At 31.8% G+C, this 72,089-nt stretch overlaps 3 protein-coding genes, 2 long non-coding RNA genes and 2 pseudogenes across 13 annotated transcripts in view; all 7 read left to right on the plus strand.

The window, feature by feature from the left end:
• The first annotated feature begins 9,374 nt into the window (after positions 1 to 9,374).
• Positions 9,375 to 11,162, plus strand: LOC114173513 (ethylene-responsive transcription factor ERF021 pseudogene; annotated as a pseudogene).
• LOC114173512 (uncharacterized) lies at positions 11,001 to 12,962 on the plus strand. Of its 2 annotated transcripts, none has more exons than XM_028057969.2 (4): positions 11,001 to 11,538; positions 11,629 to 11,743; positions 11,822 to 11,903; positions 12,041 to 12,226. In XM_028057969.2, the coding sequence occupies exons 1-4, from the start codon at positions 11,128 to 11,130 to the stop codon at positions 12,135 to 12,137; spliced, it is 705 nt and encodes a 234-aa protein (XP_027913770.2). In that variant the 5' UTR covers positions 11,001 to 11,127; the 3' UTR covers positions 12,138 to 12,226. The 2 variants fall into 2 exon arrangements, with proteins under 2 accessions (XP_027913770.2, XP_085526002.1); XM_085669876.1 differs by lacking the exon at positions 12,041 to 12,226 and adding an exon at positions 12,827 to 12,962 and having other exon boundaries at positions 11,002 to 11,538.
• LOC114174551 (abhydrolase domain-containing protein C22H12.03-like) lies at positions 12,293 to 20,319 on the plus strand (annotated as a pseudogene). The gene is made up of 13 exons (XR_014993001.1): positions 12,293 to 12,518; positions 12,827 to 12,962; positions 13,252 to 13,278; positions 14,176 to 14,266; positions 15,447 to 15,490; positions 15,857 to 15,955; positions 16,480 to 16,537; positions 16,613 to 16,665; positions 17,832 to 17,933; positions 18,491 to 18,556; positions 19,328 to 19,449; positions 19,692 to 19,863; positions 20,040 to 20,319. The product of XR_014993001.1 is annotated as an abhydrolase domain-containing protein C22H12.03-like (transcript).
• Positions 20,320 to 22,311: 1,992 nt separating this feature from the next.
• Positions 22,312 to 35,116, plus strand: LOC114173702 (esterase/lipase/thioesterase family protein). 7 transcript variants are annotated; one of them, XR_003602546.2, is made up of 16 exons: positions 22,313 to 22,471; positions 23,378 to 23,481; positions 24,842 to 25,030; positions 25,159 to 25,243; positions 25,341 to 25,411; positions 27,531 to 27,645; positions 27,722 to 27,801; positions 28,810 to 28,894; positions 28,984 to 29,064; positions 30,209 to 30,303; positions 30,461 to 30,511; positions 30,916 to 30,996; positions 32,038 to 32,110; positions 32,205 to 32,282; positions 33,565 to 33,957; positions 34,575 to 34,981. XR_003602546.2 is itself a non-coding variant. In XM_085669877.1 (15 exons), exons 3-15 carry the CDS (start codon positions 24,906 to 24,908, stop codon positions 35,069 to 35,071), a joined length of 1,347 nt encoding a protein of 448 aa, XP_085526003.1. In that variant the 5' UTR covers positions 22,312 to 22,471; positions 23,378 to 23,481; positions 24,842 to 24,905; the 3' UTR covers positions 35,072 to 35,116. The 7 variants fall into 7 exon arrangements, 5 of the variants coding, with proteins under 5 accessions (XP_085526003.1, XP_027914045.2, XP_085526004.1 ...); XR_014993002.1 differs by having other exon boundaries at positions 34,757 to 34,981; XM_085669877.1 differs by lacking the exon at positions 33,565 to 33,957 and having other exon boundaries at positions 22,312 to 22,471; positions 32,205 to 32,294; positions 34,757 to 35,116.
• A 5,238-nt stretch (positions 35,117 to 40,354) lies between these two features.
• Positions 40,355 to 41,414, plus strand: LOC146888452 (uncharacterized). The gene is made up of 2 exons (XR_014991292.1): positions 40,355 to 40,939; positions 41,151 to 41,414. It is a non-coding gene; the product is annotated as an uncharacterized LOC146888452 (long non-coding RNA).
• Positions 41,415 to 59,303: 17,889 nt separating this feature from the next.
• LOC114174342 (putative SNAP25 homologous protein SNAP30) lies at positions 59,304 to 62,403 on the plus strand. Its single transcript, XM_028059177.2, has 6 exons — positions 59,304 to 59,437; positions 60,692 to 61,132; positions 61,269 to 61,362; positions 61,450 to 61,580; positions 61,686 to 61,783; positions 62,102 to 62,403. The coding sequence occupies exons 2-6, from the start codon at positions 60,701 to 60,703 to the stop codon at positions 62,196 to 62,198; spliced, it is 852 nt and encodes a 283-aa protein (XP_027914978.1). The 5' UTR covers positions 59,304 to 59,437; positions 60,692 to 60,700; the 3' UTR covers positions 62,199 to 62,403.
• An 8,779-nt stretch (positions 62,404 to 71,182) lies between these two features.
• Positions 71,183 to 72,089, plus strand: part of LOC146888453 (uncharacterized) — a 1,348-nt gene continuing 441 nt past the window's right edge. The window contains exon 1 of the long non-coding RNA XR_014992915.1: positions 71,183 to 72,040. This is a non-coding gene — a long non-coding RNA (uncharacterized LOC146888453). The remainder of the gene's footprint in view (positions 72,041 to 72,089) is intronic.

The raw sequence follows: 72,089 nt of genomic DNA on the forward strand, positions 1-72,089 counted from the left end.
GGCACTGGAATTTTCCCTTAGGTTTATAAAATATTTTGAAAAATATTAAGGAATGTTTAAGAATCTTTGGTTAAAGTTAATTCATCATTTACTATTGTTAATCGTAAAGCAAACACTGTCGGTGGAACCTAAGATTCTTCCTTTATCCACTTCAAATTTTAAAACAATATTATGATGTACTAATTAACTATATTGTTAGGAATATAAATAATGGTTAAAATGTTATTTATTTACTTTTTATACTTATAACTTTTTAAAAGTCTTTCATATACATTGACTGATAATTTATATTAGTGGTGAATTTCTCCGACAAACTTCTTTTAGAATGATCCCGTATAAATTATAAGTGTGAGAGAATGAGTTATAAATTTATGATAAATTAAAGATAAAACCAAATTAAGTATATAAATGAATACATATATCACGTTAAATTAGATTTAAAAGAATAAAAAGTTTTACATAAAAAACAAAAAGTGAATCCAACACATAAGATTGGCGAATCCCTTAAAAAAAAAAAACAAGTCCTTTCCGGTTAAAACATATGGATCCAAAGTGTATTAATTATTGAGTTGACTAAATAGAGAATTAGGAATGAAAAAAAAAAAAGGGTAAGAAATTTAACGCGGAGATCGTATATGATGTTAGTGTATATGTAGAAGAATAGTATACGATTTTTATGTGTGTGGATAGTGCTGAAAATGAAGTGTGTATTAATTTATTGAAGAAGATGGTGAATCTTAGCATGATCCAGCTGTTCCCAAACTCTTGTTGCAGCCACCATCTTCTTCTTGCTATTCATTTGGTTGTTTATGCATAAACATACCACTAATCATAAAATTTAGATTCTCTGTTATATTTATACGTACTAATTTTTTTGTCGTACATTTTAAATACATCGATGAACATTTTTTTTTATGTTTTATCTATTAAAAAGTTCTTTAAAGTAAAAACACCGATATCGATATATTTCGAAGGTACAACAGAACAGATGATAACACTAACAAATCAATATAGAATCTGGACTTCTAATCATATGTATAAACTACTACTTTTGTCTAATTATACATTTATTAAAGATATAAATATCCACTTAATTTTTGTTGGCTTAAATACTTTTTTCGTCCTCATTTTCGTAGTGTTTGTTGCGGATGGTCCTCATTTTGACAGAATGTTTAAAATGATTCTCATTTTTATCGAATGTTTAAAATGATCCTCATTTTCGGAATTCGTGTTTTATTTGGTCATCTTCTGTGACGCTGTTTAAATAGTAACGGAATACTGTACAGTACACGTAACACACCCCAATACAACATAATACCAAAAAGTGTCACCTATACAGTGTTCTGTTACTGATTTAAACGGCGTCACAAAAGATGACCAAATAAAACACGAATTGCGAAAATGAGAACCATTTTAAACATTCAGTGAAAATGAGGACCATTTTAAACATTATGTCAAAATGAGAACCATCCGCAACAAACACTACAAAAATGAGGACGAAAAAAATATTTAAGTCGCTAAATATTAACTGCTTCTGAACATTTTTATGAAATGTCAATTAAGACTGATTAATTTATGTTAGTTTGACTTACTTTGATTATGAATTGTAATGTATAATATTTCTATTTATTAATTCTCGCTGTTTTTATTGAATTTGGACAAAGTATTTTCGAGGGGCAGTATAAAGTTTTTAAGAATCAAAACGATATCTCTCATGGAAAAAATGAATTTTAAAGAGAAACAAAAAGGAGATTCACTCGTAAAAAAAAATTCTTAACATTCAAGCCGTATAGAATATTGTATAGTATAATAATAGTGTATGGATTTGTTTATAGCTTTTTGGATCAGTAGATGTAAATATTTTAAACATAGGACTTTAAGTCTAACTCAATCCTATAAAATCAACTTGTAAAGTGACATTTGCACCTCATTTATATCCTATGAAATTATCTTATCTCTAGTCAATGTGGGTCTTCCAACACACCCTCTCATGCCAGTGTCTATATATCTTGTGCGTGGGACTATAAATTAATGGGCAGAGCGGCCCGATAGCGGGTAGAACAGAATGTCCAAGAAAACTCACTAGGATATACTTTTTAACCAGGCTCTGATACCATGTTAGAAGTGAAGTTTAAACCTAATTTAATCTCACAAAATCGACTTATAAGGTGAGATTTGCACTTTATTTATATAATATGAAATTGTCCTATAGAACTTTGATCAAGTAATATCATTTGAAATATAGTTAATTCTGAATATTTTCACAATTTACATCCAGTACATTTGGATTTATTTGGACTAAGTATGTGCATTTTGGATTGAGTATATATAATCATTGCTCATGGTATATAATAATTTACCAACACATTTTACATATTTATATAAAATCATTTAAAGAAGTGGACAAAAATGAAAATTAATTTTGATAACCAATTATTTACAATCATTATTTAAACACTCATTAGTACTAATTTGTTTTTATGTTAAAAGAAGAGCATTCCAATATTAACAAAAAAACACGAAAATAGACACACACAAAAATTATTTGCAATGGGCTAAGAAGCGTCACCACTAGTGATAGTTTATTTGTTCTCACAAAGTGGACGAGCAATAATGGTTTCGTATTTCAAATTTTTCGAAATGTAAGTGAGGTGTATGCTGTTTGTATCCTTACAAATTAATTTAAGTTCGTATACTTTTTTTTTTTGTATTTGATACTTACTACAAACAAACTTTTGAATTTATTTTACAATAACTTATATGGTGAGATGATTTTTGGAAGATTCATTTACATAAAAATAAAATTTTGGTATAATTAATGATTTACTTATCAAATTTGTTGGTTTTCTTCCTTTTTTGTCTCTTTACTATTATTATTTTTTGCAGTTTAGCCTTTCAAAGTAAACCATTTATGTCCACCGTTAATATTTATTTTCTCTGTCTTTTTTATCTGCTACGTTTTCTAAAAAAAAAAAATCAAAATATTTATTAGTCATAAGAAATTCTTTTGGTTTCCATAAAGAACCTTATGAAGCGTTTAAAAAACGTGCCGAGCGAGTAATTCAATTGTTAGCATCTCTATTATCGTAACAACTAACAAAAATTACAGTTAATTGTGAAATATATAATTAATAGTTACAGTAATTTATACACTTATTACTTCCATGCCAAATATTTTTTGTCACTAACTACAAGAAGTCTTTAATCAATATAAAAACAAAAAAAAATGTAGAGCCGTTAAAATAGATTGGAATCCGTAAGTCAATCTGGCCGACCATGGGTTATGATTGGATTGGGTTAAAATTTTCTTACAAATTTTAATATAGGTTAATTTTTGACTTGATCCACTTAGAACCTGACTCGTCCGAGTTGAATCCATGGTGACCCAGATTGACTCACAAACCAGAAATAAAAGGTCACATAAGTATTTGGGTCGGATTATGTTCTGTTTTTAGCCAACACATTGGTATACTTGTGATTTTAGTTTGTAGTTGGAATTTAACATCTTTTTGGATTACATTTGGATTTGATTGAAGTTTATTTAGATTTTAATCAGAATTATAATCTAGTTTTTTTAGATTGAAGAAAAAATTGTATTTTTTTTTAATTAAGTGAGTCAGTGAGCCAACCCGTTTAACCCACCAAATCGTGGTGGGTCGGGTCGGGTTTGAATTGTTTTGACTCGCTAATAAGTAAGTCGAGTTAGATTGACTCACTAAGTGACCAATCCGTGGTGGGTCAAGTCGGGTTAGATCAGATTATCCGTAAAATCTATAAGCATTATGTGATAAGACGTAATTAGGAAAAGGAGTCTCTATTATTATTTATTAAATTCTGACATGAATATTATTCATGATAAATTAAGCAAACATTTTTTTTTATCAATAACATAATTGTATATGAAATATACATTTGGACTGAAATTTTGATATTTATAAATTATACGATGAGTTAAGCGCATGCACTGGCATAACGGAACATGGTAATTTGTTGTAGTCCACTAAATTGAGTGGATTTATTCACTTTGGTTTCACTTCTATCATAGTATCCACAATCTTAAAAGTTGACACTATTAGAAACCAACAACATAGGCTATTTTAGTTGTGTTCATCATTTGAAGCACACATTATTAATTATTGAAAGTACTTTCTTAGGTTATTTTGAGGTTAGGTGTTGTGTTTTTTTTCTTTTTCAAATAAAATTGATACATATGTAAATGCGTGGAAGAGAGTGTGTGCATGCTCCCTCCACTTTGTATGGACAAGGAGCCACAAAATCTAACGCGCTTCTTTCTCACAACAATGCTTCACATTAACGTATGTGAATTTTAGTTACGTGTGTTCAGACAATCCTTAATGGATAACACCAATGCTATACCATAATCAATTTCATGTAAGATATTTTCACATTTTCTTGTTTAGTTTATGGACAAGTTTGGATATAAAAAGATGTTGATGAGTTTGCTGGAAAAGGAAAAGCTGGTTGCAATAATTAATTGAAACTTATTACAAATATTTTAAAAAATTGATAAAATCACATTAAAACAGTTGCTTATTGAAGTAGGTGACAATAGTGAATTGATAAAATTGAAAATTTATGAAAGGATTGTTTCTGTTATATTTTGAAATAATTTCAATTTCACTACATGAATGAAAGTATTGTCGTATTATTTGATCACCATCATGTGTAATATTCGATCAATCTCACCTTGAACCATCGACTTTGATACTACTGATAAGTTTATATATATTTTCTCAATGTTATAGTTATAGTGTTATTTAATATATATATATATATATATATATATATATATATATTGGTTTTACACATAATAGAATTTTTATACCATATAAAAAGATGAAATTTGAATTAAATTTAACACTATAAAATTGATTTATGAGATAAAATTTTTATTTATTTATATACTCTAAATTATTTTTATTTGCAAGTCGTATGATATCTTCAATAATTTTTTATTTTATTATATATATATATATATTAATTATTAAATTGAAACAAGAGACGTACAAGAATACTTCTTTCTTGTCCATCTTAATTACACCTACATCTTTAGTACTTTGAAACGCTACACTCATAAAATGTCTTGGGATTAATAATATTAACAAAATATACATACATGCAAAGTATACTCTATACTTAAGTTTGCATTTTAATTTCTAAGATATTCAAGACATTTATAAATTTTTAAAATTAACCATCATTGCATGAATAAAACATGTAAGCAGTGTTTAGCTATTGTTTATATTTGAAAAAAGAAGAACGAAGAATTGAAAAATGTAAAATATGATTATGTGTAATAGAATATAATTTCACCAATATTCAACCCAATGTATTTTAATATATGAGTGAGATAATTGTTTTATAAATATATCAAGACTTAAATACCTTTTTCGTCTTTATTTTCGTAGTGTTTGTTGCATATGGTCCTCATTTTGACAGAATGTTAAAATGGTTCTCATTTTCGTAATTCGTGTTTTATTTTGTGATGTCGTTTAAATCAGTAACGGAGCACTGTACAGGTGACACTGTTTGTATTACGTTGCATTGGGGTGTGTTACGTGTACTGTACAAGTGTGGTAATTTAGAAACCATGCAGAATATCACAACAATCAAAGCACAAACAAACCTCAAAATAGAATTACGAAAACCTTAATCCACGAGCAAATACAACCCAAAAAACCCTAAATCCACTTACCTCGTTGATGATGATTAATTGGAAATTTGAAATGAAGAGCGCGACTCCAATCCAACAACGAAATGACAAGTATTAGCTGCTTTCTTTACAAATACGAGATCAAAAAAGACGAAGATGAAGAAATCGCCTCCAACGATGAAGAGTGCGACTGCAATCCAACTCAAGCCCGAATTGCAAAATTTTTCCCAGATTGAAAAGTTAACGTTAATTAGCCATTTGTAAGTACACATAGTACACCCCAATGCAACTTAATACAAACAGTGCCACCTGTACAGTGTTCCATTACTGATTTAAACGGCGTCACAGAAAATGACCAAATAAAACACGAATTGCGAAAATGATGACCATTTTAAACATTCGGTAAAAATGAGGATCATTTTAAAGGACCATTCGCAACAAACACTAGAAAAATGGATGAAAAAGGTATTTAAGCCATATATCAATTACATTTTTTATTATATCATACATAATCAAATCACTCTTAACTTTTTCTTCATTTTTTTTTCTTTTTATCTTTTTTATTTCTTTCCTTAATTCAAAGACTCTTCTACCTTCAACTTCTTTCTCTTTCCTTTATTTTTTTTTTTCACTTACCCATTTCCATTTAAGAAAATATTTTTTTGACTATTAAATTTTGACAACTTTCTCTTACAATTTTATGTGACATCTTTTAAGTAGTTTTTTATTTTATTTTCTCATTTTCAATATTTTAAAATCACTCAAAAAATAACACATCATATTATAAGAGAAAGTTGTCAAAATTTAGTAGTCAAAATATCATTGTTATTCCATTTATTATCCAAACTCAACCGAATCCAAAAGTGAAGAAGTCCCTATCCAGTAGAAGGGAAAGTGTTTGGTTGTTATAATGGTCATTTGGACTTTGAATGAGTTATGTATTAAAAAATAATTATCATTATTATAAAATTAATAGTTATTTTATTTTTTTTAAAGTCCTTGTCCCTACGTGCATCCTATTCTATGGCCATGAGTGTTTTCTTTTAGTTTTCCTGGTTTCACGTGGGATACATATTGGGTAGAACCCATCCTTTTTATGATGATGATGACCAACATTTATTCATATTTTACTTTATTATTATTATTATTTTAAAAACAAAAATAATTTAACCACGAATAACATCAAAATTTAACCCTTTTTTTAAGACTCCATTCATCTTGACCTAATCTTTAGCAAACCCTGATTAGGTGAAGTTTAGGGATAAAAAGTTAGTTTAATAATAAAAAAAAACATGAAATGAGGTTGTCTAAAATAGTAGATTATACTAGGTCAATTTAGACATTAAGAGTGGTGTTTAATATGAGAATGCGTGTTATTGTCTAGCTGCCAAGCAATAAAAGCACGCCATATAAATAAAAAAAAAAAAAAAGGTACAAAATAGTAACTTCCACCTTTTCATCCACGATCATTCTCATTTATACAATTTTGATTCTATGGTCATTTATTTGTAACATTATTTATGAACTAAAACTTGCATTTGATTTTTTGTTTTTATAATATATGAAGTGTCGATTTAATGAAAATTAGTATCTCTTTAAAACTTTTGACTAATTTAGTTTTTCATATTTAAAAATGTGTGAATTTAGTTATTTTATCTAAATTTTGTTAAGTTTATCTGATGTTTCAAACGCATTTCATGATAGTTTTTGAATTGTTTATATCGTTTGACACATTTTAGCTTTAATGTTAACTCAAATCTTATCATAAAATATGTTTAAAATGTCAAATAAACTTAAGAAATTCTGGTAAGAGGGATTAAATCCACGCATTTCTAAAGATGAATGACTAAATTGACATAAAATTTCGAAGAGGTACTAATTCTAAAATTCACTAAACTTAAGTATCAAAAACATATTTAACCTTAAGCTCAAAATTTGTATTTGGAAAAAGAAAAAGTGAGGGAAATAGATTTTTTTTTTCTTAAATACCAACCAAAATTTCTCATATAAATTCATTGTTTAATTATTCTTATTGTGAAATCTGAATTCAGTACTATCTGTTTTTTTTTTCTTTAAAACAATCAAGTTGTATGAGTGGTATATTCTTTTTCTCTTTTAAAAAATATATATATTTTCTGTTTGGTTCTTTTAGGAATCACTTATCTCAAGGGAAATACAGACTGTGTTGAGAACTTTTATATTGTTATAAACAAATGGCAATTTATTTATTTTATTATGTTTGTTTGTTGCATGTTTTATCACTTAAATGACTTTTAGGATATCTTCAATGGATCTGGAAGAGTACTTTATATTTTGTAAAATATTTAGCATATTAATTTAATTCATCTTATTATTTTTGAAATATTTTGTACATATAAAACAATTTAGATTTGTTGCATTTTTATTTCTAATTTAAATAAACAATGTTAATTGTTGTAAAATAAAAGCAATAATTAAAAATTCAAGAATATTGATATTGGGGATTCTTTTAGTTGATTTTGATTGATGTTAATCTTTAATAAAAGTTCATTCAGATTTTTTTAAATAAATTGATTTTTTTTATTTATATTAGGGAAGATTATTTTTAATTGACGTATATCTCATTATTTAAGCCGACATCAATTAAGACTATATTCACAAAATTAATATGTTAAACTATATTTTTTTTTTGTCAACTCTTTATTAGTGTTGACCGGAAAAAATTACAATGTGACATTGACAAAAAAAAATGTTCTTAGTTAATGTTTGTCATAAAATCTCTCCATCAATATTAGAAAGACAAACAATTATGACATATTATTGACAAAGAAAAACATTGATGTCAACGAAATGAAATATAATTTAAATATGTGAGAAAAATAGCCAAACAAAACCTTAACTAATAAGGACAGTAAAACAATAACAATTTATGAGTTTAATAAATTTAATTAATAGGATGATATTCACTTTTATTTAGATGTATCAATTTGACAATCATTTTTAAAAATGTGTCAATCGAGTGACAAGATGTCTCAATTAGGTCATTTTCAATAAAAAATATTAACACCGTTAACGGTATTGATATTTAAAATGACTTATAAAATTAAGTATTAATATTTGTATTAAATTTAGTGGTAAAAATCATGAATTAAGTTAATAACTTTAATAATTTTTGTCTGAAAGAAACTTGATTAAGATATTATTTCAAAAATTAAGACTATATTGATACATTTTTAAAATCGGATATCAATCTGACACATCTAAACAAAAGTAGTTATCATCCAACTAATTAAACTCGATGTATGTGAATTATAAAGTTTTTATCCGCTACAGACACTCCTGAATAACCTAAAACCTCATTATCAAAAAAAAATACAAAACAAAACATTTAAATAAACATGTACATGCCCATGCTGATCTAACATATCCAAAACCTTATATTAGATTCTACGAATTTGGAATTCTGATTGGAAAAACCATTGCCACCTAAGTTTTCAAAACGCGTCCTAAACAGTCACTCTTTTTCACTTAATCTAATCCCCAAATTTTCAACCTCAAAAAGTTTGCACAAACACATGGCACCACCTCCATAACTCTTCACTTCCCAATCTTAACAAAAACAAATACTCACAAAAAATCTTCAATATTTAATAACTACAACATCACCAACACTTACAAAAAAACATTATTGTTCATAAAGCAAAAATATCACCCAATCAAAACCAAAATAAAAATAACAACAACAATAAAAAAAAAAAAACATAGACATAGATTTTGTTGGAAAACTTGTTGGAAAACAAAGGGCAAAGGAAGCACCTACGAGGAAGGTCACCAAAATCAAGATGTTGCTGATGCTCCCACGTTTCGCATCCACATCTATAAATACCAACGACAATGTTCCGCACATCACTACCGCTACAACATCAACAGCAACAACAACAACGTTAGCTATTACAATTCACAACACTGCAAAAGACATTTTATAATTCAAGTGTATAACGTTACTCAAATTTCAAAGCTTGGACGCTGATTTTGCATGGACATGCCGTCTTCGAGTTCAACCCATGTTGGCGCTGCGTCTTCTGCGTACAGAGGAGTGCGCAAGAGAAAATGGGGCAAGTGGGTCTCCGAAATCCGCGAGCCCGGAACCAAGACCCGGATTTGGCTCGGCAGTTTCGAGACGCTGGAGATGGCCGCCGCCGCCTACGACGTGGCGGCGTTGCATTTCCGTGGCCGCGACGCCAGACTGAACTTCCCCGAGCTCGCAAGCACGCTGCCGCGCCCCGTCAGCAACAATGCCGACCACATACGCATGGCGGCGCACGAGGCGGCCCTGCGGCTCCGGACCAACCCCGCCCCGCCGGAGACCGGAGGAGGCATTTCCCCCACGGCGGCGCCGCTGACGGTGAGACTCTCCCCCACTCAGATTCAGGCCATCAATGACTCCCCCATGGACTCGCCTCAGACGTGGATGCAAATGCCGGACACTTTCATGATGCACGATCAATCCATGATGTTCGCAAATGGTTATGCCTTTGAAGACAACGAGTGGGAGCATATGCAGAATGATTCTCTCTGGGATCCTTAGATACACATATACATACATACATATACATTATACATACGTACATTCACACGGTATACCAACAGTGAAGAAGAATACGAATACACCACATATACCATATACCAGTATTGCTATTAGTTTATTGTGGTTACGTTACGTTTCGTTACATTATGACTAATGAATTAATTAAGGTGAGGTGACAAGAACGGTGACACTGACGCCATGTCTCTCTGCATTTGACCAGTCCTAGGTTTTGAAAATAAGAGGCGTGGAGGAACATGCGAACATGCCATTGCTTCCTTTTTCTTTTTGTTCTTTCCTCCATGGATCATTTGGAAGTACCTAGACTATAGCTTATGGAGATGAATTAGCAAGAAAAGATCACACTTTGGAGGGTCCCAGTAGAGATTAGTGTAACTATTTGTTGTGGGAGAGATTTGTTTAATCAAAGATTTTTGATTTAGTATAGTGGGTGGGATTTGTTCTGTGTACCAGATAAGCCACGAACTCTGTTTATTGGCTGTGTTTTATAGGCTGTGGAAGAGTGTGGTGTGCTTTTATTCTATTATAGTAAATGTATTGGAACTCCATTAATATACTAATTTCTTCTGAGATTTATCCATTTCTTCCTCTTCTTTGCTTTGTTTTTCATCCAAAAAAAGACACCACCTTTTATTTTCACAGGCTTTTTTACTTTTGGGCCAATGGGTTGGGCTTTTTTTTTATGTACATGGATTGACCCAAACCGAAGCAAAAAAAGACATGAAAGGTTTGCTGTATCAGATGACCTCTCTGCATAATCAGTGGTAGTTGGTGTTCGTGTTATGTCAGTTAATAGAAAAAAAATGGAGAAAGTGTGAAGAAGAGCGATTGATTGTGCTTGTATTGTAGAGTGAAGTGTCTCTGGAAAATGTTTATCATCACTTCAAATTCCACTCCCACTTGGTTGTTTTCTAACTCAGTTTCACCTTTGTCTCTATCTTCTCCATATTCCTCCATCAAAATCGTTAAAAGCTTGAAGCTTTTGAACATAGTTGACGCCCCGTTTGCTGTTCCAGAAAAAAATGGAAGCAAAAGAAGAAGAAGAAGAAGAAAATGGGGAGCAATTGATGGAAGTGGCGAGAAGCAATCCGTTACTGTAGCAATTGATGGAAGTGATGATGATGATGATGATGATAACGGTGTTGATTCAGCTTCAGCTGTGGTGAGGAATTTCTATGGAGGAATCAACGCGCATGACGTGGATTCTGTTGAGTACCTTATCGCAGAGAATTGTGTGTACGAGGATCTTGTCTTTCCCCAACCCTTTGTGGGTCGTAAGGTAACTTACATATTTACATCAGAAATCAATTGTAGTAGTTAAGACAAGATAAGTCATTAGTTTTATTTTAGGGTTCACTATATTATGCAGGAAATTCTTGAGTTCTTCAAAAAATTCACCAATTCTACCAGCAAAGATCTGCAGTTTGTTATTGATGATTTGTCTACCAAGGACCCCTCATCCGTTGGGGTGATATGGCATTTAGGTGCATTACACAGATTCTGTTGTTCTTTATTTTTCGATGTCTTTTGAGATTAAATTAAACATTTGAAAATGTTTTCAGAATGGAAGGGAAAACCTTTTCCCTTTAGCAAAGGTTGCAGTTTTTATCGTCTGGAGGTGATCAATGGCAGAAGACAAATAACGTGAGTGATGATAGTGTCTTTCGTAATAGCTTGCAACATTTTCATCTTTGATTGGCTAATGCTTATTACAAAGTTGTTTAATTTTCTTTTCTACAGTACCAAAATTCACAGATAAATCTTACATTTTGTGAAAACAGATATGGGCGAGACTGTGTTGAACCTGCAATCAAACCTGTCGTTTGTTATTTTCCATTAATCATAAATAAACAAGTAAGATGTAAGAATAATAATTAAAGATAGGAAATATGAAATCTTGAATATTTTTTTAATAATTCTTTAAATAAAGTAATCGCGCATTTATTTTTTCCTTTTTTTGGTAACCGACCGTGAGAGAGAAAGAGAGATATTGGCGCCCCTCTCTCTTTCTTTCTTTCTCCGCCAAGGCGCCACAACATTGTGCGCTGTCTACCTCCGCTCCTTTCTTTCTTCTTCCACTCTTTCTCCGATCTGCATTTCTGTATTTGCCATTCTCTTTAGATGCCTCTTTTCTCTCAGTCATCGCCCTGCTGTACCGCCGCGGCGGTGGCGGCAGTTAAGTCGTCGGACCGGAAGACGAAATTCGTCTCACCTGCATTGAGGAATTGCCTCACATCTCCAGTTCTTCGTCTCTCTGAGGTGCATTTCTTGGCTTCATAGTTTCTTCGATAATTTCAATGCGTTGCAAATTTAGCATACGTCATATGTCATAATCGCACTTAGGCTTCGAATCTTTCAATGCTTGAGCGGCGCAGTCGCTCTTTTACTGCTGAATTTGATTGGAACTTGTATGAACTTAGAAGCAAATACGTTGATGCTAATGTTGCCGTTTGAGCTTTGTATTTAGTTGTGCAATTGTTAACTGTCTGTACCGTGGTACGTTCATTGCGTTGAGTCGTTGAGACGGCGTACTCTCACGTTCTGTATGGGTTATTTTTTTTGTGTAGAATGACAAATTCAACGTTTCTCGGTTAGCTCTTTGCCACTCTAGGCGGGCAGTTAAAGGCCAGACCATAGCAATGGCATTAGTGGGGCAACACTGTTGGAGAAAAGGGGGAGGTGGCCACCTCCTCTAGCATCTTGGTAATCTGAATGCTCATTTCATGTGTTTTTTTGGTTAATTAATTTTTTTCCATCGTGTGTTTACACTTGGCACTCTAAAAAGAGTAGAGACGTTTGTTGTATTTTCTTAGTTGCAAAGTCAGTCAACTATGAAGTTTGTTTAGTGCGTTTAGTGAACAGATAATAAAAAATAGAGACAAGTTCTAAATTCTAATTGCAAAATGCATCTAATGCTTTCCTCTATAAAGAAGTGTTACCTAATTTATCCCTGTTTATTATAACTGAGATTTTTGTGCGTCCTTGTCTGCAGGCATATGATTTGATTCAGGGGGAACTTGTAAGTATTATTTATTGCCTCGCCATTTCATCTAACGGGATTTAGTTTTCAGATTCAAACTTGTAAGAATTAACCTTTTTACTTTCTAGATTCAGAGTCTTCCATTCAATCCATTAGAATATTTATGTGCGTGAAAGAGTGATTGTGTTCATTTTTAAATTCAAATCTTGTTTAGTTGTTCTTTACTGACAATGCAAGATACTCTCACATTGGCCTTTAAGTTACTTCGTGTTTTTAGTTGGGCTGATTTATGGCAGAGTGTCAGACATGTATTATATAAGCTTACTTGTTATGCAAAAGATTATTTTTTTCAATAGGAAACATAATTTTGCCGAAACTAAACTGTCTATTTTCAAAAAGCCAAAGTTATGAACTCAAGTCATCCAGTTCTTGAAAGCGGTTCTTACTTTTTGTTGGATTTTACCTCATTTAGAAGTGAATCATATTAAATCTAATAACAACAATCACTACTAAGCCTTTTCCCACAAGGTGGGGTTGGCTTAAGGGATGTCTGGAAGAGTTTATGGCTTTTGGGCATCTAGTTTGACTCCCATAAACTTCTTTATGTTTCTATCATAATAAGCTCATTTTAACTTATTCCAATAAATTCCATGGCTAAATTTATGGCTTAAGCCCTAATATTATGATAAGACAAACACACCCTTAATGTATTAAGCACCGATATGGAACAAAAAGTTGTTGACCATACAAATCCATTGATTGCTTCCTCACAAAATTGATTTGAAACTATATGAGGATATTTAGACAAAAGTTTGTAATATAACATTGGATTGATTGCTGCAACCCTCGTGTATTTTCATAAGTTAATGAATCTCATTGATATGAAGTTGTGTAAAGCTATAAGAGACTAATATGCCGGCATAATTTCCTATACAGGTGAGATGGAGTTCAGTTATGGACAGATCTTTACCTGATCCGCCTACAGCCGTTTTTCTGCATGGGATCCTAGGATGCAGGAAAAACTGGGGTGGGTGATTCTGTGTACATTTTTTTTTTGCAAGCCTTTGGTAATATAAATTTTATGCATGGCCTGAATTGTTTTATGTATTGTGCATGGTTATGATTTGGCAACAATGTGGTCTTCCTTGATCAAATCATTTTTCAGTTTTACATGCTCCCAGAACTGAAAAGTAAATTTAGAGTAGCTAGGCTGGAGATCTGGATATTTATGGCTATTAGTTACTACGTGACTGATAATTTCAAAGCCCTTTTTTGTTCAGGTGAAATGACATTATGAATTAGTATGTGCAAGTGTATAAGTTTGACTTGGATAATTTCAATGAAAAGGGATATAATCCCTATCATTTTGTTTCATGTAACTTTTTGAGAAATGGGCTTAGATACACTTTTAAGTTCATCTATTTGTACTTTCTACATAAACCCATTTTGTTTCTTATATTTCCAATTCAATACGTATGATTCCATATTCTTGGTTTCAGTACTGTTTCTCTTGCTGATGAATATAACTGATAGGCGAACATATGTCTATTTTCGTTACTAGTGCAGCCATTCATCAGAAATATATTGTAGTATTGCATGAAAATCTAATGTTGAGTTGAATGAAATTATAGAGACTAAAATGAGAAAAATTAAGTTCCCTAAAACATAAGAAGTTTAAGCTTTTTCTGGAATTTCTTGTGGGTTATGTCTATAAGGGCAATTTGTAGGATTTCTTTGTTGGTGGACATTCAGCCTATTAGAGAGTTGGTCCTTGGTTGATTATTTTCTCTCTGAGACTTTTCAAGTTTTCTTGATATATAAATAAACTAAATTTAACTTATTCAACCTTTAATTTCACAAGAAGCCTTGTTGGGTGGAAGAGTGGAAGTCTAAGCCAATTGAGATGTATTTATACATTGGGTAGTTAAATGCTGGTATCCTTATGTGGTAAGGAGAAATATCTGTAGTGTGTTAATCGAACAATAAACGAGTCACTTACTCTTTGCTTTCTTATTATATGAAGCTAAATCTTTATTTTTCTTTTCTTGCATTTTTTCTTTTTGTTGTAGTTTTCATGTGGTTTCTGATATTTAAGTTAGATATGTTATATTTGCGAAGAAGTATTTTTGGTTCGCAGTCAAATATATCGAGAAAGAATACATTCTTAGCTACTTTCATAATTTGCTGCTGAAAGAGTGATATTGCAGGAAGTTTTGCTAGGAGATTGGCTCTAGAGTTTCCTACATGGCAGGTATTTTACTTTAAATTTTTATGCTGAGTTGTGTATGGTACTATTTGACATGTTAATATTTATCGTTATTAGCAGGTATTATTCATATGGAATTAGTTTTAGTCCTCTGATAGCATGGAAATACCTGCACTGTCAACAAACCAGTTATAGTCACTAATTTAAAACTTTGTTAAAAAGATTTTGTTTAAAATGGAGGATGCAACACTTTCTGGTTTATTGTTGTGTGATAAGTTTGGATCAAATTATTTGACTCTGATTAGGTAATATTTTATTTTTTGGATATCCTAAGTTTTGACAGTAGGGGTCCAATAATTTGGATTTACAAAAATCTGAATCCTGTTTTTTTCTTTTTGTTTGCATTGACAGTTCCTTTTAGTAGACCTTCGCTGTCATGGTGATTCAGCATCAATGAAGAAGACAGGTCCCCATACTGTAGCATCTGCTGCTAGTGACGTTCTAAAACTGGTGCGCTTTCTTTATTATGTTTCTTTAATCATTGTCATATATATGTGGTAGGTTTGCTAAAGAATATGGGAGAGGGTCTATGAATTTCACTCCACCTATTCCTAATGAGATTTAAACTTTGGTTCTACTGCATGGAAAACCCAGTTTTCAACCATTTGGATTTCCTTGGGGACTTGCACCTCACCCTGACCCTTCCTTTGTCTTTCATGATTTACAGTCTCTCTCTTCTCTCTAGTTTGGATGAATTCCTCAAATGTTTATTGGCTTTGCCGCTCTAGTTCCCTTAATTTTAATTGCAATATGTCGTCCTTTTTAAATGTTAAAATGCTAAATGATATCAATTTGTGGGAATTAAAATCAAAACATTTTTTCTGAGTTCGGGGAATATTTTACTATAGATAGAAAACCTTGGAATGTTTAAAATGTAGGTCAAACTTGCTTGTTGATTAGATTCCTGCTGTTCTGTATACATATAATTTATTTTCCCTTTCTTGTAATTACTTCCTCTTTGTTCTTGTGGATAGGTTCGAGATCTAAGAATAACACCTCGTGTGCTAGTTGGTCATAGTTTTGGGGGAAAAGGTCAGTCGCTGATTGTTTGATAAGTTAATTTTTTTTAAGTGCCTTTTTTTCAGTACACATTCGTCCATTTTTCAGTTGTTTTGAGCATGGTAGACCAAGCTGCAAAGCCTCTTGCTCGGCCAGTTAGAGTAAGTCCGAATTCCATTTGTGTTTGCTTTTGCTGGATGAAGTATCAGCTTTCAACTATTTTTATGTGTTAAAAATATGCAGCATGTTGGTTTTTAAATCCCATTCCCACTGTAATATTTAACAATGCTTTAAGGATGAAAATATGGATAATGGAGGATGTATAGCAGTTTCCCTTAATCGTGTTGACACTAGAATATATGCATGAGGCTCAGATGGAGAACTCCTATGATGATAAGAATTTTATTGTGCATAAAATATTTTTTTGCTATGACAATAAGTGTGGTTGAATCTGTACCCAAAAGTTGTCTTGTCTCTATGTATTATACTATTCATGAAGATGCTAAGATAGAAAAGTTTTTATAATAAATTGTCTGGTAGGATAAAATGCATGATAAAATGCTTACTATGAGTATTGGATTTAGATGATCATTTGATGTTTAAGTGTGGACAGCCCACACTGGTTGGTAATTATACTCTAAAGAGGTTCAATTACCAGAGAAACTAAACATCAATTGAATACACAGCAACCAACCTCCTGGAGTGTGGACTGAAAAATTCTGTCTAAATAAAGAGAACACCACGGATGGAGTAAGTGGCAACTTGTTACTGTAGTATGTGAGAATGGAAATCTGATTAAGGATCAGTGGAAAAGATGCTAGAAGATTATGGTGGTTGGAAAAAGCATCACGCTTACATTACATGTCCTTCTGTGTGGCAAAATGAGCAGAGGAGAGATGCATGCAAATGACAGAGATGATGAGTCTTAGTGTTGGGGGAGGGGGATTCTTCTGATCAGAGGTACTCAGCAGGGACTGCAGATGCCAGAAAACGGGCTAGGTGTAGATAAAGGAACCAGAAGTTACTCATCATTACTTAACTGTGTCTCTCAAATATAGTCATTAAGGAGGTTCTCAAAATAATATTGGTTCATATGTGAGATCTATTTTCAGATTGGACTGCTCTGAAACTCCTGAAAATTGAATACATATTAATTAGGTGGGACTTTAAAAAGCTGAACAACCTAACAATAAGACTACGTAAAGAGATCAGCAAGGTGAAAAAGTCAGACTTGACAAGGATTTAACTGTAGTTTCTGTTTTGTTTGTCTGTATATATGTATGAGTGCTTCTGAACTGTTTCATACTTGTTACTATGCTATTTGAAGGCTTGGGTTCTGGATGCAACTCTTGGAAAAGTTCGAGCTGGTGGAGATGGAGAAGATCATCCTGCAGAACTTATATCCTTTCTAAGAACACTGCCAAAGGAGGTAGATCCTTATTCTTTTTTCTGAGAGAAACAAATATAGAAGAAGTTAATTTGATTAAATGTGTCAATTTTGTTCTAATTCCTAAACTTTAAGATTTGGTTGTTGAGTTTAATCAAAATTCATGTTTTTATAATGATGTATGAAAATCACAAGTACAAAATTGTTGTCAAGTGCATGATTGTCAAAGCAACCAACCGTGTGTTCAAAATTGCTTTGGCACGTCACTATCAAAATCATTACGATTCAAAATTTAACTCTCCCATATGAGATACGGTTCGCGATTCAACTGCAATGTATAGAGTATAAAGAGGGGGGAAAAGAAAAAAATAGAGGGAATTATGGAAACAAAGCTTGCCACTATTGTAATTACTATATAAATTTACTTTTATTATTTACATTTTATGTCCTCTTGATTGGCATCTCAGTAGCATAATAACTATCTCCCTTTACACTTTAGCTTCTTTTATATGTATAAATAAATTTACAGAATGCTTTCAATTTTGGTGCTATATTGTGATCTAACCTTTTATTTTTCTATGATCATTTCCTCAAGGAAGATATCTACAAAGCAGGAAGTTGTACGAGCTCTTATCCAACAAGGATTTTCCAATGATGTGGCACAGGTACAACTATGGTATACTTTGATATTGGTTGCTGCTCAATTTGTGTGTATTCTTGCTTTAAAGTGTCAGAAATTTTTGGCGTATCAATTGTATAGTGTTAGAAATATCATGTTTATTGAGAGTATGTGTCGGAAATTTCGTGTTTACTTGGATACTGTATGCTTTTTCTGAATTCACTGATGATATATAAATAAGGCCATTATTGGTGAAGCTCATGCCCAGTAAAGTATTTGGTCACTACCCTGTTTGCTCCTTGACCCTTCAGGCTTCAACTCATTTTATGCTAGAATGGTGTCATAATAGTTATAGAATGCATGATTCATGGTAAATTTTGGTGCCTTGAAGGCACTATAAATTCTAAAGTAAAAAGTTTATAATGTTGCCATCAAGTGATGAGACATGTTTATCATACTGCAACAAAATTTAAGTCTGCACATAGCCCGTACCTGTAAATTGAGTTAGAAAATCAGTCCAAATGTAAAACTAATCAGTAAATCATGAACATATCTGTATCAACTTTTCATAGATGAACACTTGGGTTTTACTTTTGGAAAGTTCAGTTTTCTTGCCTATCTGATTTGTCACACATTTATAATTGGTTCACCAGACGATTGATTAAACAAAATTTTAAGAGGATTGTTATCTTGATGAATAAGTTGGATGCTACAAAATTAACACAATTCACTTTAAAATAAATAAAGATAAAAACAATAGATTTTTTTGGCAATTTTTGTCTCTATTAATTTTTTTTTCTTTTGTTATCATGTCTAGTGGGTTGTGACTAACCTGCGACCTTCCAGCTCTGGTGATTCACAATCATCTAGCTTCTCATGGGTGTTTGACCTAAGGGGGATTGCAGAAATGTATCAATCCTATGAAGAAACAAATTTGTGGTACATACTGTTATCTATGGTGACAAATGTTAGATGTGATATATTGATTTATCTGTCCTACTTCTTTGGTTGAGATGGGTCCTTCCTCCTTTCATTATGAATTAGAATGGCAGTGTCAGGTCCTATATAAGTATGATTGTTAATTTTATAATATGCTGTTTGCTGAAGAAGGCAATCACATTTAATTATGAACTTAATCTTTCTTGTGTGGAACCAATAATGCTTTGTGCTTCTGTTCGTAGGCAACTTGTTGAAGATGTACCTCGTGGAGTGCATATGAACTTTTTGAAAGCAGAAAGAAGTTTGCATAGATGGGCTCTTGAAGATTTTCGGCGGATCCATGCAGCTGAAGAGGTTGCAGCTGAGGAAGGAGGTGGAGTTGAAATGCACGTCCTTGAAGACGCTGGCCACTGGGTATGTTATGTCATTCAATTTTTTTTTTTTATATAATGATCTCCTCCCGTATGTGTCTTTCACCTTCCGAGATCTATGCTATCGTCCAAAAAATACTTTCAACGTTAATACCTATGGCATTTGGATTGTTTGGGACACCATTTAAAAGAGGATTGATTTACTTTGTCTATGAACAGGTGCATGCAGATAACCCGGACGGACTCTTCAGGATACTGTCATCATCTTTCCAGGGAGGCAAGACCTGAGTTTGCAAATGTCTACTAGATGAGATTTTGCCTTCGATGTTTGACGCCATTCCTTCTTCCCATTTTCTGCAGTTATTCCTTTTGTATATGCTATTTATTTTTTTCACGATAATAATTTTTATGGTTACCCTATTCATTAAATTTCCTCCCCATGTTTTATGTCATCTGCGAGAGCAGCGTTGATGTTTAATTGTACACGGTCGTTGCTTTAGTTGCTTTGTCCGCAGGTAATTCTTCACTACTTAAATATGTTTTATGGCTTTAAATTCCAGATAAGTATTTTTCTTTAAAACAATGTTGTAGTCCTTTCATGCAATTTTTTTTTTTATTCAAAATGTTGTAGTCCTTTGATGCAGGAAAAGGTTTGAAATGAAAATGTGGTAGGATTTTCAAAAGTAACAATGTAAAATTCAAAGAGATCGTTACGCTAATGATGACTGTTGGTTCGCTAGTAACGTAAATGAAATCTTTAACCATATTTATTTGAAATTAAAACTAAACTACAGAAAAATTGTTTAAATCAGTGAGATATTGAATATCTGTATCATAACAATTTTTTTAGTCCCAGTCTCTTTTAATTCTTTTCTTATCATGACAACCCATTTAATTATTAGCATTGTGGCCCTCTAATTATTAGCAGGATGAGCACTGCAATTGGGGTTGCAGTCAGTGGTGCTTTCCCATGCCACGCCACCTATCACCACAGTGAGTGTGCTCCAAATCGTTGATAAACAAGTCCTCTCATAATTTGAATTAAACAACGCTTTGCTATCTCCTATCATAATTGCCCTAAACTTCCCAACCAAAATCTCAGAGTTATAGTTTCTTGACTTTCTTCATTTTTATGTCACCCTCCACGCCATGCCTCGTTTCGCCTGGAGGAAAAATGTGTTTCTTTACCCTTAGACTTAGACATCACTTGACTTTTTATTCTTAGACTTAATCAACAAAAATATTCAATGCCCATCACTCATGGGAGTGTCTAATTTTATACCAAAGAACAGTAAGAAAAGACTCGGTCAAAAATTTAAATTTGTAAATCACTAGCTTTTTCAAAGTCTGTAATTTTATTGGATCTTCTGAAACATCTTTATTGAAGAGATACAACACCAATAAAATTTAAGTTCAACTCATATAAAAAAATTAATACTATTTTCAATTTAAAATCTTAAAATAATAAATTTGAGTCGTCTGCCTATGTTGGTTAACTTTCATATTTCTATCCAAGGACACTTGAATTATCAAAGCAGGATTCATTTATAAAATCCAGTGCCATGATTGTCGGTTTCGTCTTGTATGCTACTTTCACTGATCATGCTATTCATGGAGGTCAACACTAGGCCACATTCTATGTACTATCAATAATAGCACCATTTCTACTGTGGTGCAAATCATTTTCCAATATGAAAACTATAATTTTCATGCCTTCAGCCAATTAATGATGTTAGCACTTTTAATTATTATTTTTATATATAATGACAATGCCAATAACATGATATTATCTAATACACTTGTTTGTAATGTATTCTTTATTATTGGTTGAAATTTGTTAAAAATACATTTTTTTTAAAAAGCTAACTACAGGATTTTTATCATCGAAACTAATGATTTTATATTTTTTTTAACGATAGATTTACTAAAAAAATAATTGTATACCGTCAGACAAAAATAATCTCAATCCTTTGATTTAATTTTAACAAATTGTGTAATGATATTTTGTATTCTTTTAACATGACAATTACTAAATACAATAATAGTCTAAAATGGAAAAGGTTCTATATAATATGTATGAATATTCATAAAATAGATGCATGCATGTTAAAAGGATCCTTGCTAAATACCTTGAAATACTCCTTATTACACTACATTTTTTTTTCATAAAAATCCTTTTTGAATATTAGTTATGGCTGATGCATAATTGCATTTGACTTCTTACTATGATTTTGTGATAAACAGAAATAAAAATAAAAATGTCGATCCAGATTTAATAAATTTTTTTATTGTTATCATTATATGATATTCCCTTTCTATCAAATAAAATTACTATTATTATTATTATTCACATGATATCATTTTGTGGTGCACCTTATCCTAAAAAACAGAGAAAGAAAAGGAAAAAAAAAAGGGAAAGGAATGAAAGGATAGTTGTGGTGCTTAATCCATTTTTGCAAGTTGCGAATGTAAATAAATAGAGATGAACGCATGCATGTGACGTGGCATCTCCAAACTCACTTTTTATTTACCCAAACCCAACCCCAACCCCTCAAAAACAACACAAAGCAAATTTCTGACTCTCATTCTCTCTCTCGATTCTACTCTGCTCTCCTTTCTTCCGTCAACGGCGCTTCTCACTTTGGCCACCGGTAAGCTCTTTCTTCTCAGCGCGCAATCTCTAATTCTCTCTTTTTCCGATTATTGCTTTAGGTTCAATTTTCCGAACGCTGATTTAACTCGCTTTATCCGTTCAACTTCTATGTTGAATGTGTGAAAATGTAATTGTATCACGATAATACCGACTTTTGAACTAAGACGAGTTGACTGTTGAATCTGAATTCTTAACTACAGCTAGGTTTCATTTCGTTAAGATCTACCTGAGGTTGAAACTAAATAGTGTGTGCTGATGTTACGATTTAGGTGATGATAGCGTCAATTTATTTTTAGCGAAAGAATTGTAGTTGTGATTGCAACGCACTCTAGGATTCGGTTTGAGGTTCCTCAACCCTAAACTATAGCCTGTATAATTTATAGCACTCCTAGCACATGTTTCGCACACTGTATATGACTTAGATTGGCCTTTTCTATTCCTGCTTTTCTCAGTTCCAATTTTAGACGAGCTTCTCAACAAACACGTTTATAAATCATAGCCTTGTCATAATTTGAAATGAGCTCATTTTTCAAAAGTTGAAGTGCATGACTTGATTACAACTAATTGTAGAAGTTTGACTGATTTTATCTTCCTATTTCTTCTTTTGTACGTGTTTTCCAAGAAGTTTGCAAGTGTTTGTATATTATTTTTCAATCTTATTTCGGTCCTCATTTTTTAATTCCTGAATATTTTTTACTCTCCCCTCATTATATACTTGCGTACTCGTCATTTTTGTCATTTCTTAATCAAGCATTTGCAGATATATAAGTTAATTAATTTTGATTTGAATATGACGGCCATAACCATTTATTCTTAATAAAACTTTTATGAAAATAGTATTAAAAGTATTAATTTTGTAGAGATAACTTTTCTGACAATGAAGAATTCGTTTCTTCGTTTCCAGGGTGAACCTTTTCGGTTTGTGGACACGCTTTAATGTACAGAAGCAGCAATATTGTGGCTAGGGTTTTTAATCGTCAAATTTGCACTCCTCCTCCTGGCACTAGTGTAATTTCTTCTCACTACCAATAGTGTTTATTGTTGTCTTTTCTGATAATTATTACATGTGTTGTCTTCTTTTAGCCACTTTTTTGTTTATCATGCTGAGCGACATTAGTTTTTTAAGTACTTCAGAAACAGGGATATTTCCTTGTAGTTCCTTTTTTTGGGGTAGGGAGTGTTAAGAAGAAATTGTACAATGATTGGGTTGTAAGTTGTAATTGTAGGAAATGTGGACATCCCCGGTGAACTATCAAAAACATGAGTGAGGGAACACAAACAAGGTTTTGCTTTGTTACATTTTGGATTTTGGATTTCAATTTTGGATCTAGGTCGTTCTTCCGTGTTTTCAATTTTGGATTTTTATAATTCAAATTTAATATCTTAGTTATAATAAAAATGTTTAAATATCTTTTTCGTTCTCATTTTGGAAGTGTTTGTTGCGGATGATCCTCATTTTGACAACAGAATGTTTAAAATGGTCATCATTTTTTGAAAATGATCATCATTGTCGCAATTCTTGTTTTATTTGGTCATTTTCTGTGACGCCGTTTAAATCAGTAACGGAGCATTGTACAAGTGACAAATGTTTGTATTACGTTGCATTGAGGTGTGTTACAATATACATGTGTGATAATTTAGAAACCATGCAGAACATCACAATAATCCAAACACAAACAAACCCATAATAGAATTACGATAACCCTAACCCACAAGCAAACATAACCCAGAAAATTCTAAACCCACTTATTGAAATAAAGAGCTTAAGAAAGACGAAGACGAAGAAATCGCCTCCAACAATAAAAAGCACAACTGTAATCCAACTCAAACCCTAATTGCAAAATTTTCCCCAAATTGAAAAGTTAATGTTAACACACTCCAATGCAACATAATACTAGTGCCACCTGTATAAGGCTCTGTTTACTAATTTAAATGGCGTCATAAAAAAGACTAAACAAAACATGAATTGCGAAAATGAAAATAATTTTAAACATTCGGTGAAATATGATGACCATTCCACAACAAACACTATGAAAATAAAGATGAAAAAGGTCTTTAAGCCTACTAAAAATTAACAAGTTCAAAAGAGTGTTTGGAGTTGTGTTAGAACTCATTATATTGTATTCATTTTCTTTAATTTCTTTAATACGATCGGAGAGTTTTTATCACAACCCGTAATCATCCAAGAACTAAAGCATCATATTGCATACAAAAAGTGCACTGCGATTCGACGAAACAGTGTCGCTTTCTTGTTCATCGAGTGTATTCACTGACCAATTCTTGTTAATGTATTTTGCTTTCTTGTTCTTTAGATTTTTTTATGAAAACATTTATTCAATTCAGATTTAAGTTTTTATTTACAATTCAGTTCTGGTCTGATTCTGCGAAAGTGTGATTGAACATTGGAGATCGACATAGGAAGACGAAGAGCTATGGATTCTTCTTCTTCTTCTTCTCATATGGCTTCGCTTCCAGAAAATGCGACGGAGGAGCATTCACAACAGCAAACTCAACCCGATTCTGCTTTCGCTTCCGTTCCTCAATGCCCACCGGCTAAGTAAGCTTCTGGCGATCTTCTTATTTTCACTTCTTCACTTCTCAACGGAATCGTTATTGGCATCTGCATGTGAATGACGGTGTTCACCATCGCTTTCCGTTTTAACTTTTAACTGTTGTTTACTGTAGGAGCTCTTCAGAAAAATACGCACCTCTAGATTGGTCCCAATATTTTGACAAAGAAGACGATGTTGCGATTCCCGCATCTAATGATGTTAGTCTGCGAATCTAAATCATGCTCTATTCTGTGACCGCTTTCTGTAATCCGATAAGATGAATTTTCCTCTGTTGTTTTTTTCCCATTTGTTCAGGTGTTTCATATTTACACGGCAGGAACTGAAGGTCCCGTTGTATTCTGTTTACACGGGGGTGGTTATTCCGGGTACGATTGGTGCTAATGTGTCTTATTCATTGATGCTTCTCTTAATTTATAGTTACTATCAATGGTCCACGAAGTATTGTTGAATTTACTGTCGCCTACCTCTAAATTTCCTCTTCAGACCGTTGGTAGTGGAGTGTGCTAACTTTTTGGTTAATATTTGAAATTTCTTGATATTGTAGGAAAATTAAATGTTCACACATTGTTCTAAGAATACATTGTCTAAGTCTCGCTCAATGGACTAATGCTCTGTACTTTGATACATAAATTGAAATATAGTTGTGTAATTTCATGATGCATGTGGCCATGTGCTGGTGGTGTCTTTGCTTCTGCTAAGCAATGAAGGGAGTTTAATCTGTGCTTGTCCAATGCCTGTAGTTAATTTTAACATGTTTGCATAAGATTGTGAATCGTAACAATTAGATAGAATAACTTGAGAAATCAATATTGCGGAGAAATGTGTGACCTTGGACACATGCATATATGTGTGTGTATGTGTATTTGTGTGTGTATAAGGTTTTAGAAGGAAGCCCGCCACTTACATAATGAATTTTATGGTTAATTGTGGTAATGGATGTTAATAATTTCTCCTAATATGTGCACTAAGTATGTTTCTATTTCATAATCAATCACCCATTCACCTTTTGCATTGGGAGCTTTTCAGTAACTACTAAAATTTATTAGCCTGAATTTGGAGTACATTATTTGAAAATTTTGGTAATTCTTGGGTTTGTGCTCTAAATTTGGAGCAGTTATTTTCAGTGGTTTTTGAGGCTTTGACACTAAAGAGGGAAAGTCTATACGTGATGTACTGTCTTTATTGTTCTTTATCCCTAGTTTTATCCATTCACTTAAACGACTGACTGTTGTCTATTACATGTGGAACTAATTTCACTTTCGAAAGAGTACATAGTTTGGTGTTATTGAAGTTCTCATGTTAGATGGAATTAGTCTGTTCTTTTAGGCTACTGTGAAGGGTATTTTTAATGATTGTTTTTCAGCTTAGTCTTTAGTAATATAGCTTTACCAAAACTTGAAGCCTTTTCTAATGAAGCAACCAATAAAGGATTATTTCTTGAACCATTTACCTTGGGGGAGTTAAAGTCAATAAAATTTTGTAAATAACATCTTGTCATAATTTACCTCAAAAGCTTTAGTTTGAGCGTTAACGTATAGGTTGTTTATGACGTGGTACCTGTTGGAGATTCACATTGATAAGATGTATGGCCAAATTATAGTGGGTGTAAGGTTGTTCTAGACTTAAACAACACTTTTTAAAATGGTATAAGAACCTATCCTAATAAGTATACTTGGACCTATCATGCCACCTGCCTCAAGTTACCTACAAACATCCAGTTCTATGCACGAGATATCCAATTCGCAGCGTGAGCGGTTGTGTTGGAGATCTTATATTTACTAGAGATGTAATCAAATTATAACATGTGAGTGAGTGCAAACCTCACCTTATTAGTGAAGTTGGAACCTACCTTTTTATTTTCCTTTTCTTATTGGAGTATATCGAAATGTAAGCGTGTGCACATAAAGTATATCATATTTATAAGTGTTTCTCTTCGTACAGTAAAATTTTACTGCACAGTTAGATGGCCTGAATGCAAACTATGAGATAGTGTGTTGGGTGGTAGAGGCAACAATAAGGTAAGCTTAATGCTTTAGAATTGAAAATGTTCCTACGAATGAGGGAGCACACAAGACTGAATAGAACTATTAGTACAATCATTGGAGAAAGTAGGGATAGAATCCATAGTAGAAAAGGTAGTGTCTTGTCTTAGAATGTCTAGGCATGTTTAGAGAAGTTTCATTGGAGCACGAGTAAGTAAGAAGGGTGAATCAAATAGAATAGAGTCAAATTGTTGCAGGTAGAGGGAGACTGAAGAAAATTGTGGTCAAATCATTAGAGGGATTTTGAAATAATGTTCTATCTTTCCATTTTGAAACAAATTTATGGTATAGCACAATTTCTCTAGCTGATCTTACCTAATGGGGAAAAGTCTCTAGATGTTAGAACATGCTAATTCAGAAACATGTCATTTATTAACATTTTATTTTGAAATTATCCATAACTTTACAACCTGATGAAAGTCTTCTCATTATATTTCCACAGGCTTTCGTTTGCTGTCTCAGCAAGTAAAATTAAGGAGAAAGCTAGGGTAGTGGCTATGGACTTGAGAGGCCATGGGAAATCATCAACAGAAAATGATATTGACTTATCTGTTGAGGTAAAAAGTAGTAAATGAACTAAATTGGATATCTTACCACTCATGTACTTGTAGAGGTGATCATCTTCTTGTGCAGACTATGTGCAACGATGTATTTGCTGTTATAAAGGAATTATATGGCAACTCTCCTCCAGCAATGATTCTTGTTGGTCACAGGTGATTTTGTTTCTTAAATTAATTTTCTTGGATTTTTTTTACAGAGGCTTTAATACATGAAGTCAACTGTCAAAGACATCAATTAATAATGTTCCGATTTTGACACTTTTATCTTGGTTAAGCATGTTAGTCTCTAGAAGTAATATGGATTCTTTTCCAGCTTAAATGTGCCAGAAAATATATTTAATTATATCTATATAAGTCAACTGTGATTATACTTCTGCCTTCGTTAGATGATGATTGTTAACCTTTCATAAGTTTGAAGTATTTTTTCCTTTTATAAGTTTAGAGTCTTTTAAGGGCATTTCAGTTTCTACTTCTCCTTTTGTTTCTTCATTTCAACTCCAAACACCCAAGAACACTCTATAAAAGAAACTTCAACTTGAAGTAATTTTTATGCTTAAAAAATCATAGGATTATGAAACAGCTATAACTTCAATCTGAAGTAGCTTTTTAAGCTCTAAATAGACCAAGTCATATGCTACTAAGTTGCTAAAAGAAGAACTTTATGTACTTCGTTTGATACATGAAACCCATTAGTCTCAAAGATCAAAGCATTTTTCCCTGATATTTGCTACCTGCCTCTTCACCACAGCTTTACTACATCTGACTAGAGTTATCATCCTTCAATCACTGTGTATTGTGCTTCATAACTCATTAGCATAATGCATCTGCTATAAAACTGTAATGTGGCATGACTACAAATGTTATGATTTCTTTGTATGAGATTGATAAGCCGCTGCAAGGATATTCTGTATAACTGTTATGTATTACCGCTTTAATTTCACATCTGCATTTACTCTTGCAGATATTTGTGTTTCTTTTTCTATTTTTGTCTGTGTCTGCACCACTTGTCTTTATTTTTCACTTATTTTCTTTTCTGAATTTTATTCCTATGAATATGTTTGGTGTACTGAGCATGACCAATTTTCCACTTGTATAAATTACATTTAACTTCGTTGTATATTATTGTTATTATCGGTTATTAAATTTGTTTCATTATTAAAGCATGGGAGGATCAATTGCTGTGCATGTTGCTGCAAGAAAATCATTGTCCACCTTGGCTGGGTTGGTTGTCGTGGATGTTGTAGAGGTTGGCTTCTGTAGTTAGTTGCCGCATTACTTTTGTGATTACTTTTTTCGTCATTGGAACAAAAATGTTGATTGTCTCAACAATTTCAGGGAACAGCTATGGCTTCACTCATTCATATGCAGAAAATTCTATCAAACAGGATGCAACATTTTTCAAGCATTGAAAAAGCTGTGAGCCCTGCTCTATACCTTCTTTCATTTGTGTTTCAAGTTTTGTGTTATCTGTTGTGTCTACTGTTTCTGATTTTGATCTTTTTTATTTTCTTTTTGTTGTCATTATTAAAGCAGTCTTTAAAAATTATTTTTGAATGTCATCCCAATCCTAGTTTATCATATTCCTCTTGAATATTGAGTTTTGGTTAGAAATGCACTTGAAATTGGTTTTTAAAACTGATTTATTTTTTTTTTTGTTGAAATATCTAACAAAGTTATAACGTAATCATTGTTTTTGAATAAGAGGCACTGGTGCAAATTATCAACCTCTAAACCGACCCACTAATTTACAAGCTTCATGGCACGAGAAATTATTTGTTAGTGCACAAAGTTCGTGGAGCCAAGAACCAAGAACACTAAAAGTATTTAATCGAGGGAGGTCTTGAACGTGAAAAAAAAAAATAATGTATGGAAACATAGAATGAGTACCTTTCGATTGTTATAAGCCATAGCTTAAGTTTGCTAACATACATTATTATATTTGTACATGCCAAGTGGTTTATTTTTGTTTTGGGCTTAAATATAATTTTGGCCCCCCTATTTTGTTTAATCTTCACTTTCAGCCTCTCCCGTTTTCCATTTTAAAATTGAGATTTGGTCCTATTTTAGGAAATCCAGAATTTTGGTTCAGTCCACAATTTTGTTTGTGTTTGATTTCTTTTATTATGCTCCGATTGAATCCTAGACCTAACATATTCATTTAAAGTCCAAAAAAATATTTAACTAATTAAAATTAAGAAATACAAAAAATAAGTGTAGACAAAATTGAAGATTGGTCTACAATTGTGGATTTTTTTTAAAAGAGGGGGACTAAATATCTATTTAAAAATGGGAGGACTTAAATTGAAACTTGAACAAAATAGAGGGATCAAAATCGTATTTAAACTTTTAATTTAATTGATCTGCCTCTGTCATTCACCGGCCAATGGCACCATCAGTACTAAAACATCAATTGAGATTTTCCTTTGGAGGCATTTTTTTTCCATGTCATATCATGTGGCTATGTTATAAAACCTGCAGAAGCTCTAGGTTTAAGTGAAGGCTCACTGTTGTTTCATTTATTCTGGTGAATTTGACGTCAGTTGAAATTGCTTCTGTTCAGATTGAATGGAGTGTCAGGGCGGGGTCTGTAAGAAATATTGATTCTGCTCGTGTATCCATCCCTCCCACATTAAAATATGATGAGTTAAAGAAATGGTGAGTAGTAATGCTTCTCTTAACTTTTCATTACATTGATAGAATAATTCAAAATATAATGTTGTTCACCAGTTCCTATATGCATTCTAAACATCTGGTTACATATCCTTTTGTTTTTAGTTTTATGCTTGATTAGTATGAAGCTGATTTGTTGCAGTTATCTTTATCGGACTGAGCTGGAAAAGACTGAACAATATTGGAAAGGCTGGTATGTTTTTATCTTAACTTTCATGCCAGATGTTCACAGCAGTTGCAAATTGTGTATATGTGAATGAAACCAATTACTTTCTATGTTTTCTAACTTCTAAGTAAGAGGTGGATTGTGTGGGGTTCACTTTTGATTGTTGTTGGGTAATTGCTTCATATATTGTTCTTGTGTAGATTTTGGTTGAGTCTTTACGCAGAGAGGAACGTGTAAAAACAATGACCGTTGGGTCCTTTCTTTCCACAAATTTTCTTCACTTTTTTCTTGAAGAATTTTATGATATATACTTCCTTGTAATGCAGAGCATGATTACTTGATTCTAAAACAACGAAACTAGGCTAAGTTTTCGTCAAAAGCTCTTATGGTATCTTACTATCCCTTTAAGGAGTTAATATTTTTTCTTACAGGTATGAAGGACTCTCTGATAAATTTTTGTCATCTCCAGTTGCAAAGTTGTTGTTATTAGCAGGAACAGATAGATTGGACAGGTTAATCTTTTTGAATTATTTTAACTTTTGGTGGTACCGTAAAATTTATTTGTTGGTTTTCAGTGAAAACATCTTTTATAGCTTGCCAATTTCAATGGTTGAAATAGAATTTGAAACAGTTGGATGCAAATCTCATTCCAACTTTATGTGTTACTACTATATGTTTGAAGTACATTGGCAGGTTATGATCCGAGATTAGCTCAATTTTTAAGTTTCTTTCTTTCATAGTTATACATCTCTAACTATACTTTAGGTTAGTGAACATTGAGCTTTTAAGAGACAATGGGGAAAAGGTGGGAGTAGCAAGAATGATAATGTTAAGTTGGATATGTGGTCTCCAAAGAAAGGGTACCATATGAGAAGATATTGGTGGGAAACCGATTGGGAAAATATAACATTAAAATTGTTTAATGTGATATGAACATGTTCAATGGTCACTGAAAGCAATTGTGAGGAGAGGAGATTTCATGGTTTTTTGCTCTAAGAAAAGGGAGAGAGAGGGACTAAGAACAACACCGGGTGAGTTGTTAAGAGGGATCTCATGGTGAATACTATCTCTAAAGATTTGGTCTTCAACTGAGTGGAACGGAGTTGTGTGTCTTGTGTAGCTGACCTCAATTTGTGGGGTAAAACTTTGCTGTTGTTGGTTCATTAATAGATATAACTGAAATTCATAATAAGGTAAATTTAGTTGTCTAGCAGCATTTAGAAGCGCAATCCTGATTCATATTAAAATTCACGACAACAAGTAAATATGTTCTATGTTTTTTGAAATTAAATTTAGGCCATCTTGGTATGCACCACTATATAGATTGTAACATATTTATTTTAGATTTATAAGAAGGATTTATATGATCCTAATACGAGGGTGATAATATATGTTTGTGATACTAATGTGAACTTTTTATGTGAACAAATAAAGTTGAATTAAATAGCATTGTATACTGTGTAATTCTGTTTCTATTATTCTTTCTCAGTTGTGAGAAAACAGAATTGTTGAAGTGGAGTTCTGATATTTTCTCGGAATTATTCCTGTGACAGGTCTCTCACAATTGGCCAGATGCAAGGGAAGTTTCAAATGGTAGTTGTAAGGCATACAGGGCACGCTATTCAGGTTTGTACTAGCCGTGTCTTTCTGCATTCATTATGCTGTTTCTGGTTTTCTCTTACAATTTGTAATTTAATAACTTGGTTCCCAATATTTTTAGGAAGATGTACCTGATGAATTTGCAACTCTGATTGTCAACTTCATTTCTCGGAACCGAATAGGCCCTCATGGAGTTGAGGTATTTCTCATGGTGATTTCTTTACAACTGTCCCGATCGTACTAATATTACTGTGACATTTATGAGAGGGTTTTTCCGTCATAATAAGAATGTTTTTATTTTTATTATGAGTACTTCAGTTGGGATCATCAACCTCAACTTGGTTGAAAGTATTGGTTTTTGGTCCCAAGAGGGTTGGGATATGGTAAGGATCAAGTATGTGTTTTGGAGCAATTGAAAAATAAGAAGTAATTGAGTTGAATGTCATCATTACTTTCTTAAGTGCATTTATATGGCACTAGAAGGTGTGAATCAAGGATCCTAACAGCAAGAGAAATTTAAAAAGGACAAGATACATCTAATTCAGATTGAAAGAAACAACATAACACAAGAACTGAATTGAAATAGGAAGAAGAATTGCAGAAGTAGACAAGAACATGAACTAGAATTGAAACAAGACAGCAAGCAAAGAAACAAGAAAAGGATGGAGAGAGTTGTAGAGAAGGAACAAGAGTGTCACTTGAAGATGGAGAGAACTTCATTTTTATGATAAGCCCAAAAAAGAACCGCCACTTGTCTCCTAGGAGTCCAAGATAAGATCCTAAGTAAGTAATCTCTCACAAGTGGTCTCATAACTCAAATTCTCTTAAATTCTAAGTGATTACAATAGGAGTAAATGGCTATTTATTGCCTAATACCATTATAAATTCTCATCCTAATTGTCGTCCGATGAAATGGGAAGGAGATTTGAAAAGCTTAACCCAGGTCAAAATTCAAATACAAAATGGGAGGGAGAGATTTGAAAATAAAATCAAAGGCAATCTTGGGAGTTGGTCGGAAATAGAGACACTCTTCCCTTGTTTGCCATGCCTCTTTGGAACGTGCTTTTGTTGAGCCTTCCTTGGCCTTGATTATGATCATTAATTGGGTTTGAAAAGGCCCATCTAAACCTGTTCTTACTAATTATACCTTAAAATACAAGTATTAAATCTTGCATATTACAAGTCCCAAAGGATACAAAATAAAGAAAAAATGTTTTATCGAGCAAGAGCAACTTGTCTTGTCATGCTTCTTGTAGATATGTTGTGTTGTTGCTAATTTTCTTTTTACTCATTCATGCACTCATTGGGGTAGGTGGGCTGTTGGGGTATATTGGAGGGAAAATGAATTAAAACTAAGTTGATACAAGAGTCATTGGGCACATAGGCCATTGAAATTTCAGAAATCTAAAGCAAAGATATATCCATTAATGTGGTCGGGAGTCATGATACAGTGTCTAATTTGGCAACTAATATGTGTGCAGTGGCTGCCTTGTTAGAGGGTATGGACGAACCTCAACTCCCAATCTTTGTTTCTTCAGTGTATGATTCTTATGAGTATTCAGTCCTAGGGTGCTCAAGGACAACTGATTGGTCAAAGAAAAAGCAACTTTTTAGTCACTCAATGATTTTATTGTGCACATGATTACCCCTGAAATACCCAAGTTCAGCTAAAAGAGCCATCTTATGGATAATATGATGAGTAAATCCTAGCAGCCACTGCCCAGTTTCATCCCTCAGCAGCTTGACAACTATATTCGGCAGGATTACCTCAAGAAACCTCATCTGGTCATTTTACATCAGTCCTTATGCTATTTCTCAAAATTATATTAGTTTCAGTCTCACTTTCACATTGGATGGTATCAATGTAATTGGAGGTAACGTTTGTTTTTTCATGAAACCTTTCACATAACAGCTATTTGCATGAGTTGTGACTGTAAAAAGATCCTTCCATTTTTAATTTGCAAGAGAGCCATAAATATAACGAGAGGTAAATTATTCTGAATCCCAAACTGTATGGGATGCTAATCAACAAATCCGAACACTAGAAGCTATTAGGTGCTCACAAGTTATGTGCAAATGTTTTGGCAACATCCGAACAGAGGAGTTTTGGGCTGTCTCCTCTACCCCAATAATTTCTCAAAGCCTTATCTGGTAGAAAGTTAGGTATCCTTCAGTTCAGGTCCTCCCATTGTTTGATTCAACACAAACTACCTGTCCGTATTTGAAAACGGATTTAGTTGTGATCAATGGATCTTTGACAATGTGCTGTACTCCTTTTTGTGCACCTGAGATCTCTTAGTTTTGATGAATAATTTAAATGCTTTGCAATTCATTTAAATGCTTTTATCAGTAATTTAGATGAAAGTAGAAATTAAAATTCAATGTACCATGCACTTTACCTTTAAATAAATTATACATAGTTTAGATTTCATTTGATTGTCAGAATACTTAGGATTTGGTTTGTATGATTCTTGATAAAATTATTTTGCAGATACCTGGCCTTCTCAAGCCAGCCTTTTCAAAACCTTGAATCTGGCTGGTGCTTAAGTAACCCGAGAATGACCACTCTGCAAGATGACGATGATCATGGATTTCTTACTTTTTTTATTCCTTTACTTTGGATATATAATTACTTTGGATATATAATTATGGATACAATATTTATGTTGATAGGGGAGGAGGATAGGTGAAACGATTATACATCTCAGATTATTTTCAAATGTAATGAGCTGTAGGGGGAAGATGAGGAAGGGCATAGATTTGCGCACTCAGCTAAGCGAAGTTAGTATGGTCATCGGTACTATCCTTAGTGAATTTTACGAATACGAGGAAGAAATGTTGATGCAATGTGATTTTAGATTTAGTTCTCATATTATAATGTATCAGTTTATTTTACAACCTTTTTACCTGTTTTTATCTTATAAAAACAATCAACTTACTAACAAAACAAGGAGTAGTTATTTCAGCCAAAAATTACAACTGCGTTGAATACGTGATTCTAACATTGTCACAATTATTCATTTTTTCTATTTATGATTATTGTTATTAATTATTGTTCATATTTTCAATCTAAATTTTAATAAGTATTCTTTTTTATATTTTTATCATAAAAAATTAGACATACTGTTACTACGTTCCCACTATATCTATAATTTATTAGTATTATTATTTATACCATTATATAAAAAAATATATTTTTTCTAACTTCATTTACTGTGATGAGGTAAATTTGTTTTTTAATTAAAAAAATAATTTATACCTTTAATAAAATAACTAATTAACAACTTTTTTTCAACTTCAAAAAAAATAACTAAGAACTTATTTACTTCAAAATAACAGCTTTTATAAAATTATATATATAAATTATATTCTTCTTATGTCTTTAAATATATATATATATATATATATATATATATATATATATATTTATTATTTTCATGTAATATTATAACCTATTTTATTATTTATAAAACAATTGCAGTACATAAGAATTACTAAACCTCAAGTGTGAACTTCATTTACATACTATGAAAGGACATATATAGGGAATGTATGATAAGTTTTTTTTTTCTTATCTGTTCTTATAATGTATTAAATTTAATGTACTTATGTCGTGTCTATCTTTCCTACGCTATGTTAATTTAATTGTGGAACAAATTTCTTTTAGTTGCCGGATAAGTTAAGAAACAAACAAAACCTTATGAAGGTGAAATTAAAGTGGTAAACTTAACACCCAAAGTGTTCTTTTAATCTTTTTGGTCATGCTCACACAAATATTTGAAGTTGCTAAAAATTTTACAGAATTTTCACCTCCCATTTAACTGACATATGCATTTTCCAAAATTTTGGACTGTGTTGTGTATTGAAACTTTAAAGCGACCAATTAAACTTTTTAACAATGGAAGGAAATGTGATAGTTTGACTATCGTTACTTCCTTTTGATATTTAAATAAATTAATATTTTATTTAAATAATAATATTTTATTAAAAAAACTGGTGTTAAAGTGGAAGTTATTTGTAAATAGTGGTTTCAGATAATTTTTTCCTTTAACGATCATCGTCAAACTAATCAAACAATACTTAAACTTTACCCAAAAAACGCTCTTTCTATTAAAATATTAACGTAAAAATCCCATTACAATCTTAATATTGTTATGAAATAAAGCGAATAACATAGAGAATGACGACAGATAATAGAGAAGAGAAAAAACAAGAGAAAATAGAGAATGAGAGAATAGGGAGCAACTCATCTGTGTATTATTATTGATAGGAAGAGTCCTATTTATAGATACAATATGTAATCCATAAAGGAAACAAATCAACTTAGTTAATACAAATATTTACCATAAAGAGTAATGAATCATATCAGTAAATGTATCAAATCAATGGACAATCATTAATTCATAACACTCCCCCTTGAGTGTCCATTGATAAAGAATGTGCCTCGTTAAAACCTTACTAGGAAAAACCCTTTGGGATAAAAAACCTAGTGAAGGAAAAAGAGTACAACATTCTGTATTCTTTAATACAATATTGTTCATCACATATTCTATTTCTCCCCCTCATGTAAACTTACATCATTAAGGTGAGTCCGAATTTGTGAGTCATTTGCTCAAAAGTTTTTCTTGGCAAAAACTTTACAAATAGACTTGTCATATTTTCAGATGAACGAATTTTTGGATATCTATATCATCCTTTCAATTGAACAATACACTATTATCTTCATATATGGTTGTTGATTTCATCTTTCTCGGGGATAGTCACAAGTTTCTTGCACATGTTGAATTATAAACCTTAACCAAACATATTCACAACTTTCCTCGTAATTTGTATGATTAGACGATGTTGCTACTATGGTTTGTTTCATATACCTTCATGAAACTATTCTGCTACCACATGTGAACAAACATCTTGTTTGTGATCAACCATTGTGACATTGTAAGAATATGTAAAATAACATGCATATCCATAACCCATTGGTCTGAATCTGAATCATTTGGATGGAATAAGCTCATATTCGTAGTACCCTTAAAGTAACAAAGTATATGTTTTACTCCAAACCATTTTCTTCTTGTAGTTGAAGAACTATATCTTACTTAACAAATTTATAGCAAATGCAATATTAGATCGAGTATAATTCGCAAGATACATTAGTGTTTCTATGACACTAAGATATGGTGCTTCTAGACCAAAAAGATTTTCATCATTTTCTTGAGGTCTAAGAAGAGTCTTTATCAACATCTAACGACCTCACAACTATTGGAGTGCATAATGAACATGACTTGTCAATTTAGAACATTTTAAGCACCTTAATCATATAAGCCTCTTGACGTATAAAAATACTTTTATTTAAATACTCAATTTCTAATTTCAAACAAGATTTTGCCCTTCAAAGATCATTAATCTCAAATTCTTTCAATTGCCTTGTGAGCTTATTAGTAGTTTCAACGACGTTTATGTCATCTACATAAACAATAATTATGGCAAATTCATTATTTGGATCTTTTCATATAAATACAAGACCAAATAGGATCATTTTTTATATCCTTCTTTTAATAAGTACTCAATAAGACGGTTATGCCACACACGTCTTGATTTCTTTAATCAATAAAAGAGCATGTTCAATTTTATTGAATAACCCTCTTAAGAATTTGTCTTGTTGGGCAAATAAAATCCTTCAGGGATTTTCATATAAATATGATTCTCAAAAGAATCGTACGAATAGGTTGTAACATCATCCATTAGATGTAAATGCAAACCTTGTTGTGCAACTAGGATAATCGAATATTGCAATGTTGTTGCATCCAATACTAGTGAATATGTTTTTTTCACAAATCAATACAAGGTTTTGTGAACAACCTTGAGCAACCAATTGTGCTTTGTATCTAACAATTTCATCATTTTTAATTTGATTTTTGCGCAAAAATCCATATGTACCCAACAAGTTTCACAACTTCAGGTGTGCGAACTATACGTCCAAAAACCTTTCGTTCAGTAAGCAAATACAATTTGCTTCTTTGCATATTTTCATTTTTGGTCAATCTTTTCTTTGCCGACAATCTTCAATGATCATTGTTTATTGATCCTCATTGTCATTCATAGCATTCATCGCTATGTTATAAGTAAAAGTTTCGTCAATGTTAACTTCATTTTGGTTCCATATTATATGATTCATGACATAATTTATTGAGATCTCATTATTTTCAACCATTTCAGGTACCTGAGGTTCTTCTGGAACCGAACCATTAATTATGTCAAATGAATCTTTTTGGGATTTCAACCTTTTCGATTAGGTCATTTTGCATATTAGCTCCCTTTCTCATTCAAGAGTTTTTATCTTTGGAACCAACATATCTACCACGCTTCAAACGTGTTCACATGAGTTTTTCAACCCTTTTTTTTTCGCATCATAATTGATCATGTCAAACAAGGCATCATTTTGATTTGTAAATTTATGGTTTACCATGACATGCATTTCAATTGTACTAATAAACTTGTAGTACAAACTATAAGAGAATGTTGATAATTTCTCCAATACACTTTCTTTTTCAACTCAATCATAGAGATATAAAGATATTTCATATCTTTTTCATTGTTTGTCTCAATATAATATCCATATAGACAAATATCATTGAAACTTAATAAGTTTCTATTCAACTTCTTAGTAGAAGTATAATAGCTCTTCTAGAGTCTTCAAATATATTTGTAGTACTATAAATAATACTGACATCGATGTCTCACATTATCAAACAAAAGAAAATTTTAACACTCTCATAATCAATGAGGTGATCAATGCTTTCATTTGCTTTAGCAAAGAAAATAACAATATCAAAATGAGTAGCATCCATATAACCATAATCAGAATCACCATCTTCATAAGCAAAGTATGTTTCTATGCTCTTCTCGTTATTTGTAGGATGCTTTGGTGTACAATAAGTACAACTCAAATGGCCTTTAACACCGTAATGATAATATATACTTTCATCTTTTTGTCAATATTTTCACATTTTTTTTTCTTTTTTTTTTCACATTATTGTGCCACTTCTGGTGACAAAATGTGTCTCTGAAATTTTCTTTATAACCATGTCCAAAATCAAGATCATGATCACGATCATGAAAATATAAATCAAATGTTGCTGCATTCACTTCTGGGAATGAAGCAGAACCAATCTGGACAGGTTTCATGATTTTCTTGAGATCAAAAGCTCATTGCTTTGTTCAGCCATACAAAGGCATGAAATAAATTCATAATATTGATTACTGCATTCACTTTTGGGAATGGAGCATATTAGGCGGATCTTATGATTTTTCATCAAAAGCTTTGTTGCTTTGTACAGCCAGCCATACATAGACATGAAATAAATTCACAATATTTGTGAAATCTCTTTTCACAATATTTTTGTCATGTTGCTTAGATGCTTTATTTCTTTATTTAATGGTATCCCAATATCCATTGCATCTAAATATATTTCAACATTTAAAATCCAATATAAGGAATTCTTCCTTGTAATATCAAGGGTCACAAATCCAATTTTTGCAACATTTCGTGTGTTTAGAACTAGCACATAAAATAATAATAATAATAATAATAATAATAATAATAATCATAATAATAATAATAATCACCGTCATAATAAAAATAAAAATAATAAGACGGAGATAAAAATTGATAAAGTTAAACAATTCTTATCGCAAGAGGAAGAATATAAGTTAAAATTATAATTAGAGAAAGGATTAGAAAGAGCCTGGATTGAGACATGCAGAGCACTATCGTTATAGAGAAAAAGCTTCCACTAGTCCTCAATTGGTTGAAGCATCGTGCTGATAACGTGTTATGAAATAAAGCGAATAACATAGAGAATGACGACAGATAATAGAGAAGAGAAGAAACAAGAGAAAATAGAGAATGAGAGAATAGGGAGCAACTCATCTGTGTATTATTATTGATAGGAAGAGTCCTATTTATAGATACAATATGTAATCCATAAAGGAAACAAATCAACTTAGTTAATACAAATATTTACCATAAAGAGTAATGAATCATATCAGTAAATGTATCAAATCAATGGACAATCATTAATTCATAACAAATATGTTCTTTTCTTTTTTTCAGTTCCTATATCAGAGAAAAAAAGGTTGATAAAAATTTAATTTTCAATTATTGTTTTAACCATTGAAAATAATAATCCTCGGTGATTGTTTTAAACGAAATTTGTCTTTGTCTGAAGATTGGGAAAATTTTGAATACACACAGAGAAACATGATTATATGTGCTTAACACAATAGAAAAAAAAAACACAAAAATGTTAGTTTTTTCAACTCAAAAAATTAATTTAAAGTTGAGAAAGTAATATAAAGTTTGGATGTAAACCTAATATTTCATAAATTATTCAAACTTTTACCACTTTAGTGAAGTAGTAAGTTTGACCACGCAAATCATATGCCAAACTTGACTTTGGCCTCAAGCTAACGCTACCAGTGATATAAAAAAAAAAAAGAAAAAAAAAAACGGAGCACTGTAAATTGTCCACGTCAACGAAAAATGTTAGGGCTGGCCAAATTGTCCCGTGGCGACCGCGTTCCACATTTGCCACCCTGCCGCCTCTGTCTCTTATATATATAAATAGAGTCATGCATTACGCATTGCATGTCTTCAGAATAGTTCATTCCTCTCTACTTTTCCGCGCAATTCTCGTTTTCTCTTCGATTCCGCCAAACCTATTCGCCTTCGCCTTCCTCTCCGAATGGCGTCCTTCGATGAGGCTCCTCCTGGCGATGTCAAGTCCGGCGAGAAAATCTTCAAGATGAAGTGCGCTCAGTGTCACACCGCCGAAAAAGGTGCCGGTCACAAGCAAGGTTAGCGCTCTTTATTATTATTATTATTTCTCCTTATTAATGCCTTTTTTTCAAACGCGCCATGGATTTCTTCGTTTACGTGTTATTATTGTTTCGATCCATGTCTGTTATGTTTAGTGTGAGCGTAATAAGGCGTAGATCTAGAAATCAAGGTGTGTATTTATTTTGCTGGTTGATTCATATCTTTTCACACGTTATGTGACTTGTGTAGTACTCTGTAATTGTTGTCGTGCCTTGTGGATGTACGTATACTCTGTTTCGTATGAATCAATCATGCGTGTAAATATTCGACCTGATTCTGCCTGTTGCCTTGTGGACACCTTGGTGGAAACCGCGCAGAGGCAATTTACTGCTCGTTGGCGAGTAGCGATAATAACCAAGAATGTTGTATAATTGTATTGGATTCCCCGATTGAAAAAGTAATTATTCCTAATTGATTTAAGCTAATGGTGGAATGCTTGTCGATTCTCATGGATTTAGTGGATTTTTACATGAAATGAATGTATTATTTGTTCTTATTGTAGAAATACGAGGGATAAAAACATATTTAATCTTATTCCTAAACTATTTTATATTTTGAAAATATAACATATAACATATTACACGAGACGAATATTAATATTATAATATAACATTTACTTATGTTACTGTCAAAAATTTATTAAAATTCACAAAATAATGTTATTCATTTATCTTCAAACGAATATTAGGGCCTAAAATAGTTATATAAATTTTAGAAGAAGGAAATTTGAATTAAATACTACTTTGGTCCTTATTTTCGTTGTGCTTATTCAATATGGTCCTTTATTTTTTCGTTAACATAATCATAATTTTCATCAATTTTGGTCAATTTGATCATTTCTTGTAACAACGTTTAAATAGTTAATGTATTAAATCATGTATGTCATGTGTCAATTTGTAATTTTTTTAATTTTTCATGTTTTTTATTTGTTTTAATTTTTTTAATTTAAAAAGAAATTATTCAAGTGTCAAATCAGCATCATCTGTGATTTTGTGGTTGTATCATAGCCTTTTGTTCAATTGAGTCTCTTATGTTTGTTGTTTTGATTCAATTAAGTCTTAATTTTTTTTAAATGATCAATTTAATATTTATATAAATGTTATACTGATATATTTATTACAATTAAATTTTTTATTAAATATTGCATGAATTCAATTATAAATGATTAGATTTAATTATGAATTGAATATAATAGTTAGATTCAATTATTAAATATAATATAATTATTAGAATATAACTATTAAATGCTTTATTATTATACATAAAAAATAAGGTTGGTTTAAAATTAATTCAAGAAATATTTATAATTAAATCTAATAATTAATAGTTGAATTTCATAAATATTTAATAAAAATGTCAATTTTAATAAAAATATCGAGTATAAAAGTTATGTAAAAATTAAATTTGGAGAGGGATAATTGCTTTATTTCAAAAAGAATTGAGATTAAATTGAATAAAAATAACGAATATATAGATTGAATTGAACAAAATGCAATAATACAATCACAAAATGACACAACACTAACATTCATATGTGACATAATGCTGACTTGATACGTTGATAATTTTTTTTAAATTAAAAAATTTAAAAATAGAATAAAAAAATAAAATTTAAAAAATAAAAAAAGTAACGAATTGACACGTAACATATATTATTTACATGACATTAATTATTTAAACACCGTTAAAAAAATATCAAATTGATCAAAATTGCCCTCTTAAATACAAAAAAGTAAAAAGAGGACTATATTAAACAAACACGACAGAAAATAAGAACCAAAGTGATATTAAAGCCAATATTTTGTGAAAAACAAAAAGCAAAACTTTAGAATTTTATAAAAATGAGTGAAAACACGTGTTGTGCAGCGCATGTATGTTCAATGTTTTATAATAACAAAAAAAATGAAGTTATAATTATAAGAATAAATATAAATAATTTTTCTAATTTAATTATAAATAATTTGTATTTATTTTACAGATGATTTTTATTATTTAATTTCAAAAAATAGTTAAATTAAAAAAAAAGGTTAAATAAAAAATTCACCTGAAGAGTAAAATTGAAAAAAAAAAGTGTATAGCAAAAAAGAATCTTCTTTATATAATAATAATAGTATAGATTGAAAAAAACAATTTCAATTCTTTTTAAGATGAAAGCCAAAAAAATTCTTTGGCAATGACGAAAAATTAAAACTCGTAATTTAGAAACAATATTTAATTTATGGTATACATATATATAGTATAAAGTGTTGGAAATAACTAAAGCATCATAAACTACACATAAGCCAAGCTTGCAATGAAGTTTGATTGGTATATTTGGTGGGGGATCGTAGACATCTTGCTACAGATGACGACAAGGCTTAAGAGATATAGCATCAACCTTATTGGTATCACTCATCACTGCCATTCTTTTTCTGAGTTTCATTTTCTTTTGGATGATATGTTATAGTGCAAATAGACCAAACTATGGGCCACTATGAACATGTGTAAAGAGAGAGAAAGGAACACCATTCGAACATGTTGCAAGCATATGATCTAGATGCCAGAAAAAAAATGCTCATAAAGTGACCTACACAATCTAATACTTATTTTTTCTTCTTGACTAGGCAATAGGTGAGTTGTGCATCTCAAAATGACAATTTGTGATGGATAATGAAGCTTTGGAAAAAACAACTTTTTGAAAAGAGAAGAATGGTGTTCCAAAGCAATAATATCTCTCATATACTATCTTTTCCAAGAAATGGTAGGCAAAAAGTATATCCAACCACAAAATTTTATACTCTATATATAGAGATGATAGAATCAATATGACACAATCAAAACTCTTGATTTTATAAATGTGTTGTATTGTAAGGATATATATATATATATATTTGGATTTTCATATATCCATTAGGAATATACTTAAAAGCGATTTTTTTGTAAAATTGAGATAGCTATATTATAATGATTGTTATTGCATCATTGCTAAATTACTAGCTCACATTGTTCAATCTTTGATACTAGATAGTATTAAAAATATGAGGCTCTTAACTTTGTGGTCATGAGTTTGGGTTTCATGATAGACGCTAATGTTCCGATCTCAAATTCGATGATAGAATTGTTGTCAATCATGATACATTCGAGATATTGTCCGCTTTGGAGCCTGTTCGTAATGATTTTGTCCTTAAAATGTGTCTTGATGGGTTGAAGAAGTATTTAAACTGTCTTAGATCTCAACTTCTAAATGATATGAAATTATTGGATGCAGTAGAAACAATATGATTAAGATAATATATGTAAAAAAAATACCCATTTAATATGAAATATTGATCTAGTTCTAGTCTTATACTCAAAATTATGTTTTTTCAAAGTTGCATCACTTAAACTTACTTTACGAGAATTAACTAGAAGAAGCTAATTTGTTGAACCTAATACAAGAGTTAAAAGAATGTGTGATTTGTAGCTAACTAATTCAAGGGATTAATTGATTGAAGTAGAATAGGGTATATAATGAATTAAAAATATGGAGTTTGAGGAGTTGAAAAGCATAGCTTTATTTATGGATAGCTTTGTTTTTAATAGTATGATAACTGTTTCAAGTGGGGAGGTCCCTCCATAGATAGGGAGACAGTGATTCACGTAAGCCAAAACTCAAAACATCACAGCTAGAGAATCTTCAGAACTTCCAAAGATAATGATGTTTAGGTATAATAAAGATGGCTATAGCGGTCAAACTTTCTTTCGGAACGAAAATTTAAATGAAGTGCTTCAAGCGTTTTTAGTATTATTATTTTTTCATTAAAATTAAACTCTTGCTAGGTTCATTATCTTCAAATTGATAAATTTCAATTAAAAAAATATATAAGAGGAAGATGATGATTTGATTGAATAAAAAAGAATAAAAAGTTTAGAAAATATAGGTGGGATATATACATATATAGATAGACAAAAGCATTCTCTATAATGAAGTTTTCAATCTTGTCCTCTCTTTAAGGATGTTGTGTTCTATTTGTCTTAGTTGAAAGTTATTCATTCTTGCCTTCATTATTGGAAGTCTTGAACTTACATAAAGTAAATATTCCTCTTTTGAACATGATTTTTTTTTGCATACAAGATAATATTATTCTAAATCATTTAGTTAAATCATAGATGATTTACTATTACATGTTAATTAGGAGTTTTGAGTACGATATAGATATTTGATATGGAATATTGAATTGAGGCATGCTATATATGGCTAGAAAGAAGCATTAATGAGCACTTTAAAGAGGTACTTACAGTTGAAATGATAGCACTGATGAATTGGGCCACAACTTTAATGATTGTATATGACAAGAAACCATGAACATTAAGGTGAAGTTGTGGTTCACGAGAGCATAGATTGATATTGGAAGAATCTAAAGGCAAAGCAAGGAAGTGATATGTACTTCATTGGAATTGAGAAAGTTCCACTCCATCAATTGCTCTGAGGACATTATCATTACCCAAATCTGACCTAAGCATGGAGATGCACATAAGGGGACGCGACATCAAGGGTAAATTGGAAGTCTAGTGTTTTCACCATTGTTGAAACATTTTTTAGCATTGATTTTCTTATATTTTAATTGTGCATATAGTTGGAATATATTGTGATATGCTTTGAGTGTAAAATAATTTGGTATGATGATATAATAGTTTTCCTTTTTCAAACATGAGAATGAAATCACACTTTTGAAAATTTTGTGTATTGTGAGTTTGTGTGTAGAGAGTTAGAAAGGGAGTATTTATCGTATGAAATTGAATTTTACTTGATTCTTGTTAATGAAATAATATAATTGGTTAGAAATGACAAGTTAAACAGTGTAACCCCTCCTTTTGGCTTCTCGATTTTGTCCTCACACAAGTGTATCACTCTTGCACTTCGTCTTGTTGATTTCACCAAAGAGGATTCTCCTTCAAGGCTAGGTACTCCACCTCCTAGGATGTTACCTTAAGAAAGTTAGATCACCTCCAAAAAGGAACATTACACCCAATATGATAGCCAAACCAAAGAGGCCAAGAAAGTAAAGCAAGAAAAGCACAAGAATTAAAATTGCTAAACTCAAATGAGATTAATTTGAGACATACTCATAGATTATCAATAAAGACAACTCATTTAGCATCAAAGCTAACACATATAGTTTTAAAACAACAGCAAAATGACATTGAACAGTGGTGAAAACTACATCGTAACAGATTGCAAATTATAGATTATAAAATCAAAATGACTCATCTTAAGAACACTTTAAGTGAACAAAATGAAGAACATACACAAGAAAATAGAAAATGTTCACAAAAATCACAAAATAGAAAGCCTAAAGCACACTTGGATGGTTCAAGATGAAGCAAATGAGTTGAACCAAAAGAAGAAAACAATATATCACCATTGCAATCTGTAAAACAACAAGATAACCAAGAAGCAAAGTAGAGACAACTCAGAATTGAAGAAGAAAAGTAGAACATGAACTTATCTCTTGAAGCTTCTTCAACCAAGGCTCATGATACCACATGATGATCCCACCTTCTAGCTTGGAGTCTTTGAAGAGATGATGGAGACTCCATGAATGGAAGAGATACACGAAAGCAATAGAGAGGATAAAGCTAGGATGAGGATTGGTTTGGCTAAGTGAAGGTTCCTTGAAAGATGTGAGGCTAACTCCTAAGGAAATAGGTTAGAGTAGACAAGAGAGAGGTGTACTCTAAGAGGAACACAAACAAGAGGCATGTGCACATAATTGGGCAGCATTTCAGTACTCAAATTCAAGCTACATTTCATGAGGTAAACTCCTATATTTACAGGAGAAAAGAAGAGCTAGGTGTCTACAAAAAGTGGAGGGTAAATTGGTCTAGAAAAGTTGAATTTTGAAGCCAAAAGGGAGCATGTGGAAGGTGCGACATGCCACCTAAGCAAGTCACACACTCTTTGCACATAAGCACACAAAGATAAGCTTGGTGAGCAAGCTAGGCGCATGAAGGATCTAGAATCCTTGAGTAAGGGCGCATAGGACCCAAAGTATAGGCTCATCTCTCTTTAATCTAAAATGCTTCTAAGACCCAAAATTCCTTCAGGGCCCAAAAAGTTGCCAAAAAAGAAAAGCCTATTCTACTAGGCCCAAAATACAAAGTTCAAAATTTAAATTCTAATATAATATTTACAAATAAAGAGTTCTAGGCTAAGTCTTCACATCCTCTTTAACCCATATGAACTTCAACTTGGGCCTTACATATTTAGAGGAGACTCAATCTTCTTGTATCTTTCTAACCATAGCTCTACTTAGAGGTGTCAATTTGGCCCAGCCCACAGGGTTTGGCCCTGGCCTTACTAGGGCCAAAAAAGTCCACATTGAAAAAAAGCCCCCAACAAAGAAGTCCACAGGGCCAAAAATCCTACAAAAGCCCTGTGGGCCAGGGCCAACCCATGGGCTTTCATCTTCCATATGAAAAATATATTATTTTTTAAAATATATTACTATTCGTGGGACAGACCCAACGAACCGAACAAGCATGACGACCCAAATAGGTCGAACAACCCGGGCATGCCCAACGACCTCGACAAGAACGACGACTCGAACGGGTCCGATGATCCAAACAGGCTCAACGACCCGAATGGGGCCGAAGATCCGGACGACCCAAACGGGGTCGACAATCAGGACAAACCCGACAACACAAACAAGCCCGACGACATGTATGGGCTCGACAACCCGGACGGGCCCGACGACCCGAACGACCTGGACGGGCCTGACGACCTGAACGACCTCGACGACCCGGACGGGCCCAACAACCCAGACAGGCCCGACGACCCGGACGGGCCCAACAATCCAGACGGCCCGACGAGCCGGATGGGCCCGACGACCCAAACATGCCATACGACCTAGAATGGCTCGACGACCCAGACGTACCCAACCACCCGGACGGGCCCAATAATCTGAATGGGCCCAAAGACCCGGACGGGCCTGACGACCCAGACGGGCCCGACGATCCAAACGAACCATACGACCTAGGTGGGCTCGATGACACGGACTAGCCCAACCACCTGGACGGGCACAACGATCTGAACGAGCCCGATGAACCGGACGGGCCTTACGACCCAAACAGACCCAACGACTCAGACGGGCCAGATGACAAGTACGGGGTCTACGACCCAGACGACCCGGGCGACCGGAACGAGCCTGACAACCCGGACGGACCTAACGACCCTGATGAGCGCGACAAATTAAACGAACCTAAGAACTCGGACGAGCTTGACAACCAGAACGGGCCCGACGATATGGATGAGCCCGACGACCCGAACGACCCCAACAACCTAGATGGACCCGACGAACCGAATGGGCCCGACGACCAAACGTGCCATACGACCTTGGTGGGCTCAACGATCCAAACAGGCTAGACGACCCGATTAGGACCGTCCATGTCTTCGGGCCCGCCTGGGTCGTCGATCCTGTCCGGGTCATCGGGCCCGTCAGGATTGTCGGGCCCGTTCAAGTCATTAGACCCGTCCTGGTCATCGGGCCTGACTGTGTCGTTGGGTCGTTCATGTTGTCGAGCCCGCTTGTATCATTGGGCCTGTGTGGGTTGTAGGGCCTGTTCGGGTCGTAGGGCCCATCCGAGTGGTCGAGCCCGTTCGGGTTGTCGGTCCCGTCTGGGTAGTCGAGAACATCTGGGTCATCGGGCCCGTTCGTGTTGTCGGGCATGTCCGGGTTCGTCTTCGGGCCCATCTTGGTCATCGGGCCCATCTTGGTCGTCGAGCCCGTCCTTATCATCGGAGTTGACCTGGTCATTGGGCTCGTGCGGGTCGTCGAGCCTTTCCGAGTCATCGGGCCCATCTGGGTCGCTCGACTTGATCTTTGTCTCTGGCTTAATGTAGTATTATTTGGAGGGCTAACCCACCTTAGCCTTAGCCTTAATCCACTAGAGAGGGGGCTTTGGGGGCTGAGGCTTTTTTTTGGCCCCCTCATTTGGGGACCCCCTAAAAGGGAGCTTTATGAAGAGTGGGCCAGGGCTGGCCCATGGGCTAGGGGCCAAATTGACACCTCTAGCTCTACTTGTAGGACGTTTGGCTACAAATATCTCATCAAAGTTTCTCTGTGTAATTTCATTGTTGAATACTCATTGCTCAAATTTAAGAAAACTTTAACAAATATTTGTTTCTTAGATTCATATAATTCGTATATAACTGAATTATATTTAAGAAAACTTTAACAAATATTTAAATTTAAGACTGTATATAACTGAACCTGAATTAATTCGTATTTGCATAACCCAAAAATAAAATGGTCGGATTAAATATAAGTACGTGAAATTTAAATTATAGTGGATTGGTCGTAGTAGATTCAAAACAGATGCAACCCGACCATTTCTCAAGCCTATGTTATATTTTATATAATAAAATTATATAAAATTATTATTCTCTATGTTATTATTATTATGGATTAGCATTAATAATAAATTAAGTTATTCGTTAATATTAATTATTATATGGATAATATATATATATATATATATATATATATATATATATATATATAATTTTGGGTATTCTGATAAACGATCCGTGATGGGATTGGATTGTTTGATAAACGGTCTGTGATGGACTTGAATAATCAGATACATTTTGAGAGGTCCCTCTGCTGAAGGGTTATAAAACTGATACCTATTAGTCAATTTTTAAGTAACAACGTAAAACACTCTTACGTTAGAGAATATCCATCAGAAAGAGAACAGTAGCATCTCGTACTACGTGCCTCCATGGATCCTTCATTAATTCCAGATACACAATTTTTTAACTCATACTTGAATATATTGTATTATTGTATCTTATATATATTTTATTTCCATCAGCCTAATCTCGGAAGTATGTTGTGAATGAAATGATAAAGCTATGACTTTCATATTACTACAGATAGAATCTTTTAAAGATTTAACATCAACTTACAACCGGAATAATGAAAAGTAATTATTCATTATTTCTCCTCCTCGGTTTGAAATTGAAAAAATACAACATGTGTACAAAATGAAAAAAAAAAAGAAAGAAACAAAGAAACAAAGTCAAAATAAAATGTCCATAGACTGCAAAGTTTTTGTTTTTTATTCTGTATTTTATTTAGACAATGTCATTTAGATATTTTGTTTACTTTTACAATCATCATCAAAAAATAAATTCTAATATAATGAGTTATAATTGACTAACAGTATATAAACTATTTTCAACGTTTAATAATTAAATTTTGAACTCAATGAAAAAGCTATGTCATAAAGATGTTTAATTAATCAAGGAGAAATGTGTTTTACATGTAACTTTTGAGATTTTGTTTTATTTTAACAATTAATATTCTTATTTGTTTGGAAGCTCAAAATCATTTCAGAAGATCTTGAAGGAAAAGTCAACAAAATGTGTGTTCTACATGCAGACAAGATAATAATAATTGTGCCTTATTGCTGAAAATAATGAGGATGAGACATATTCTAACACTAAAAATCTTTCAAATATTGTCATAGCTTTGTTTCACCATGGCATCTATTCTTTTAATCTTTCCTCTAATTTTTGTTTACTTAGGTAGAAATGATAACAGCAATAGTGTAAAACACTTTTCTTCTATAAGACCAAAATCACATCAAATAAACACATTACATCAATATAATCAAATTTTAAAACCAAATGAAATAGACATGTTTGCTTTTTTATGATTATGAAAGCATGAATTTGATTCATTACTTTGTAGAAAGTAAAAAAATCTTGGCTTACTTGAGTTGTAGTTGAATATAAAATCGATTTCATGATTAAGATGTTTTGATACGACAAAAATAAGTTAAAAAAAAAGATTTTAAGATGAATTGTAGAAGTGAACAAAAAACTATAAGACTATATTTGGTAAAACCTTTGAAACGTTGAAAGTGAACAAATAAGTAAATCAATAATGGTGGACAGGAAAGTTTGGAAAGTGAAAAACTTCATGGAGGAAAGTGATAACAAGAAATTAAAAATGAAAAAGTAAGTAATTAGAAAAGTAAACATGAAAGATAAATTAACAAGTAGACAACAAGAAATTATCATAAGAAAAAAAAATTGTTAAATAAAATCATAAATTTCGGTGACGTGGAATCCTATTCCTTATTTTAAGTTTGTAATGTTTATCACTAAAACTATAAATTCAGCACCCTTAATTTGAACTACAAAGTCTATAGACAATACGCTTGAAAAATTATTACCAATTAAATTTTTTTTATTAATAGTTTTTTCATTGTTGGATCAGGATGAAATTTTGACAGTAGGTTTGTAGCATAGAATTCTTTATTTTGACTATTGTGATCGTCAATTGAAAGTTTGAAGCTGAAGAAATTAACCTCGCATTGTTGTTCTGTTTTGTTTTTTTTCTTTGTCCTTCATATTTGACTATATTATATTAGCTGGTTATAGGAACTTGTTGGATGCTTTTTGATTTGATACTCTTTTACATATATTTGATCTTAGTGGAGCTTGATTTACTAGCTTGTGTCCGTGAGCTTTTACTTATCACATTGAGAGAGTTTTTCCATGTTAAAAATGGTGTTCTCTTTTTGTGATTATTGTTTTCATTTTATTTTGTTATTGCTCCTCATATATTCTTGCATATTTGGGGAAATTATTTTTGTTGCATACTTTGATATCTTTGGTCATTATTATTATTATTTTCTCTTTTGATTTGGAGCTATATTTACTTACTTGAATGATGGAGGCCAATACAAATATGGTTGTTTTAAATGGTACAAATTATTATTCGTGGAAAGGCAAGATGAAAGACTTGTTTGTGAAGAAATTGAATCTTCCCGTCTTTGCTACATACAAGTCGGATTCTATGTCGGATGAACAATGGGACTTTGAACAACAATAAGTGTGTGGTTTTATTCGGCAATATATATAAAAGACAATGTTTATAATTACATTGCTAATGAGACACGTGCTTGAACTTGATGGAAGACGATTGAGTCTTTGTATGCTTCTAAGTTAGGCGATAATAAATTATAGGTTAAATTATGACTTTTATCCCATTTTTGTACGAAAATATCGATTTGGTCCTTTTATTTTTATAAGTTTCAATTAGGTTTATATTTTGGAAAAATGATATTAATCATGCATTTTCTATTAAATTTGGTTAAATGACATTGATTAAATAGTTATAGGCAAGTGAGATTAATGACGTGGATTATTTCATTTTTAATAATTAACCTATATTACAATGGTATCATGGGATTTATTTATCATTAATCCTTTTCTTGGTTGGTTAATTATTCATGGGATATGGACTAAACTACGAAGTTTTAATGGTGGGAAGGTGTGTTGTTTTGGGTTTTGCTCTTTTGATGGTGGGAAGGTCTTGGAGTGGGTTTTGTCAGGTTTATAAAGGAGAGGGTATCACTGGAGGGGGTATCACTGGAGAGAACAACACCAATGAGATCTGAGTCTAACCACATAAGACACTGACACCACTCTCAACCCAAAACCTTAAGGCAATGGGTTTATGGGTCTTGATTCTTATATAGTGCTCTACTTTCTTATTTCTGGTCAATGTGGGACTTAGACTCACACTTGGAATCCTAACAGGTTTTGCTCTTTTGATGGCACCCGTTTATTTTGGAGAAATCACCTCTACCGAAGCCCGAGGCTTTTTAAGCTCCCTACTTGAGCTTTGTATCAACATTGAAATTTTACTCGATTATGTGGTGAACTAGTTGTTAGCAAAATTGCCTTTGAGGCTTGGATGGAGATTGATGTTTGGTATTGTAGCAGGTCCTTCACTTGCTTTGACTATGGGCATTTTCGCAATGCTGGAGTCTTTGAGATGGTTGGTGGTGAAAGCCCATTTGGGAAAAGCAAAGAAATTTTTGGTACAAGTTTCATATAGTGAACAAGAAGTTAAGCTTCGATTCAAGGAGATTAAGAGTGTTGCAGGATTGGCCTGCAATACTGGCGAGGCTTGTAGTGAATGGTTTTTCTCATCAAGTTTTGAAGGGAAGCCTCTAAAGGATGTTTCCCGAGAATACAATGAATCAAGGTGCAACCTTAAATGTCATTGAGATAACTTGAATGTCAATTACGTGTTTCTGAAATTTTTGGTTTAAGGATAACTTTTAATATGTCAAATAGCTTGATTGCTCCCTATGATTGCTAAAGAGACAATGTAAATTGTATTTTCTCTCAAAATGGTTTGTTTTTTCATTGCTAATAATTATTTAAATTAGAGGGTAATTGGATTAATTTTGTTTGATGATAACCACAGTCAAGTTTTATCCTACTAGTTGACGTTGACTGCATAAATCACACAAGACTTGGTTAAATGATTAAATCTTCTACACCATGAGCTTTTTAACAACTTTAATAATGTCTTTCTTTGGCTCCTCTCTTCTTTAATATGACTAACAACAATGGATATACTAAAAGAATTCACACAAGCATTTGATGTTCTATAAATATGATACTAAAAGATGGATACTTTTCTCATGAAAAACCACAACGTTATTTTTGTTCCTGACATCTACCAAATATTAATACTACAATGTAAATACTGTGGAAGATTGATCTATTTAGTAATTTTCCAAATAACCAAAACACTACATAGTGCAAACATTCGTTGCTTTCGTTTATTCAGAATGGTTAAAATATTCTGATTCCATGTAAACATTCCCTTATCATATAAATTCAAATCTTCGTAGCATATATTATTATGACAATTTTAATTTTTTATTTCCTTTCATCTATGACGAACGTTTTTCTTTTAGACCAATTTCTATTTTTGTTTTTCATCGCATTGCTTAACTAATCTTCAAAGCTATCTCATTAACCTCCCACTACAAATTTGTCGTTTTTATACAATTCATGGTCCTTACTCTTCTTAGCTTTAACCTCAAACCTTCCACAACTTTCCACCTTAGAACTCAAACATTGTCTAAATGTTGATCCAAGTTGATTTCTCAAACCTTGTTACACGAGCACACACCAATATCTCCTCTTATTCTTACATCTAGACTCAACTCCTCTTGTAAAACTTGTGGTTCACAATCTCAAAACCTTATCTTGCAACTCCCTTAGTCAAAAGCATTGCTTCTGAACTTCCAACATAATTTCTCAGGCCACTAAACCAAAACTTAGTTTTCCTCGTTCATTAATAAACAATCTATTATAAATTCATATATTCAAGTCAAGATATTGTCTCAAAGGCCTTACCCAACCCTTGTAAAGGTGAGAAGGTCAAGTTAACCTTGAATCTGCATTCTTCTACCACTATAGACATTAAACACAAACCACAAAGGCACAAACCTAACAAGAAAAGGTATAGAAAACAAAAATCAATCTATAACTCTAACTCGCCCTCTAACAAACCTAACTCTAATTTTTTCAAACCTTTAGGATTAAGAAAGGAAAACTAGCTCTGATATGGCAATGAGTGTGCTCCCTCATCACTCTATCCAGACATTTTTTGTTCTTATTACTTCCATTTTTGTAAGCAAACCCTACTAAACTTGAACTCTAATACAAGCAAGACATGACAAACCCACAACCTTCAGGTCATCCTAAAGACGAACTACTCTAATACCATAAATGTAACATCCCATTTTATCAACTGAAACTAATAAAGTAGAACGCTCCATTATAATATTCAAAACATGTAATCCAATGTATAAAATATATTAATACAATCTTACAAAAGATTGAACTATAAAAATATATCATCTATACACACAAATTAAACTAACAAACCCTATAAAAAACTAGCCACTTACTAAGACTCCCTTATGACCTTCCACTAGTCTAACTGATAGCTCCTCATCTTCTAGAGGTGCCTCTACACTTGCAACTTCATCTACTCTCACCAAATAGTGATCATCACAAAAGAAGAAAATAACACAAGACTACAAAGTACAAGGTTAAGCTAGCTATACAAGAACAATCATACCTCACAAACAACCAATTTTATTACAATTATCATAAGCGATCAAGATCACACACATGTATTTTATCAAACTCTTTAGAACTTGATTTATCTGGAAAAGTGCAACTTGAGTGGAACTAGGGATGTTATGCACTTATGATAATGAAATTACTTGCTTACCCGAGCTACCAAACACAAGGTAAATCCTTTTTACTATTATAGAATCATGTGGTCGTTCTCCTGGTAGGACCTCCTGCCACTCCTACTACCTAATCATCCTCCTCTACATGAGTATGAATGACTAGTAAAGTTTCATAATTAGCTCCTCAAGATGTAGTAGTTTTATCCTCAGTGCACACCCTAAAGATTTAAGCATTCAATGGCATTCCTTTCCTGGAAATATCCTCACATTATCACCAATTCTTCGATCTCAAGCAATTACAATTATCATAACAAAATCTGCACAAGATACTCATACCCACAATCATATAATCAACAACCCTAATCATATACATTTTCATCAATTATTCTATACAACTCAGCCCATCACAAGATATTATATTCAATTCATCATAATGAGAACCATAACCATACTTCACATCAATCATAAAACACCCTAAAATAGTCAAATAAGGGAAATAAGAAAAACAGGGAAAATAATGCTATACATAAAGTACATAAAAGCTCTGAAAACCATTTCTCTAACCATAGACTTCAAAACAGAGATCACACCAGTCAAAGTGAATAATCACGTATCTAAGATCAGTTGTCAAAATTTTAGCTTGATTTGACGATTAATGAAGCGAGAATTGTCATTTTACCAAGAGGACGCAAACCACAAAAATAAGGTGGCGCCCAACGTTGGAAAAGTGGGGCCCAACACCCTGCTCCTGGAACCCACTGACTTCTAGTGCCCAACGGTCCAAAAGTGGTATCCGACGACACCAAGTTAGAGGACTAGCACCCGACGACACTATAATGGTGCCCCGTAATGTATCATAAACAATAATTTGGGGAAAATTGATCCAATGTACTTAACTAATTAGGCACCTTTCCTTTTTAGTAATTTTGATTCCAAATGGTTTTTGAGAGTTCAAAACTGATACTCAATCACTCAAAACACAAATCCAAACCTTTCCCCAAATCAAGACCAAACACAGGTCAAATATCAAACAATTCAACATACAACTCATCAATTTAACAAAACACATCAAACAATTCAACATACAACTCATCAATTCAACAAACCACATCATAATTAACTATCAAGATTATCAATTCAACAGAAAACTAGCTTCTCTTACCTGACAAAACGGCTCCACAAATTAAAACAACTCTAAGAACATCAAACACTTCTAACTCTACAGGATGCTCCATCTACACATAGAAACATCACAAGAACGATAATGACATACTATTATGATCACTAATCAACAGAGACTCATATAGAAGATGAAAACCTCATATGCAAGTAGAAAAAGTCTCACATGCAACAGAAACAAAAGACCAAGAAAAATGATTGAAACTTAACTTACGCGAATGAAGAAACTGATTGGTCCAAATTGAAGAACTCGCCACGAGAATCACTCCTACAATCTTAGATCTTCAATCAAACTAACAGAGGAGGAGAACCCTTACAAAAAAGTTAGAAAACTATAAAAAAGTGGCTTCTAAAGAGACAGTGCATTAAATAAGTTAGTTTTTTAATTACATTTTTTTTCTTATCAACAAAGTTCCAACTCAAACCTTTATTTAAAAAGGCTAAGCCCTATTTTCATGAATTATTTTTTTTACCTCGAAAACACATTGTGCTAAATAAGTTTTATGTATCTTTTTATTATGATGCTTTTTTTATTATTTTCGTTTCATTATTTTAAATCATTCCAAATGAATTTAAAAAAAAAACAAGTTAATGAATATTTTTATTAAAATGATGATTACATTCTTACAGTGATACGTGATATTTATTGTTTGTGACATATGTTGTTTCAATTAATAAATATAAATAAATTAACTTCGAACTTTAATTGATAATGTACCGTTCATTTTTATAAATTTATTATCATCAATCACATAGAAAAGATTACGTTTATTTATTTTTAAAAAAATAAAATCAGATTAAAATGTTAAAAATAATATAACTAAATTGAAAAGGTATCATAATCATAAGAAGAAAACACAATTTAACAAAATTTAATATATTGATATTCTGCCCAGAAACAAAATAGAAAGATGATCTTTGCACTTTCTGGATAGATTTATAGTAGCTCCTGGGGACAATATATCTCATTTGGTTAAAAGTAATACTACATCAAATTTTACAATATCTTTAAAATATATTAATTTAAAAAAAGAAAAAATATCGAAATCGTAATACAGAATCTTGTCAAATTTATTTTAAAGTTTTTTTCTCATCATTTGTAAAAATCTCTACATAAAATGTGCCCCAAATTCGGACTGAGCCACCAAAGTATAAAACGCAGTTGCCAGTTTCTTCGTATACTTCTATAATTTTATTTATGGATCTCATATATATATATATATATATATATATATATATATATATATATATATATATATATATATATATATTGTTTATTTTAATTTTTTTTATATATTTGATTCTAAACTTTAAAAATAAATTTTTTAACTCTTATGCTATATTTTGTTGTATTGTTAACATATTTTATGTTACTATTTAAGTTATCTACGTAATTTAACATATATCCACTTCAATATTAACTAGAAAATATATTTGACACGTTTAAAAGATTTAACGTAACTGGATTTAAGAGATTATATTCATTCATTTTATATATTTGAAGATTAAAATGTATTAAAATTTTGGATAGAGATAAATTCTAATTTCGTGTCAAAATTCAAGACTAACAATGTATTTAACCTTTCTTTCTTCTTCTATCTTCTTTAAGGGTATTAAAACGGATCAATCCAACTCATTTTGATCCAGTCCAATTTTATCAAAACGAGTCATGTTAAACTGCCTAGCAAAAATAGATTGGACCATTCAACCCTGCCCACAAACAGACGAGTTGGCAGATCGGGTTATTGCAAACAAATTGACCTACCATGTATGTCTTTTTGACACCTCTAATTTTACCTTTTTGAATTGTATAAAAATCACTTTTTTGTACTTTAAATCTGATGATTAAAAATGACTTTTAAATTATGGGGTTCAAAAATTATTTTTTAAAAAAGAATTTTCAAATTGCATGATTTGAAAATTAAAAATAAAAATATCTTTCTGATTGTTTAATTTAAAAGTCAAATAACATTCATATTATGTAATTCAAATTTTATTTTCTAAACAAATAATTTTTAAATTATACCATTTAAAAGTTATTTTTGACTTTTCTAGTATAATTTGAAAATTTTTAGATCGTACAATCTCAAAAGTAAAAAAGGAAAAAAACTTTAAATACAAAATTGGAAAAAAGACATTTATAGAGATGCAGAAAGAAAGATAGATTACGATGAAGCCCATTTGGCCCATGATCATTTAGGTCATATCTTTAAATAAAGATGTGATATTATTCGTATTATAACTTTGTTTTTGACAGATATTCTTTTTACATACAAAAAAGAAAAATTATGTTTGGATTCCAAACTATTGAAGTCATAAGTTTCTTTTATTCATATATTTTCTTTTGAATTTTTTTATCCCCTGTAATTTACATTTACATAGTTGCCCATAGTTAACTATTGAACATATATTTATCTATCGATCTTAAAGTATTTTCATCTTACAGGTTGCTTTTCTTTACAAAATTTTTGTATACAGCTCAAATTATTATGAAAAAAAGACACCTGAAAATAATTCATTCTACATATCTATAATTATTCGCCCAGATAATTCCTTTTTTTTTTAAATTCACATTTTAGTTTCCAATATACCATTTAATTTTTGTAAAACCACCTTGTACTTCTTTTGTTTTATTCATTTTCAAATATTTCCCAAAACTTTATCTCTCACTCCTGCAGTTTTTTTTATAATTTCCATATTCTATATTCTCTCTCACATCGATTTGTTCTGACTTCAAGTTCCTTCTAGATTTACTTTAAATATCTGAAATAATTTTTCAAACTTAAACAAAAGAACATAAATATGTTATATTAAAAAATATTATATAAAACTAATACATAAAATAATAAAAATTATTACAACAATTAAATTAACTCCATAAAATAAAATAATATATAATAAAAATCATATGTGTTTCTAGTACAAATGATTTCATCTAATACGGTAAACTAATTAAAAAAATAAAGAAAAAATATAAGCTTTTGATCTAAATATCTTCAGTCAAAATTAATTTTAGCTTTACAACAACTAAAATTGTCAAATGTTGTTTACGGTTGAAACAACGCGTGGGTCTCTGTTTTTTCGCGGCACCTCTCATTGGTTTCTTATTTTTCAACGAAACGAACACAATTCTAAGTCTCTTGCATTCTGTTTCACCCATTCCCTGTTCCTCTTTTCTGCGCAAACCCATTGCCACATTTGGGTTTGTGTACAATTTACCATACCTCAATAACCTTCTTCACCTGAAAATTCAGGTACCCTTCTCACAGTTTTTCAGCTTTCACATAGCCAAAAGGTTTCCTGATTTCTGCATGATGGGTTTCTTTGACTGCATTTGTTTTACTTTGTGTTTCTATTTCTGAAGCATGTGCATTTTGATTCATGAAAACCACGGAATTTCATCATAGTGTGGTGTGCTATTGATTGTTACCTTCTTCAGCAAGTAAACCAGTGATTTTAGAAGTTTAGGAGATGTTATGTTTTAGTATCTTTCTGGTTTTTGACACTGTTTTATGAAACCATTTTACATTATCCAACAATCAATTCCTCATCCAAAATCTGTTAGAGTTTTGAAAGTTATTTCCAAATAAGGGTTTTAATAAGCTAAATATAGAAATAGCTACAAGATACTTCATCAATTTTTTGTCTTTTATGCATATCTTGTTCAACATCTCCCTCAATTCCACCTTCTGCTCTATGTCCGTTGCCTAAGCAACATTGAGAAATATTTTAAAAACCACAAGTAGATTTTGCAAATAGAATTCAAGCATACCCTTGTATATATACTTGTATATATGCACGAGTTCATTGTAGATTTTTCTATTTAGTTCCTAAACTTTGATGTAAAATAGAAATTCATCTTTATTGGAAACTTTGGTATATTTTGATATCAAACTTTAAAAGTTAATTGATATAATACTTTTAATCCAATTATATTAAATTTTTTTGATATGTTGAACATTTTCGCAAACAAACATTGAAACAAAAACTTGTCAAATACAGTAAATAACTAAAATATTAGTGTAAAATGTGTTTGACATTTTCAAAAAATATAAAGAAATTGAGTTAAAAAAATTATGTATGTTATTTTTCAAGTTTAAGAACCAAAACGTATTAAAATTTCAAATATTAACAAATTCTAATTTTTGGTTAAAGTTAAAAGATTAAAATCATACTTAATCTTTAACTCTTTGACATTTGAACCTTAGTTGTTGAAAGCATTTTCTTTGTTGTGGTTATCATGGGCTATGTGGGTATGCACCAAAATGTTAATTTGGCTAGTTTTTTTGTTGCGAAATCTGAATGTTTATGCTTCTGTCTATCTTTAGTAAGTATCTATTTGTGGTTCAGATTTCTTACATCATTCAGATTTAGTAAACCAATCTTTGTGGTTTCCAAAGTGCCTTCCATGTAATAGTGTAAAAATCTTGTGGCTAGTGTATCAAAATTAAACTCAATGCTAATTACTTTACTTTTTTTCTGTTTTTGTGGTATTGGGTTTGTGGTAGAAGTGAAAAATGTTTGGGTTTATGAGGGCAGCGCCAGCGCCAGCACCAGCACCAGCTGAGGCAGAAAAGGAAACAACCCTTACTGCAGAAAAAAGAACTGTTTCAGAACCAGTAGCAGTTCAAAAAAAAAAGGGAAACCCTTTCGATGAAGATGATGATGATTGGGTGAAGAAGCCTCCCTCCAATGTCTCAAAAGACAAAGACAGGTACAAGAATGGTTTCCGTGACTCTGGGGGGCTAGAGAACCAAAGTGTTCAGGAGCTGGAAAACTATGCAATGCACAAGTCTAAGGAGACAACAGACAGTGTCAACAATTGTTTAAGGATTGCTGAGGACATCAGAGATGAAGCCACAAGGACCCTTGACATGTTGAACGAGCAGGGTGAGCAGATAGCCAGGACCCACAACATGGTTGTTGATACTGAGAAGGATTTGAGTAGGGTATGATAAATCAGCTTTCATTTCTAATAGTAGAAAAAAACAAAAAGGAAATGTAGAAGAAAATGAAAGCAATGATTTAGTTTTTGCTTCTAACTCTGGTATTTATAGTTCCAAAACCTTAAATTGTGATCATCAGGGTGAAAAACTCTTGAACAATCTTGGGGGCATGTTCTCCAAACCTTGGAAGCCAAAGAAGACCAAGGCTATCCAAGGCCCTGTAACCACACCAGGTTTTTTCTCCTCATCCTTCACTTCCACAACTCAAAAATTTTGGTTTTTTTCTTCCATAACTATAATGGAATGTGGTGTATGAACAGATAAGCCTTCCAAAAAGGATGTAACCAATAAGGAAGACAGGGAGAAGTTGGGTTTAGCTCCTTTGCCTAAGGGACGCTCAGCCCCTACCACACCTCCTAATGAATCTTCCACTACCTATGATAAATTGGATGTATGTGTTTTGCTTTGTTTTGTTATGTTATGTTATGCCTATTAAGTATTGGTTTTTCTGGAGTAACATTTTTCATTGTATTATCTCATGATGTTACTGAAACAGTATGAGAAAGCTAAACAAGACGATGCACTCTCGGATCTAAGTGACATCTTGGGTGATTTGAAGGGTATGGCAGTTAACATGGGAACTGAACTTGACAGGTAAATTGTGTGCCATTCTTTGATAACTATTCTTATTCTTTATTGTTTTGGGATTCACCATGTTCTGCTTATGGAATGGAGCAACTGATAATATTAACCATTGAACAATAAATGAACAAAATATTAAGGGAACCGGATTCAATGTGGTATATTTAGTTTATCTCTGATAAAGGATCTTTAGCGAACCTTAAGAAAATTGTTAAATTTGTGAATGTGCGAAAATTTAACTATAGTTGAAAATGACATGTTTGTGAATAGTTGTGTAATATGAGAGAACTATTTGATTCAGTGATAGTGAATGTACTGTGATAACTGCAGGCAAAACAAAGCTCTGGATAATCTTAGTGACGATGTTGATGAGCTTAACAATAGAGTCAAAGGAGCGAACCAGCGTGCACGCAAATTATTAGCGTGAAGTGACAGATGATAGCCTCAAATTGTTCCTGAGTTGAAGTTATTCATTTATTGTTTATTATCCAATTTTTTCAAATTTTTCCACATCAGTGTGTTACTGAAAGCATTTGCCAAATGATAGAGATTTTGTTCCTGTTTGGAATTGTTGTTTTTTACTTTCCAACAACAGCAAAAAGTTGGCGTATATAAAAATGAAGTATGATCTAGTTTGGGTGAATTATCTTAACGCATTAGTTCAACTCAAAAAACATGTTAAGAACATTTATTTTTGCATAGACAATCATGTCTGAGTAGTTTATATGTCATACAGTGGTATATTGTCCAACAAACACTAACAAGAATAATACAAAAAAGAGGGCCTTAGCATTTGCAGGTGAGAAGCTAAGTGTCTTATTTTTGTTTTTTTCTAAAATTGAATCGAGCGTTATCTTATCCACAATGAGAAATCAAGGGATTGTTAGCTCATAAAAATGTTTTCAATTTTTAGTTTGAGTTATAAAACTTTACTTTATTGTTTGCTTTGAAAAACTATGTAAGCTGAAAACGAATAAATAATATAAAGAAAAGTAAAAGCTATTTTGTATTGCTTTTTATACAAAGTTTTGAAAATAATATGTTAAATGATATTTCTATCGTTGAAAATAAATATAGTTTATCAAGCCAAGGATATTAAATGATGTTAACTCTTCTATTTAGGGGTGAAAAAGGAATCAGAGAGGATGGGTTTTATTATCTTATATTCATCGGCAAAGTAAAAAAATCATCCTCATCTTTGTACTCAATTGTTATAAAAATCTTGTCTCATCTTCATCACCATCAGATGACTGGTATATCCGTACCTGTGTTTATACTCGTTTTCTTATCGTTTTAATATCAATTAACTATTTTTTATAAAAGAATAAAAATCATATCAAAGAAAATATAATATTGTCAAATATTCAATATAAAAAAGACAAATTCTCATATCTTCGGTGTCAAATATTTGGAAAGAAATTATAAGAGTATAAATTTTGTAACCAGAATAACAAAAACAGTTAAGAATTATATGAAATATTTCGCAATTACACAAACAAAATTTCATGACAATCAAAATTTCTATAAATTTTGCAAAGATAAATGAAACAAATTTGATAAAATTAAAAAATAGATTTAAAAAATTATAAAAAGAAAAAAATATTTAAGTTTTAAAATATTTCAAATGTCTTTTTACTGATCTCTTTTCTTATACACCGATAAAGATTATATTGAACGAATCACTCAAAAGAAAAATATTAAACTAATAATAATTTAAATTTAGATATAAATATTTCATATTTTTTAACTTCAATCTATGATGAATAATATAAATAAGATTTATGAAAATAACATTAAATTATTATATTATAATAAATAAATATTTTTATGCAATTAATGTTGTAAAACTACACTTATGAGGATGAATTAGAAAATAAATTTTTTTTTTTACCAGACTTGGATTTCGTATTTGCAAAACGCACGTGACAAGATCTTGCGAATAGCTTCGACAACAGCAAAAGATTCTCTAAGAGCTAAGGATCTTTGTACTTCCTTCCTACTTGAGCTCTTTATATATTTATATAGAGTTAGTGAGACTTGAATGGTGGTTGTGTTGAAGCATATGAGAAGTAATTGCAAATAACCATCTCATAAGTAAGAGACCACCACGACTATATGACTTAGAATGCTAATAATGGATAAAACTGCTAAGATTTAACGGTGCATTAAAGTCTCTTTATGAGTCAGATACGTACAAAAAACAATTACATAAAAAATCATCAAAAAAAATAATAATCTACATAATAAAAAAAACAAATAAAAATATTAAAAATAAATAAAAATAATCAAATAATTTGATAGACCATTAAATAAAATCGCCCAAAAAATAAATGTATAGTTAAGAGTATATTAAGATGAAAAATACTTTCGAGATATAAGAAAGTTTTCCGAATGATAATATAATATAAAAGGATATCAAAAAGAGACTTTGATCCCGTGTAAACATGAAAGTTAATGATTAACATTGAAACTCAAACTAAGTGAATTGTAAGTTAAAAGTGACAATTCTCGGAAATTATAAAGTCTAAAACATAAAATCTCATATGGTTGAATTTTTTGTTTCCAAAAGTTGTCATACAACCATAATCATTAATCGAAGTTAAAATAGTGATTGCATTCTTAGCACAGGAACATGAGAGCAATCACATACATATGCTTATGAAGACAATACAATGATTTCAATTTAATCCACAAATCTTAATTTAGTAAAGGTGAAGTGAAATATTTATAATTTGAACTGAGCTTGTGGAAAAGAAAAAAGCTGTTCAAATTTAACACATTTATTTAAACAATTTTAATTGAAAGCTTAAACTTTATATGTTAAAAAACATACAAACTTAAGTTTGACTTACTTCACTTTTTTTATAACTTAATTAATTTTTATTTTATAATTTCTTCTTTGTTTTTGTTCAATTTCTTAAGTTTAGTAGATGATAATATGAAAATACGTGTTCAACATGTGATATATAAAATTAATGAATTCTATATTTAAAAAAAAAACTTGGAACTAAATTTACCAGTCTTAACTAAGAATGACAAGAATACGGATATGGATATAATACCCGCATTAACTGGGTATAGGTATGGATATAGATATAATATCCAATTTTTTTAACTAGGTATGGGGATGAAGATGGATATAAGTACATATCTGCCTCATCATCATCCACATATTTGTCCCAATACCTATCTCCATCCCTATTTAAATTACTAAATGAGCCACAATTTATTATATAACCTAAAGAACTTATATATATATATATATATATATATATATATATATATATATATATATATATACACATATATATATATATACACACACACACAATGAGAAAAATGTTCTTAGAAAAGTTTTTATGATAATTGATTATCAATGTGCTAGTTGTAACTTAATGTTTCATATTCTTAACCTAATTTCGAAATATGATTCTATAAATATAGTAGTAGGTTTTCATTTGGAAAACACATACTTGAGAACTCTATGTGAGAAGGCTTTGAAAAACCTAGTGTGGGTAGAGCGATAACTTTCACTAAGTGGATCTTGAGTAATTGAGTGTTGCTATAGTTGCTAGGAGAAGTCGATCATCCTTTGTGTGATTCAAAGGAGGTGTTCATTCCTTGTGTGATTCAAGGAAGGTGTCTTCATCTCCTATGGCTTCAAGAGATGTGTTTTCTAAACTCTAAGCTTTCTTATCTGTAATTGAATTTGAGGTTTATTTTAGTGATTGAGTTAATCTCCCTTTTGAGAGATTAACAACTGAATGTAAGGCCTTTTAATTCAAACCAATATAAATACTTTATGCAAATTTCTCTTCCCTACTCTCTTTATTTTATTATGGATATTAAAATAAAGGAAAGTTTTTTAATTAAATGTTGATATTAAAGGAGAAAATTTTTAAAAGCATAATTTTTATTAAGAACCCAATTCACCCTCCCTCTTGTTTTTTTTTTGTGCACACGTGAATCATTTGTTGCGCGATTTCTAACAGTATCATGTGAACCTTCTGTCAAAGTTCTAGCCAGATCCAATAGTAAACGAAGTAGGAATCGTAATTTTACTAAGACGGTTCAATGAATATGCCAAATAATTTTTTCTTTTTTTCTCTTTTCCAAAGGTTGCAAAAATAACATTATCTCTTTACCTAAAAGACCCCTTTCAACTTAGGTTAAGTAGTGAGACAAAATGTTTTTGACTAGGTTATACTTTTTAGACACATAGGAGTCCAACCAAACACCTCTCCCCCTCACAACTATGTTGGGGTGACTACCAATCTGACAATCTCACAACAATCTTCAAACTTCGACCTCAACAATGTCTTAGTCATCATATCAACACCATTGTTATGAGTATGAACTTTATCCAACTCCAACAACTTAGCATCCAACGCATTACATATCCAATGATACCTCGCATCAATATTTTTGGACCTAGAATGAAAAGTTTTATTCTTACCAAGATGGATAACACTTTGACTATCCACAAATAATGGATAGTTGTTCTGCACAAAACCAAGATCTTACAAGAATTTCTTCAATCATAGCAACTCCTTGCATGCTCCTGTAATGACAATGAGTTGTGCCTCCATAGTAGACAATGCTACACACCTTCGTAGTCTTGATTGCCAAGCCATAACTCCCCCTACAAACTTAATCAAATAGCCCAAAGTAGACTTTCTATAATCAATGCCTCTTATCACTAGTACCAATGCTCTTTATTTGAAGGACTCTATTTAACATTCAATCTATAATGAGTAGCAGCCTTAGCCTTAGCATTTTCCATCTAAAATATTTAGGACACCTTCTTGATATAGTGCTCTTGTGATAGCAAAATCTTTTTTCTCTTTTATCACGTGAGATACTTATGCCAAGAATCCTTTTAGTAGCTCACAACTCTTTCATGGCAAAAGATTCACCAAATGTCTTTTTTAACTTGTAAATTTTGGAAATATATTTTTCCAACAATAAGTATGTCATCAACATACAACAGTAGGATGATAAAGTCATCTTTAGAGAACTTTCTAACAAAGACACAATGATTAAAAGTAGTCATTTGTGATCTTGATCATACAAAAATGACTCAAACTTATTGTATCACTACCTTGGAGCCTGCATCAAATTGTATAGTGCATCAAGAAAGGGGTTATCTAGACAAAATCAACCTTTGTCCGAGCCTTCTCAAGATTGACCAGAGTTGACTTGTCTTGAACTTCGACAAGGATTGACTTGTCTCGACCTTTGGTCGGGGTCAACTTGTCTTGAGCTTTGTATAGGCCGACTCGGCTCGACCTTTTACCCATGTCAACTTGGATCGCCCATTCGACTTGAGTCGACTGTGCTCAACCTTTTACACAAACCAACATTGCTTAACTTTTGACCCAAATGAATTGGGTCAACTTTCAACTCTAGTCCATTCAACTCGATCATTGGCCTGGGCCTACTTGACTCGAACTTCAAGTGTGGCAACTTTTTCAAAACTTCACCAGGATCGACTCATGTCAACCTTCAACCAAGGTTGACTTATCTTAAACTTTGGTTAGGGTTAACTCAACCTTCGATCGGACCGACTCAACTAGACAATCTGTTGGACTCGATTTTGCTTAGCCTAAGGCTCAACCTTTAACCTGGGCTTACTTGGCTTGACCTTCAATTTGCACTGATTCTTCTTGAACTTTGGTTCGTGCTAACTCTTCTTGACCTTTGTCCCAGTCTGACTCATATCGATCATCAACTCATCTTGATCTTCGGTCAAGACCAACTTGTCTTGATCTTCGATCAGGGCCAACTCTTCTTTTTTAATATGACGAAATGTGTTTTTGGTCCCTTATGTTTCAATGAAAATTAGAATTAGTCCATCTTTGAAACTTTAGTCTAATTTAATCCCCTAACTTTAGAAATGTGTGAATTTAGTCATTTTAACCAAGTTTTGTAAGTTTATACCATTTGACACATTTCCACTTCAATGTTAGTTAAGAAACTATCATGAAACGCGTTTGAAACGTCAAATAAACTTAACAAAATTTGGTTAAAAGGACTAAATTAACATATTTTTAAAGTTGAGAAACTAAATTGGAATAAAGTTAAGGAACCAAAAATATATTTATTCCTACTTTTATTACTGTTTATTTTTTCGTATAAGAATGTTTAACTTTCAATTTCAAGTGTTCAATATCATAAACCTTTCAATTATTAGGTAATATAAAAACTTATCTTCTTATTTTTTTTATACTTTTGAGGATATTTGAAATTATTTTATTTTATTATTTGAAATACCTTCCAAAATTTTCTATTTACTTTATCGAAAAAAGTTGATTTAGTGTAAAGAATTTTAAAATTTTCAAATAAATGAATTACCCTTCTAAATTGTCTCATCCAAATACAACATTATTCCTTTTTACTCTTAATTTTTGTTTCATTTAAAGAATTTTTTATTTCACTAAAACAATTTTAATTATTTCTAAACTTGTTTAAACTAGTTCAATATTTGGAAAATTTTCTTAAATTTCCAAGGTACTTTTTATTTCATCGTACTCTTAATTGTACATTTTTTTTTTGTATGGTTTTGTTCAATGGTGTATCAAATCGTTTGTAAGAAATACATTTAGTCACTGTTACTTCTTTTTTATATTTTTGTTGTCGTTTATTTTTATCATGTAAAATATTATTTTAATGATTTTTTATATAATTATTTTTATTTTCTAACTTATTCTGAATTTTATCGCAATAATTGTATAAAAAAATTCATTTACTACAATTTAGTAACTTAATGTCATTGTCTTGAAATTTAATATTTGAAAGATTTATATTTAAATTCAAATTATTAATAGTTTAATCCTTTTTCTTCAAGCAGTTTTATTTAAAATGGTGTATTACAATATTTATTAGTGTATAATTTTTTTATTGAAATTTAAAGAAAAGAAATAAAAAGATATTTAAAATATTTCAAAACATTAACATTTGTTTTCTTTTTACAACTTTTTAAAAATATCTTTCAACTTTATTAATTTTAATACATTAACATTTATTAAATTAATAGATATTTTGATTTTTATATAATTTTATTTATTTGTGACTGTGTAATATTTTACATAATTTTATCACTTTTATTATTTGATATTATGTTTTAAAATTTATACAATTATTATTTACTTTTAAATATTTAATACTGAAAAAACAAAAATACATCGAATATTTAATAATATTATATTTTTTTATCATGATTAATTTTTTTTAATTAATAAATTAATATTAAAATCGTAATAAAAATATAAGTAGGAATATGGAATTACTCAGAGAAAACATGAAATAAAAAAATTATAAAAGAGAAGATGAATGAGAAAATGAAACCGTCTGGCCCCTCTTTCTCGTCTTTGTTTCCCCTACTTTCTTTGTTGCCAGTGGGTTCAAACCAACTTTAATACAATCATACATTTAATCAAACCAAATTCGTATAAATTAAAAACAATTTTAGTATTCAAAAAGAAAAAAATTGTACTTCCCAAATTCCACATTTTTAAGATTTTTTATATTATAATGAAATCATATTTTTCAAAGAAAACTTCTTTACATTGTGTTTCAAAAACACAATTTATTTATATCCATAAAACTTTTTAAAAAGTGTCCATTTCTTAAAACCCCCACCAATTATTTTTCCGTTAAGCATTCATTTAATACTTCAAAACAGTCATTCTTTCCTGAAAAGCACACTATGTTACCTCAGACATTCCTAGTAAAATATAATATAAATATGGCAATTTTACCCAACAAAAAAATTTACTAGTTAAATTGAACTGAAATATATATAGTTTAAGATAGAATCATAGTTTATGATGATAACTCTGATTACATTAATCAAATCATTGATTATGAGTATGGTTAATAAATAATTTGTAAATGTTCAATCTTACTTGTTCAAGATATCTATATACAGCATGAAAGATATACTAAGTGTATCTCTATTTTTTTTAAAAACTTGTGTTGAAGTCTTATATAGTTTCATGATTTTAATTAAGTGGAGTTAATATTAATTGAAGTCGCGTTTGATGTTACGACTTCAACATTCATACAAAAATTGTTATATGATTTCACAATTTCACTTTTAGAAATTAAAAGTCGATGAAACGATAATTTCTTCACAAAAAAGTTATGTATAAACTTATTCTTACTCGTAATTTTAAAAAACGTGAACCCAAATCCACAATTTTGAAAGCTTATTGACCGAGGTAAAATAGTCATCTAAATCTAAATATATAACTAATACATGAAAAAACAATATCACTTACACAAAAACGCAGTCTAAAAAATATCACTTTACACATTTTACACGTTATTGGAAGTGTCACGTCGATTAAAGATAAGACCTTCACAATATATAAGTAGATGTGATCCTCATTTTACAAACCGATTTTATGAGATTGAGTTAGATTTAAAGGTCACTTCTAACACAAAAACTTTATCGCTACCATTTTTTTTTCTTCACAAAATACCACTTTTATTTTCAAAAATTTCTAAAAATTTCAAATTTTGTTTATAAAACTGTGTAAAAAAACCAATGACAACTATTCATATACAGTATAACGTGGGTGCATGGCCAGAGAATTGGCTTTCTTTTTCTAGTAGAGCATTTTTTTCGGTGTTGTTGCTCATAAGAAAAAACTTAGGTTTACATCAAGAACACCATCAAATGAACACAACCACATGAACTTGATATTCATTAAAACACATGAACCCTAAAATAACCTCTCTCTATTTCCCCCAACTTTCCTATGTGTGTGGCTAACCCTGGAAGTCACAAGCCTTTGAATTCAACATTAATGTACCCATTCCTCCCACAAGCCCCATCATCATCCCAACTCCTTCACATATAAACTCCATGACTCCTTTGATGATGAGATGTGATTGCTGACTAAATACACAAACCCTAAATTAATTCACTCAGGCCCTACCCTTTTCTTCCTCATGTGTCTCTTGCTTTCCATTAATACTCTTCATTTCCCTATACCTCACACACTTCTTTTTCCCATAACCTTCACAAAACCATCACTTTTTTTTCTTCCTCACTCCCCTGTTTCTCTCTGTTTCACAAATGAAGACCTCTCTGTTTTCAACCACATGGAGCAAGTTCATCACCCTCTTGCTCCTCTTCTTTCTCTTTCTCTTCTTCTCTTCAGCCACTTTCAAAGCTCCTCCATCTTCAACTTCCTCAGGTAACAACACCCTCCACCATCTCCATCACCACCTCCTTCGCTACTGTGATTCTTTCACCAAGAGAAACCCACGTTCCTTGTGCACTGAACTCCACAAAATCCACCAAAGATTGATCCAAACCATCCCACCCTCCCAAGATTTTGACCCAACATTTGGTGCAGAGAAGAGACTAGTCCCTTCTGGACCAAACCCACTTCACAACTGATTATTTATACCAGTTTCACCACTGTTGATTAACACTCTTCATATATCTATCTTTTTGTTCCACAACCTGCATGAACAACTTCTGCAAACTGTTTCCTTCACACCCTTCAGTGAACCAAGTCAAAACCGTTTTCTCCTTCACTGTTCATAACCATCATCACCTTTCTTGCCAACCTTCATGACTCTCTCAACCCACACGTTTAATCTTCAGCGTACCTGCATACCCCCACATGGCTAGAAGCTTGAACAGTTATATATCAATGGCATGCAGAAAGTTACCATCTTTGGTGGCAACACTTTAACTTGAAATCATGGTGTTACAGTTATGTTGTGTAGTTGTGTTCTTTGATATTGCTAGATGTTATGAAAGAATATCACCAGTGGGAGAATCATGGTCGTTTACACCTCAAAAAAAACCTTGAAGTTGCAGTGAAAATCGTGGTTCTGGTTTAAGCAAGGGGGTGACTACTGAATCTTCACAGAAGGATATTCAAGTGTGACTGTGTTGGAGGTTCTACCTTTCTTTGTACTTTTGTGTGACAACACAAAAATTGTATATTGTATTTTAACTTCATTTTTTTTTTTTTTTTACTTTATTTAGTCTTGGACAAATCCCATTTGGCCATTTCCATGCTTGTTTTTGGTTTTGTGGTCTTGTAATTAAGGGGTAGAGTTTGAGAGAGGATAGAGAATGTTGTAGAAAAGAAGGGCTGAATCTGAAAACAAGCATGGAAATGGTCCTTAATGGGGTAGCTTTGAAGAGAATATGGTTGGAGGTGTAGGTCAGGAGGACCCCATGAGTTTCACTAATATGGAACCACCAAAGGACAAGGACGTTTATATTTATTAAGCGTTTGGGTCAGTTCTGCAACATTGTTTCTAATTTTTAAATATTCATTTATAGTTG

This window comes from Vigna unguiculata, chromosome 2 (genome assembly GCF_037176805.1).
Source record: "Vigna unguiculata cultivar grain cowpea cultivar isolate G323 ecotype 2 chromosome 2, ASM3717680v1, whole genome shotgun sequence".
NCBI lineage: Eukaryota > Viridiplantae > Streptophyta > Magnoliopsida > Fabales > Fabaceae > Vigna > Vigna unguiculata.

Bases quoted from the DNA above. Each gene is read 5' to 3' on its own strand.
- LOC114173512 (XM_028057969.2), top strand. From the start codon at position 11,128: ATGTTTATCATCACTTCAAATTCCACTCCCACTTGGTTGTTTTCTAAC. The intron at 11,539-11,628 runs GTAACTTACATA...TATATTATGCAG, and splicing joins AACCCTTTGTGGGTCGTAAG to GAAATTCTTGAGTTCTTCAA. The intron at 11,904-12,040 runs GTGAGTGATGAT...TTGTGAAAACAG, and splicing joins AATGGCAGAAGACAAATAAC to ATATGGGCGAGACTGTGTTG.
- LOC114173702 (XM_085669877.1), top strand. From the start codon at position 24,906: ATGGATTCTTCTTCTTCTTCTTCTCATATGGCTTCGCTTCCAGAAAAT. The intron at 25,244-25,340 runs GTTAGTCTGCGA...CCATTTGTTCAG, and splicing joins CGATTCCCGCATCTAATGAT to GTGTTTCATATTTACACGGC. The intron at 30,512-30,915 runs GTATGTTTTTAT...TTTTTCTTACAG, and splicing joins GAACAATATTGGAAAGGCTG to GTATGAAGGACTCTCTGATA.
- LOC114174342 (XM_028059177.2), top strand. From the start codon at position 60,701: ATGTTTGGGTTTATGAGGGCAGCGCCAGCGCCAGCACCAGCACCAGCT. The intron at 61,363-61,449 runs GTTTTTTCTCCT...GTGTATGAACAG, and splicing joins AGGCCCTGTAACCACACCAG to ATAAGCCTTCCAAAAAGGAT. The intron at 61,581-61,685 runs GTATGTGTTTTG...TTACTGAAACAG, and splicing joins CTACCTATGATAAATTGGAT to TATGAGAAAGCTAAACAAGA.